The sequence below is a fragment of the Malus domestica genome, chromosome 03 (assembly GCF_042453785.1).
Source record: "Malus domestica chromosome 03, GDT2T_hap1".
Taxonomy (NCBI): domain Eukaryota; kingdom Viridiplantae; phylum Streptophyta; class Magnoliopsida; order Rosales; family Rosaceae; genus Malus; species Malus domestica.
Window position 1 is genome coordinate 24,114,558 of NC_091663.1, and position 72,089 is coordinate 24,186,646.

General features: G+C 37.3%; 4 protein-coding genes and 1 long non-coding RNA gene across 6 annotated transcripts; 3 read left to right on the plus strand and 2 right to left on the minus strand.

Moving 5' to 3' along the window:
• Positions 1 to 11,218: 11,218 nt before the first annotated feature.
• On the minus strand, positions 11,219 to 11,908 carry LOC139194748 (secreted RxLR effector protein 161-like). The gene has a single exon (XM_070819654.1). It carries the CDS (start codon positions 11,906 to 11,908, stop codon positions 11,219 to 11,221), a length of 690 nt encoding a protein of 229 aa, XP_070675755.1.
• Positions 11,909 to 19,129: 7,221 nt separating this feature from the next.
• On the plus strand, positions 19,130 to 20,720 carry LOC139194095 (uncharacterized). Its single transcript, XM_070818367.1, has 3 exons — positions 19,130 to 19,437; positions 19,922 to 20,062; positions 20,401 to 20,720. The coding sequence occupies exons 1-3, from the start codon at positions 19,266 to 19,268 to the stop codon at positions 20,718 to 20,720; spliced, it is 633 nt and encodes a 210-aa protein (XP_070674468.1). The 5' UTR covers positions 19,130 to 19,265.
• A 29-nt stretch (positions 20,721 to 20,749) lies between these two features.
• Positions 20,750 to 30,004, plus strand: LOC103409243 (probable LRR receptor-like serine/threonine-protein kinase At3g47570). 2 transcript variants are annotated; one of them, XM_070818354.1, is made up of 6 exons: positions 20,750 to 20,897; positions 25,691 to 26,188; positions 26,368 to 26,439; positions 26,891 to 27,250; positions 27,347 to 29,347; positions 29,444 to 30,004. In XM_070818354.1, exons 1-6 carry the CDS (start codon positions 20,750 to 20,752, stop codon positions 29,812 to 29,814), a joined length of 3,450 nt encoding a protein of 1,149 aa, XP_070674455.1. In that variant the 3' UTR covers positions 29,815 to 30,004. The 2 variants fall into 2 exon arrangements, with proteins under 2 accessions (XP_070674455.1, XP_070674454.1); XM_070818353.1 differs by lacking the exon at positions 20,750 to 20,897 and having other exon boundaries at positions 25,406 to 26,188.
• LOC139187602 (uncharacterized) lies at positions 29,981 to 30,658 on the minus strand. Its single transcript, XR_011578808.1, has 2 exons — positions 30,573 to 30,658; positions 29,981 to 30,082 (listed from the first exon to the last, which is right to left on the minus strand). It is a non-coding gene; the product is annotated as an uncharacterized lncRNA (long non-coding RNA).
• A 17,563-nt stretch (positions 30,659 to 48,221) lies between these two features.
• On the plus strand, positions 48,222 to 55,616 carry LOC139194090 (uncharacterized). Its single transcript, XM_070818358.1, has 3 exons — positions 48,222 to 48,310; positions 49,002 to 49,457; positions 49,586 to 55,616. The coding sequence occupies exons 2-3, from the start codon at positions 49,020 to 49,022 to the stop codon at positions 50,396 to 50,398; spliced, it is 1,251 nt and encodes a 416-aa protein (XP_070674459.1). The 5' UTR covers positions 48,222 to 48,310; positions 49,002 to 49,019; the 3' UTR covers positions 50,399 to 55,616.
• The last annotated feature ends 16,473 nt before the right edge of the window (positions 55,617 to 72,089 follow it).

The following is a 72,089-nucleotide window of genomic DNA, read 5'->3' on the forward strand; positions in this document are numbered from 1 at the left end:
GAAGCTTGCTCCTAATTCTAATAAAATCAAGGCCCACAGAGGTAAACGTGGCAAGAAAGACGAATCCAAGTCAACGTGATTTAACTATAAAAAGAAGGGACACTTCGCGCGTAATTGCACTGAGCCGAATAGAAAAGTAATCCCTAACCCTAAATCTGTCATTGTTTGTGTATGTTCGCATATACATGTTGCTCACACGTTTGACAATTGGATTGTAGACACAAGAGCAACCAAGCATGTGACGCGAGATAAAAGGGGGTTAAAAAATTATCAACGTTTTCCAGCAAAGTCACACTGGATGTACGTGGGTGAAGGAAGTCATACAAAAGCTTTGGGAGTTAGTTCGTATTAACTTCAACTAAGCACTGGGTGTCAACTACTTATGCATGATGTCTTACACTCCCCTGGAATGAAATTTAATTTACTTTCAGTTACTACACTTTTATATGACAAATATTGTTTTTACTTAAACCCGTCTATAATTGTGATCTATTTGGATTAAGTTGAAATTGGATATGGTTCAATAAAGAATGATTTTGTTTGCTTGGATTTGATTGATTCTTGTTCTTCTACTTCTTTAGTAACTGTTATTAAACATGTTAATTCTGAAACATGTTAATTATGAAACATGGCATGCTAGACTAGGGCATATAGGGCAAGATAGAATGACAATTTTAGTTAGAGAAAGCATGTTGGGGTCACTCACTAATGTCAATCTGCCTGTACGTGAGTCTTGTTTGGTTGGCAAAGCAGTTAGAAAGCCTTTTGGAAAGGATGTTCGAGCTACTCAACCATTAAAGTTAATCCATTCTGACATCTGTGGACCAATGAGTGTGAAGGCTTGTCATGGCGCCTCTTATTTTCTGACTTTGATTGACGATTACACGCGATATGGTTATGTGTACTTGATCGCTCATCATTGTGAAGCTTTAGATTGTTTCAAATGCTTCATAGCTGAGGTTGAGAATAAAAAAAGGAAGACTGTAAAAACTCTTCGCACTGATCATGGATGCGAGCATTTGTTTGACTAATTCAAGTTTTTTTATGAAAGTAAGGGGATATGCAGACAACTTTTTGATGTAGAAGGACTTGATTTGAGTGGGAGTACACAACCCAGTGGGAGTAATGTATCCATAAACACTCAAGAGAATACGCCCAATGATGGGAGCGTACCCTCTGAAATTCAAGGTCACACAGTTTAAAGAAGCAAAAGAGGCCACATTCCCAAACATCATTTTGAGGTTAATGGGGAGGCCTACATTTGCATACCTTCAGAGGAAGACGAACCTTCTTCTTACAAAGAAGCGTTGTCTTCAACGACCAAAGAAAAGTGGATAACTATAATGGAGGAAGAAATGAGCTCCATGGACAAAAACATTGTTTGGGAGTTAGTAGACCTTCCGTCTGGGCATAAAACCATTGGAAAAAGTGGGTTTTAATAATCAAACACAAGGCAGATGGTTGAATTGACAAATATAAGGCACGTCTTGTGGCGAAAGGATACACTCAGTAATTGGGTGGAGACTATGAAAAGACATTTTCCCCTGTGGTGAGGTTTGCCTCTATTCGCCTCATTTTAACTATTGTTGCTCAACTAGATTTGGAAATTTACTAAATGGATGTTAAGACATCATTTCTTAAGGAAGAACTAGACGAAGAGATATACATGGATCAACCTCTAGGCTTTAAGGCCAAAGGACAAGAGTGCAAAGTTTGCTGCCTAAAACGTTCCATATATGGCCTCAAGCAAGCGTCTAGACAGTGGAACAACAGATTCCATAATTTAATCACTTCATTTGGTTATGAGATGATTGAGGAAAACCACTGTGTGTATCTTAAGCAATCTAGGAAAAGTATTCTCATACTTTCTCTATATGTTGACGACATCCTAATAGTGGGAAATGACAAAACCTCTATAGAAACCACGAAAGCATGGTTGTCATCCCATTTTGAGATGACAGATATAGGTGAAGCACATTATGTGCTTAGAGTTAAGATCACAAGAGATTGCTCAAGGAAACTTCTAAGTTTGTCTCAAGAAACTTACTTTAAAAAGGTACTTGAACTATCTAAGATGGAGAGCTCCAAACCCATAGACACTCCTATGGAAAGACGCCCGATATTGTCCTTAGAATAGTGTCCAAAGACTAAGAAAGAGAAAGAACAAATGGCAAACATCCCCTATGCCTCTGCAGTATGAAGTCTGATGTACACGATACTTTGCATGAGTCTGGACATTTGCCATGCCTGGGCATGGTAAGCCATTATCAAAGTAATCCTGGACAAGCTCACTGGTAAGCTTTCAAGAGGATTATGAGATACCTGCAAGGAACAAAAGATTTAGCCCTATGTTACCAAGGAGGGGATATGAAGTTGAGAGGATATAGTGATGCAGACTAGGCAAGCGATAGAGATGAATGCAAGTCCACCTCAGGTTATGCTTTTGTCCTTAGAGGTGGAATTATTTCTTGGTGTAGCAAGAAGCAAACTTGTACTGCTCTGTCCACAATGGAGTCAGAATATGTTACCCTTGGATCAGCTGTTCAAGAAGTTGTTTGGCTTATGAGGTTTCTACGATATATGGCAGTTACGGCTTATGCTTAAGAAGCAGTACTTGTTTATTATGATAGTACTTCAGCCTTAGCATACACTAAAGATCCAAAGTATCATGGCAAATTTAAGCACATAGATACACAATATCATTTCTTTAGGAACAAGGTTACCAAGGGTGAACTGGTGTTGAAACATGTCTCGACCAGCAATATACTCGCTGATCCCATGACTAAACACATAATTCAAACTCATTTCTGACTCATGTAAAGAATATGGGTTTTTGTAGGGTTTGATGTGTTTTTCTTTGTATTTGACATTATTATTGAATAAAAAGGCATTGAAAGCTTTTCATTTCATATTTATTTTTGAAATGTTTGTTTACACATCTTTACGAGTGTTAACAAAATAGAATCAGTTTTTCACACGAACGATTTTCCCTGGCACTAAGATAGCGAGTAGGATGAGACATTTGTGTCCTCAACGCATTGGACTACGAGACCGGACACATGTATGTTGAACGTACCAATATGCACAAGGTAAACATCACCTTAGAAATGTCTAAGATGAGACTTAACAGAAGTCGAACATGAGATTTGTTTCATGATGAAGCTTGTAAAGCTGGATATGAGTATCTAGGTGGGCGCCGAGAAGGCGACTAGGCTAGATGACTCAGGTTAGGCGCTTGTGTAGCGACTAGACTAAGATCCGTATGGTGTATGTCCAATGGACATATGATACACTCATTGAAATGAGGATACACCATAGCATACAAATCATACTGTATGTGTTACAACCGACTGATAGTAGGAGTGGTGAATTGATCCTTGTTTTAATCACTGTGTGAACCACAAGGAATTTATACAATTCCACCTTTATGCCCTTTGAACTAAAGTCTACGTTAGAAAGATGAGGTTTAATGATCGCTACTTTAGCACGTTTATATAAGACGGTCAAATTAGCTATTGTCCTAAGAGGCGTGTCTAGGCAAGCAGTTAAATCAAATTAGACTGACATGAGAGCTTAAGGAAGACAATTCGAAGATAACACCATGTCCTGTGATTCATTAGATGCACGGCGTCTTTTGATATTTGTTATCAAACATAAGACATGGATACATGATACCTGTGAGACATGACATTGTTTTTAACAAGAGATAAAGAATGTCAAGTCTGGTGTGTGACGAACAGTCTTGGGCATAAAGCGATGAACTTCCGAGTGATGCGCTATTGTTAGTTTAGTAATAACTTAATGGTAGTGCTCCTGGTTATGTACGTTCTTTCTTGCGAGGTCGCGCATCCCATTTCCTGTATGAGGAGATAGACTAGAATGGATGTGAACTAAGTGTGTTGATTGAGACTAAGCCACACCCTATGTGGGTGAGTGGGAGATGTAGGATTTATCTTATGGGATAAATATATATCAAAGGATATTCCACCCACATGAGGATATTAACCTCCTAATTATCTATGTGATAATTAGATGAAAATCAAGAGATATTCATATTAGAATATACTTGGGATTTTCATGGGCTTTTTAGTCTTTGTACACTCTTCCCAACCACTATATAGGGAAGAGAGAAAATATAAGAAACACAAGCTTTTCCACAGTTCAAATATTCTAGTTAGGTCTTTAGAGCTATCACATTTGGCTCTAGGTCTTGGGAGGCGAAAACCAAGGGGCAAGTCGACATACTGTAGCCAACCCGATGACCTACGAGGTTCTGGATGTGCACGAAGGGTCAAAGCAGTCCTTCGTGTTTGTAGGAGCGTGTTGAGATTCAAGTTTCCACATAAAAGGTACACACGTCCTTTGAAATTTATTTATAGTCTTCCAACAGGAACTAAGATTAAAATGGAATGACACCAAAATACAATTGCAAAGTAGAGAGTTGGAAGATAAAACGGGAACAACTGATTGATTTCCTTCTTATAAGAACAAGCAAAGTGCAAAAATTTGAAATTGATCGATTTCCTTCTCTCATTACTTCTTACTCACTAAAACCACCAAAAAAAAAAAAAAAACCACTCCCTCATCGGACACAAAGGCATAAGCTAAATTCTCAATGTGTATGTAGTCATCAACAACTCATTATGTAAACGTAACACCCTTGTATAAGTAATCTCAACCTAAGACGTTTGACCCCTCCCAAACTTTCTTAGTAGCTAAACGAAACCTTTCATATGTGTTTTTGCAGTTAAGCTTTTATACCAAAACCTTTCATTTTCTGGTGTAACAAGTATTGTCACCTAACCATTCCCATCCAGATGAAATTCATAAAAGAGTGCAAAAGAAAATTGAGCATTTGCTACCCCTAAAAGTGCCTTCATATTAGTTGATGGATTGTTCCCGGTACTTTTCATCAAACAAACCATAAGCGAGAACATCTGCCAACCCAAGTTTTGCAAGTTTTGAATTCATTTCAGCGAAATTTGCGTGACGAAAAATGTCGAATTATGAAGAGGAAAATCCAATTTATACGACTATGAGGTTCATATTCTTATACATACAATAAATTAACAATTCACTTAAAAGGAGAAGTAATATCAGCAAAAGTGTTGGAAATTTGTATATTCATGTGAAAGCAAAGGGAAACATTAGAAAAAGTAGGGCAGACACATTCTACGAACGAAATTCTGGAGATTAACATTCCAAGGGCTGCATAGAGCCCCCTACACAACGACTTAGTTGGACGAACTCTTTGATATTCCAATCCGATTTCTTGGTACAACTTACACTTTCTACAACCACGAATTCCTTCTATATGTACTTGATCAATCACATGTTCCTAAACATTCAATTTGATACGAAAATCGTCTATATGCATACATGTATCATTAAGTTCACTCATTATTAATACAATATATCACCAACATTCGACTCACATCTCCAATTAATTAATCTTGCATTCACCAATGTGTTATGCTTTACGGAAATATAACATCGGAGACTATGAAAGCTTGTAAATGCAACTGAAGGAACATTTGAGTGAAACTGAGGCTCAATAGTGGGTTTTGGGGAGAAATGCAAATGCAAGGAGCTGTAGGAGGAGGATGAAGTTGCCAAATTCTTGGGGAGAAATTTGCTTTTATGTCTGCTTTTTTTTTTAGTTGTTTTTGTTCTGAAAATCCATATGGATGGACCATTTATTCACCATTTGTGCCTGAATACCGAACACCATTCTAAAATTTTGTTCACCACACCAAGCCCTTCCTCAAATTCAATTACGTACAATAGTTTGTTGGGTCACGTGTGTAATACTTTTTTCAGATAAAAATACTTGATTAACTTAAGATATCATTGCATTAGAGAAGCCGGACTAAATAGGTCAGAGCCCTAGTCGTAGCAACTGTAAAGGCATCTGCAGTGCACCAAGAAAAGTAGGAAAATGTTTTCCCCACCTCAATTTCTTACTTTGTATTGATTTTCTTTAGATATATTTATTCCGTCCTATAGAACTTATGCAAAGCAAACAAAATATTGTTGATTCGTATGATTAATAGACTAATGGAACCGGATGCAATATTAGAAGGGGTGATGTTTGATATTGATTCTTTAGCTATGCATTTTGATTCTGTTAAGTTCGTGTTCGTTCCGCGGGAAGGTTACTTTGCTGCTCACGTGGTGGCTTCGTTTGCTACCAAGCATGGTGGCGAGTTCCTTTGGAATGAGACCTGGATTTTTTATACTATTTTTACAGTTGATGCAAACCTTGTCAATCAGCTTTAATAAATTTCCATCTTTTTTATCAAATAAAAAAAAATCCATCTTTTTGACAAAAAAAAAAAAATTCAAAACAAATTAAGGAGTAAATAAATACTAATAATAAACGAATATTTATCATTCAATAGAAAATGATAGAAAGTACACCAATGAGTAATCACTACAGGGCAACGGGATCATAACCATCTCTTAGAGCAACTGTTGCGGTATCCAGCTGTAAGTTCAGCAGCTGTGATATCATATGGTACCACCAATATATTCCACCAATTTTAGCTGCCAATAGAATAGAAATTTGCTTATTTTCTTGATATTCCTTCAGAATGTGAGCTGCCTTTGCAAGAATATCATCTGCATGATGGAGCAACCTACCACTGTACCCTTCATACAACGAGTCAAGCCATGTATTGCATGATAAAGAACTTACTGCAGTTTCTTAATTGTCCTTATTTTAATTTTCCATTTATACTCCATAATTGTCCCTAGTTTACTAACCAGCACATTGTATGTTGGTTCGGAGACTGCACTGTCCCAAATAGTTCAGCTTGTTGAAGCTCCACAGCGTACCAGAGCACTTGTTCAGAAACTAGTTGACCAGATTCAAAGTTTTTTGTTCCAACTGTGGTTTTTATTTTTTAATCCTCAAACTTTCCATTTCGCATTACTGCTTCGTGTAAGATAAATTAATGAGTACTTTTTTTCAGCGAGTGAAGTTTATGTGCTTTTTTCCTTCATACTTTTACCAAAAAGTAATCTAAAACTGAAAATTGGATATGGACAAGTATTCAAAGCATTGAGCTGCATCTGACAGTCAGCAGGAGCTTTTTGTCCAATAACTTTTTTGATTTTTTTTTTCCCTAGTACACCGCCTATTATGACAATATTTCAATTGCATAATCGATTCTTTTTTCTTTCTTACATCAGGTTGTCATTGTAGCAAGGGCAGAGCTAGGATTTTTTTCTTGGGTAGGCTAGCTGAAAATAGTACCATAAAATCATATGTTTATTTTTTTGCTTATATAGAATTATATAATAATCAATATAAAAGAACAACAACATAATATAAACTATTCTCAAAATCATAACCCTAACCGATAAATTCAAGGACCATATAAATAATTAACCTACTAATTAAATCAAGAATAAGTAAATAAAGAGATTAAGAACTTACCAAAGGTGACATTCATTGAAAATTTGCAACGGAAAGTAAGGAATTGCAGAGATAGGGATTTAATTGTGGATTTAAATAAATTTCTTCAGTAAGAAGCATAGATACTAAATTACATAGAGTAAATGGTCTTTTTCTTTAAAGAATAGGATAAAGGGAGACTGGAGATAGAACTAATTTATAACTTTTAGCATAAAACGCATTATTTACTACCTATCCACTACTAAATATACATTAAATAATAATATGTATTGAAATTGAGTAGGCTATAAGCATGAGTTTACAAAAGAATAGATCTATTCACAAATCCATTTTTACTTCTAACACAACCTTATTAATATTTTGTCAGTGATCATCTTCAATTCATTCAATCCGAATAACCGACAATTGAGAGAGGTGTGTAACAAGTAAAAATAAGTGTCTGGATATCACTACCCTTACAAAAAACCTCCTTGGGCTATAGCCCACCTTAGCCTTGTGGGTGACTACGCCATTGCATTGTAGCATTTTTGACATGGCTTGGATGGTTCATCCCCGGAGAATTTGGTCCTTTCCCCGAAAACTGGATACCAAAAGGCATGGATAAATTTGAGCTGGCATTATAGTTCGGTCTGTCAGTGTTAGTGGTTGCTTACGCTTGTGCCTTGGGACTAGCAACCCCTACGGTGGTAATGGTTGCAACAGGTGCCTCGGTTCTGGTTATTTCATATTATCCCCTATGCTACCAGCATACATTATGTTAACGTTCCGTATTATAACATGTTATGCACTTCATTCCTGACCAGTAAAACGCTCTGCTTCGGTTCGATCAACGTTTAGGCTGTTGACATAAAACTAAGAAGAAATTAGGTTCACATCCTTTTTTTTGCTACTTCATTGATTAAAATCTTATTCATTTTCAATTTTTTATCAAGGTCCTTGGATATTAATAACATCATTAATTATTTGAATAATAAAATATTTTTATTTTTGAATATATTCCTTTAGTGTTAAAAATTTTACAATTAGTATATTTATATTTATAGCTACATTTTTTATCATATATTTTTATTTTTAGTTTGTACCAATTTTTTTTTCATTTTTAATTTATACCCATATATTAGTTTCTTTTTGTGCCCATATTTTTTAAAGTTTTATTTGTGTTTGTACCCATGTGTATACCGTCACGTGACATTGTATATTTAATCAATGATAAAAAAATTACATATGGTATATTTATGTTGTATGCCTAAACTTTGTATCATATATTTATATTTTTAGTTTGTACCCACTTTTAATTTGCAACATTTTTTTTAATTTGTAGTATTTTCTTTTTAGTTTTATTTTGTACCCATGTATTAATTTCTTTTAGCACCTATATTTTTTAAAATTCATTTGTACTCATAATTTTTAATCTTTTATCTGTACCCTAATTTATTTATAATGTACCCATTCTTCTTTATTAATGTACCACTTTGTTATATGTGAAATGTACCAATTTTTTTAACACTATGGATACATTCTTTTGCCATTTATTATTTCTTATTTTTACATAGTTTTTATCCATTTATTCAATCAAAATGTTTGAATTTTTTTATTGTAACCGTTTCTAATAGTATTATAATGAGGGATTTTAAATTTACAGGATTATAAATCTCATAAAATATCAAACAATTAATGTCAAAACTATAAAAATAAAAATATTAATTGTAATATAATGAGGTGTACAAAGTCAAGGGACTATGATCAAACTTTGAATATCATTAAGGTTTTAGTCAAATAATATTAAAGATTAAGAACCGCATCCAAAGTATCCCTAAAACTAAATGCAATCTATGTCATTGGGTACGGAGGATGTTCTTCATACATATATTGGGATTGAACATGCAACTATTATTTCATAGTTGGAATCTGTCTCATGTGACCCATTGCTCTGGACGGTTGATGGCTGTATGCACCTTGTCCATGTCACTGAAGGAGAGTTCTCTTTACCCCAACTCCTTTTTTTTATAACAAGGAAAATAATTGTTTCATTCTTTTTGGGATTTTTTTTCCCTAGTACACCGCCTATTATGACAATATTTCAATTGCATAGTCGATTCTTTTTTCTTTCTTACATCAGGTTGTCATTGTAGCATTTTTGACATGGCTTGGATGGTTCATCCCTGGAGAATTTGGTATTTTCCCCTAAAACTGGATACCAAAAGGCATGAATAAATTTGAGCTGGCATTACAGTTCGGTCTCTCAGTGTTAGTGGTTGCATACCCTTGTGCCTTGGGACTAGCAACCCCTACGGTGGTAATGGTTGCAACAGGGAAACGCTCTGCCTCGGTTCTGGTCATTTCAATTTTCATATTATCCCCTATGCTACCAACATACATTGTTTTAATGTCCCGTATTGTAACAAGTGACGCACTTCATTCCTGACCAGTAAAACACTCTGCCTCGGTTCAATCAACGTTTAGGCTCTTGACATAGAACTAAAAACAATCTATGTCATTGGGTATGGAGGATGTTCTTTATGCATATATTGGGATTGAACATGCAACTATTATTTCATAGTTAGAATCTGTCTCATATGACCCTTTGGTCTGGATGATTGATGGCTGTATGCACCTTGTCCATGTCACCAAGCTGAACTCGCCAAGTTTTAAACCCCCATTTCTTGTAGATGACAGCTCTCACTGAAGGAGAGTTCTCCTTACCCCAACTCCTTTTTTTATAACAAGGCTAATAATTGTTTCGTTCTTTTTGGGATTTTTGTTCTTTCCAAAATTAAAAGCTGAACAAACGGTATCTAAGTCATGAAGGTTGATATGTTTCTTAGCATTTGACACTTTGTTGGTGTCTGGACATTTACGGACATGTTTGATCCCTGCAGGTGAAAACGGTTGTTTTTGATAAAACAGGGCCTCTGATAGTTGGGAAACTCGTAGTAGTTGATGATGTGCCTCTTCTCCAATTACTCAATGGAGGAGTTCTGTGCTGTTCTATTGCCACAGAGGTTGGTGCTTATGTTTCAAATTTGTACATGAAAAGTTTAGATTTCTGTAAAAATACTTTATGCCTTTTTGCTATTGGTGATGAGTGTGTTGGGGCTTAAAAAGACTTCACTACTTTGGAGATGTTTATCTCACAAAGAAGAATGTAACGCAGCGGAATTGATAGGCAAGAGAAAGAAAGAACACTCAATGTATTACACAAGATTTTTATTCACTCACAAACTTAGTACCAAAGGAAACACTCAAACACTCTTAGAAGCTTTGTTGCTTCTTCTCACTTCTCACTACTTGCTCTCTTGGTTGTTTCAAATGGTGTGGATGCCTTCTCCATTTATAGGCATGGATGGAACCTTGGAGAAGCATGGAAGCATCATGCTAGAGATATCTAGATAATTCCACTACCTTCCTAAGTTAGAATTATCTACACTAATCTTGTATGTTGGTGGAATCCTCACCATTCTTCTAGACTCTTCCACCAACTTGAACTTTGCTAGAATTCTCTAGCATTTGCATGAATCATCCATTATGCTTGTGTTGCCTTTTTCAACATGGGCTAGATCCATTGTCTTGGGCCAAGACAAGATTACAATTCAACATCCCCCCTTAATCTTGTCTTGTGACACTGATTGAGTTCCTCAATCTAACAAAGTCTTCTTGTTTGAGTGGCTTGGTGAATATGTCGGCGACTTGGTCTTGAGACTTCACGTATTCCACTTGCACATCATTTCTTGCAATACACTCTCTTATGTAATGATAGCGGGTATCTATGTGTTTGCTCCTGTCATGGAATACTGGATTCTATGCTAGAGCTATTGCAGACTTGTTGTCAACATAGATCTCTGTTGGCTCTTCTTGTGGCATGCTTAATTCTTTTAGCAAGTTTCTCAGCCAGATTGCATGACAGACACATGAGGTAGCAGTTACGTATTCAGCTTCACAGGTAGAGAGAGTGACAATCGGTTGCCTCTTCGACATCCATGTGAATGCAGTGTCTCCCATGAGGAACACAAATCCAATAGTGTTTTTTCTATCGTCAGAATCTCCTGCCCAATCACTGTCACTATATCCAACAAGTTTGTAGTTATTAGAGCTTGAATAGAACAAGCCAAAGTTAACAGTACCTTTAAGGTATCGAAGAATTATTTTGGTGGTCTTCAAATGTGTAGTTGTGGGATTCTCCATGTAGCGACTGACTAATCCGACGACATAGAGAATGTCTGGTCTTGTGCAAGTCAAGTAGCGCAAGCTTCCAACTAAACTCTTGAAAAATGTTGGATCTACACTTTCTCCTTCATCATGCTTGGTTAGTTTGACTCTGCACTCCATTGGCGTGCTTATGGGCTTGCAATCTTCCATTTTGAACTTTTTCAGTATCTCCTTTGTGTAGCTTTCTTGGGAGATGAAAATGCCTTCTTTGTTCTGCTTGACTTCAATGCCTAGGTAGTATGCCATCAACCCGATGTCGGTCATCTCGAATTCTTTGGTCATCACTCTCTTGAACTCTTCAAACATACTTGGATTACTTCCGGTGAAGATTAGATCATCCACATATAAGCACACAATTAGAATATCTCCATCTTTGACTTTGATGTAGAGAGCATGTTCATGAGGGCACTTGGTGAATTTGTTTTCTTGGAAGTACTTGTCAATGCGACTATTCCATGCTCATGGTGCTTGTTTTAACCCATAGAGGGCTTTCTTCAGCTTCAGAACTTTATCTTCATGCCCTTTGATTTCATAGCTTAACGGTTGCTGAATGTAAACTTCTTCTTCAAGGACTCCATTTAGGAAAGCGGACTTCACATCCATTTGTTGAATCTTCCATTTGTTTTGAGCTGCCTAAGAAATTAGTAATCGTATAGTTTCCAATCGAGCAACGGGTGCAAATACTTCATCATAGTCGATTCCAGCTCCTTGACTATAGCCCTTCACCACTAATCTCGCCTTGTATCTTTCGACCTCTCCGTTGGCATTTTTCTTTGTCTTGTACACCCACTTGACTCCGATGGCTTTGTGTCCTTTCGGAAGAATAGCGAGTTCCCATGTATCGTTCTTCTAGATTGCTTCAATTTCTTCATCCATTGCTTTCCTCCACTTAGTATCTTGCATTGCTTCTTGGAAGTCAACTGGTTCACTATTAGCAAAGAAACAGAAAAGTGTAGGATTATCAAGTCTTTCAGCTACCTCATGGAGATCTCGTAGACTTCTTGTGCGTGGTACTTCTCTTTCATTTAGACTCCCACTTGATGATGTTGATGCTGGTGAATTGCCATGATTGGTTGATGTTGGTGAAGCAGGTGGAGTAGTGGATTCTTGTTGAACCTCTCTTGCTTGCTCCATCATCCATTGTTCATTCTCTTCTTCAAACTGAGGAAAAAAGTGAAGATCACTTGCATGAGAGCCAAAATCCCATTCTCATTCTTCATCAAATATCACGTCTCGACTGATCACTGTCTTCCCATTGTTTGGATTATTCAGCTTATAGCCTTTTGAATTTGAGTCATAGCTGATGAAGATGAACTTCTCACTTTCGTCATTGAGTTTGGTTCTCCTCTTGTCTGGTACATGTACATGGGTTATGCTTCCAAAAACTCTTAGATAGGAGATACCTGGTTTTCTTCCACTCCATGCTTTTTGCGAAGTTTTTCCCCCACACACTTCTTGTTAGAGACCGATTGGATAAGTAGACAACACATGCTACAGCTTCTGCCCACAACTCTTTAGGCAATCTCTTACTTTTCAGCATGATTCGAGCCATGTCGAGGATGGTTCGATTTTTTCTTTTCGCCACACCATTTTGCTGAGAGGATCTTGAAATTCCTTTGAAGTGAATTCTCCTCCTCGATCAGATCTCATGGCTTTGATCTTGCAACTACTTTTTTTTTCTACGACGGCTTTGAACTTCTTGAATGCTCTAAATACCTCTGATTTCTGTTTCAAGAAATACACCCAGGTTTTCCTTGAAAAATCATCAATGAAGAGAAGGAAATAATTATTTTGACCCAAAGAGCTTGGTTTTATTGGACCGCCCACATCGGTGTGAATGAGCTCAAGTGGCTTCTGGGCTCTTGTGGTCGACTCCTTTGGAAAGCTTTTCCTGAACTGTTTCCCAAGTAAACATCATTCGCAAGCTTGATCAAGGCGAATGATGCACGGTAAGCCTCTCACCATCTCCTTCTTGGATAATAACCAAGGTCGGTCCTGAGATTTTAGAGGCCCTATGCGAGACTCAAACGGAGGCCCTTACAAGATTTAAATTTTGGTTGCTATATTTTCTTATATATATATATATATTTCTTGTGTATAAATTGATATAAACGCAAAAGAAAATAAATAAAAAAGAAGTATGGTTTGGTGGCTATGTATCTACATTCTTTATGTTTTTGGGTTTGAACTTACTTTTTAAATACAAAAAGCATGGTGTGGTATATGTACATATATCATAATCAGAACAACTCATGCTCTTTATTATGAACTAGTTAAACAAATCACTGGTTATGATATTTGTAGCATCTTATAATGAGCTGTAAGTTTTTTTAATGCATTTTTTCTCACTCCCTAAAGTGAGAATGATTGTAACCCTCACTTGGTTGATTGTTGTTGGATTAGTTAGAATTTGAGATTCGTGTCTTAAATCAATTAAACCAAATTAATTTAACGGTAATCAATAGGGGATGAGCATCACCTACTCACCTCCACTTTAGTGTTGTGAGCAAAGTTTTATTATATATGGATGACTAAATGGTCTTCAAATAGGATGAAAATTAGATGATCCTTAAAAGCTGACCAAAAGAATAAACGAACGATATGTATTTGATTAAATGATGTCATATATGAAAAGGGGGCTTTAAAGATTATATCTCCAAACTTTTTAAGGATTTTAATTAATTATGATATTCCTAATCATAGATTTATCATCAAAAGTTCTCTTTTATAATGATAGAAATTAAACTACAAATATTAAAGAGAAAAGAAAAAAATTAATGTAGTTCAAAAAAAGCCCAAAATGGTTCTACTGGGAGTCGAACCCGTGCAAACACAAACGCAAGTATCAGCGCTTGACGATTCCCCTAAGGAAACAATGTGAATTGTGTTCACATTTTCTTTATATGTAGTACATTACAAAGGTTATTAAAATTCAGGGGCCCCTAAAAATCGGGGGCCCTGTGCGGTCGCACGACTGGCACCTCCTCAGGGCCGGCCCTGATAATAACTCCAGCCCCCCAAAGTTAAGATGCCCAAAACGAAGATGCCAAAGCCAGGATGTGTCTTTGTAACATGTTTTGAGGCACTTTGCAACATCATTTTGAATATTCGTAGGAAACATTCTATTCTTTGACATTTTCACCTTGGCAATTAATCTTCCTTTGTCATCTCTAAGAAAAATGCTATAATTTTTCATGTGAATATCATAACCTTTTTCTAAGAGTTGTCCCAAGCTCAAAATGTTGCTTTTCATATTGGGCACGTAGTAGACATTTGAAATTAATTGGTGACCGCCATTTTTCAGGGGAATTAGGATGTTACCTTTTCCTTTTACGGGTATTTTGGATTCGTCTCCAAAAGAAACGTTGCCACTCACCAATTCATTGAGCTCTACGAACATGCTTCTTCTTCCGCACATGTGGTTGCTGGCACTGGTGTCAAGGTACCATGTATAGTCTTGGTCTCCATCATTGTTCTTGCATGCTAGTAGCACAATGCCATTATCTTCTTTCTCTTCTTTCACATAATTGACATTCTCATCAAGCATGTTGCTTTGAGCTCTACATTCCCAAGCATAATGCCTAAACTTTTGACAATTGTAGCATTGAACTTGAGATTTTCCATACCTCAAGTTTGAATGCCCTCTTCCACGAACTTTTGTTGAGCTTCCTCCTCTTTCGTAGTTCTTATGGTTGTTGAAGTTCCAACCATGTCCACGTCCATGTCCACGTCTGCGACCTCGACCACAACTTATTTCGTACTGGCTTCTCTCGTTGTCCAAGCTTTCTTCTTTCTTCTTTGGCTGGACATCCGTCTTAAGGAGCTGCTCATCATTCCCTTGCCTCTTCTTATGTTTCTCTTCATATGCTTGTAGCGAACCCATTAATTGCTCTATACTAATTTCTTCCAAGTTTTTAGTTTCTTCAATCGTCACAACAATGTGCTCGAACTTAGGGTCCAATGAGTGTAGTATCTTCTCCATAATTCTAACATCTTCTAACTTTTCTCTGTTTCTTTTTAATTGATTGGAAATGCCTAAGACTCTTGAGAAATAATTAGAGATTGATTCAGACCCTTTCATATGTAGAGATTCGAACTCACCTCTTAATACTTGAAGACAAACCTTTTTCACTTGTTCGGCTCTTTTGTAAGAGGTTTGAAGCTTCTCCCATGCTTGCTTGGCAGAGGTTGCACTCGAGACATTCTCAAAGCCGTTGTCATCTAACGCTTGGTAAATGAGGTAGAGAGCCTTCTTGTCTCTCTTTCTTGAGTCTTTCAAACTCTCCTTCTAGGGTTGAGATAGAGTAGCGTTATCGTCTAGCTCAGTGTAGCCTTTCTCCACAACTTCCCATACATCATGTGCTCCTAAAGGGGCCTTCATTTTGATACTCCAATTATCGAAGTTATTGTTGTCGAGCACTAGAACTTGGAAGGCTACCATAGCGTTGCTAGCCATAGCTCTGGTACCACTTTGTTGGGGCTTAAAAAGACTTCACTACTTTGGAGATGTTTATCTCACAAAGAAGAATGTAACGCAACGGAATTGATAGGCAAGAGAAAGAAAGAACACTCAATGTATTACACAAGATTTTTATTCACTCACAAACTTAGTACCAGAGGAAACACTCAAACACTCTTAGAAGCTTTGTTGCTTCTTTTCACTTCTCACTACTTGCTCTCTTGGTTGTTTCAAATGGTGTGGATGACTTCTCCTTTTATAGGCATGGATGGAACCTTGGAGAAGTATGGAAGCATCATGCTAGAGATATCTAGATAATTCCACTACCTTCCTAAGCTAGAATTATCTACACTAATCTTGTATGTTGGTGGAATCCTTACCATTCTTCTAGACTCTTCCACCAACTTGAACTTTGCTAGAATTCTCTAGCATTTGCATGAATCATCCATTATGCTTGTGTTGCCTTTTTCAACATGGGCTAGATCTATTGTCTTGGGCCAAGACAAGATTACAATTCAACAGAGTGTTCATGAATATTTATGCTTTAATATAGCTGTTACAGGAGCAAGTTGTAAAATCCTTAGAAGATTAGGGTAGAATATGGAGGACAAACGAATAAAGAACATTCCGGCTGTCTCATTATTGATTGTCTGAATGTCTACATTCTCTATGATATATTTGGGTTAATTTTAGAGTGATATTCGTCTGGGTTAAAGAATTTTTTTTTTATTTAAGCACTTAGCTCTTGGATTGCATGAAATCAGTATTTAAAGAATTTTTTTTTTGTATGAGAATGCATGAATAGATTTTTCTTTTGCCCAAAAAAATTAACTGACAGAGCTTCCTGTGAATTAGTCTTAAGCTTTCGATTTAAATTTTTTTTAGAATTATAATCTTTTTTTTTATCTCTTCTGCTGTTTTTTATTTTTGATTTTTTTATTTTTATGCGATGTTCATCTTGAGCAGACCACCACAAAAGAGAAAACGGAAACAAAATTCAGAGCCATCAAAACAAACGAATGCTGGTCTGCCCTAAAAAAGGTTGGTTTGTGTACTTTTGAAGAATATATGAAAAAATAGAGTACTGATCATGGTGTAGAATCTGATGGTAATGTGGTTGAAAAAGATAAAATGTTGCATGAAAAGATCTCGGAACTCATTGATGAAATATGCAGCAGTGAGCTGAGTTGATAAGGAGAAACAAGGAGAAGTGTGAAACAATTGAGCGGCTTTTGTCCCATGTGCATAAGCTAACGGATGAGAACAAAATTTTGAGGATTCATCTGGGAATCCATAAGGATACTACTGATCATACAATTACAATCCATAAACTCACTTGATAAGATGTCAAAGGCTGGGCATCCAGTTCTCACACGTGGCTCCTGTTGGATCCAGTATGCTTTTGCTGCTGCCAATCTACAGGTAAAGCTTAAATTTACATACAATTCTTTTTATTTTTCTTGATTGGTTTTCACATGCATTTTATTTTCATGTTGTTTTTTCTGGTGTATTTAGTTGCTTCATTATACTTGTTCCTACTTTTCCTTCCAAGGATGTCGAAAACCCGTTTGTTGTGGTTTAGGAAAAAACAATTTCTGATTAGATACGTTCTCTATATGTCTTGAGGGTGCAAGTGTAGTTTTTTTTTCTCGTCTTTCCTCCATTTTGAAGTTGCTCTCCTCATATTGTTCTGGTCATTTCATATTATCCCCTATGCTACCACCATACATTATGTTAATGTTCCGTATGATAACAAGTTATGCACTTCATTCCTGACCAGTAAAACGCTCTGCCTCAGTTCGATCAACGTTTAGGCTCTTGACATAAAACTAAATGCAATCTATGTCATTGGGTATGGAGGATGTTCTTCCTGCATATATTGGGATTGATCATGCAACTATTATTTCATAGTTGAAATCTGTCTCATATGACCCTTGGCTCTGGACGATTGATGGCTGTATGCACCTTGTCCATGTCACCAAGCCGTACTCGTTAAGTTTTAAATCCCCATTTCTTGTAGATGACAGCTCTTATCGCAGGAGAGTTCTCTCTACCCCAACTCCTTTTTTTTTTATAACAAGGCTAATAATTGTTTCGTCCTTTTTGGGGTTTTTGTTCTTTCCAAAATTAAAAGCTGAACAAACGGTACCTAATTCATGAAGGTTGATACGTTTCTTAGTATTTGACACTTCGTTGGTGTCTGGACGTTTATGGACATGTTTGATCCTTGCCACAAAACAGTTGTTTTTTATGAAACAGGGACTCTGGCAGTTGGGAAATCCGTAGTAGCCAATGCTGTGCTCTTATCCAATTACTCAATGGAGGTGCTCTGTGCTGTGTCTATTGTCACAGAGGTTGGTGCTTATGTTTCAAATTTGTACATGAAAAGTTTAAGTTTGTACAGTTAAGTTATTGTAAAATTATTTTGTCAGTCATGCTAACATGCCTCTATTTGAGAAATATGTAGGTAAATGGTGATTGGTGAGGCTCATGCAGGAAAATAATGTCCAGCTTGGTCCTGAGGTTGACAATTATGTTTCAGAACATGATAATCTGGCTCGAACGTGTGTGTTGGTTTCCATTGATGGAAAGATTGCTGGGTCTTTTGCTGTAACTGATCCAGTGAAGCCAGAGGCTGCACGAGTCATCTCTTATCTTCACTCGATAAACATTACAAGCATCATGGTTACTGGTGATAACTGGGCTACAGCAGCAGCCAGTGTGATGGAGGTTGGCATTGATAAGGTGTATGCTGAGACGGATCCACTAGGAAAAGCTGATAGAATCAAAGAATTACAGTTACGATTATATAATAGTTACAGGGGTGGTGTGAGTGGATTACAATTACCCAGCTCCACAAGTAATTTTGTTCTGGTTTTGAACTCAGATTGAGGATTACTAAATTATATTTCAAATGACTTATCTAGGGTAAAATAATGTCTTAAAGAAATCTTCAAACTCATTTTTCTATATTAAATTTGTTTCTGACTTGATATGTGAGTTATCTATCTTACATAGTGTTTTCTAACTTGTTAAAGTGGATTTGGATGCAGATGAAAGGAATGGCGGTGGCAATGATGGGAGATGGAATTAATGACTTTCCGGCTATGGTTGCAGGAGATGTTGGCATGGCAATTGGTGCTGGCACCGACGTAGCTATAGAAGCTGCTTATAGTTCTGATGAAGAGCAACTTGGAAGATGTGGTTACAGCCATTGATCTCTCTAGAAAGACCATGTCTCGAATTCGATTGAATTATGTCTGGGCCCTGGGCTACAATGTCCACAGAATGCCGGTGGCGGCTGAAGTTTTGTTCCCTTTCACTGGAATTCGATTACCACCGTGGCTTGCAGGTGCATGACTTCTTCATCTCTAAACGTGGTATGTTCTCTCTTGTTGCGGTCATATAAGAAGCCTTTGCATATTCAGAGAGTCTCCAATGGCAAGTCTGCATGATAGTGTATGTACATATCTGAACTAGTTTTCAACCTCTGGTTGTTACTTCCCTTCTTCGTTATTGCTGCAATGAATTTGTACATGCGATCGTGATTAATAATTTAGAAGCATAAGACCGTAATTCTTGGACCGTTTACGTATTATCTTTGCTTTGTTCTGTTCAGAAAAACTGATTAGCCAAGTTTAGATGATTTTCGAATCCGAAGAGTGTTCAACTAGAGCTTGATTATATGTAAACATCGTCGAAAACATTTCATCCGGAAGAATGTAACTGTCATGTGTTTGGTCGCATTTGCATTTGCATTTGAATCAAAATGTATGTCATCATTAAATATCAATCTTGACATTTATGGTGTTGTTTGTTTTGATGGGGAACTGAAGACGAAAATTCCACATTTGGGCATCTCCAGCTGTGCCCACAAAATGGACAGAACTCGTCGGCTAGCGGCACCAATTACCAAATATCACCACCACAGACCAAAACATCCTTACCACTCGTTGCTCACTTCCAAGTTGCAATTGGTAGGTGTTGCTTAAGGCGTACGCCACCTTCAAGCTATCGGCAAAAAATGAATGGTGTGTGTTTGATATGTAAAAAAATCCAAATCACACGTCTTCGTTCGACTAGTCTAAGTCTCCTCACCTTGACATAGAAGCCGGGCAAGTCTAAGTCGTTCACAAGTCATGGTAACACCAACTTGTTTCCCTATTTATGTGAATGTAATGAGTTCTAGTTTTCGATCGAATTTAAACTGAAAGACGAAAACTACTACAATTAAAGAGAGAAGTCGTTTCCTACTATCAAAAATGTTGTCAATGATACACTGCTTATGTTATATCTATATGATGATTAACTGCAGGTGCATTAGCAATATCTCATACCAATTTCAGCACAAATCAGTCTGCGCTTCTTGCTCTCAAGGCTCACATCACTAGTGACCCTCTAAACATCTTGACCGCCAACTGGTCGTCTGCCTCCAATTCCGATATTTGCAACTGGGTTGGCATTAGCTGCGGTGCTGGCCACCACAGAATCACAGCCTTAAATCTCTGGCACATGGGTCTTGCCAGAGTTTTTCTTCCTCATCTAGGCAAACTCTCATTTCTCGTTGAGTTGGGCCTTAAAATAATAGCTTTCATGGTCCCCTACTGCAAGAACTGTCTCGTTTGCGCCGGTTGAAGGCGATTAACTTTGGAAACAACAGCTTTATGGGAACCATTCCTCGTGGTTTGGGTCCTTTGCTAAACTTCAAACCATCAAATTGTACGGTAATGGCTTCTCTGGTTTCATACCCCGCAGCCATCTTCAACTTATCCGCACTCAAAATAATTAATCTGAGAAGGAACCAACTATCAGGTACGTACGTACCACCATTACCAACAGCTAGGAATATAAATTAATGTTGCTTGCTTCATGATTACATTTTAACATCTATATATAAGATGATAACAATCATCTCGTTTGTTTTTTTTTTCGTTCTTTTTTGTTGGAATGCATGCAAATATTTAATAGGTAGCATACCCAGAGAAATAGGCAACTTAACAATGGTGAATTGCATAAACCTTGACGACAAGAAGTTCGAAGGTATACTGTATGACTTAGGTTTTGTTACATGTATACTTGCAGATGCCCACACACATTGGGTGTGAATAATTTCATTTCATTTTGTTTTTTTTACTATGAAGTGTGATTAGTTTTTTAAATTCTAAAAAAATAAATCAATTATAAAAAGGGATGTGATATCCACACACCCTTCTAATTTTCGGCCATCGGATCAGATGAAATGAAGAAGATCAATAGATATAAATTAACAAGAGATGTGTAAGAAGTAAAAAGAGGTGTATATATAGCACACCCCTTATAAAAATTGGGAAAATGATGAGCAGTTTCTTCTAAAGTAGGAATGTTTTTTATTTACTATTTTATTTTATTTTTAATTTTTAAATATGGCATGCTATGGTGACCTAGTTGTGAGGTTGCCCTAAATAACAACAAAAGTTATGTTCATGTAATTACTAAAGGGGTGTGATATCCATACATCTTATTTTACTTCTCACACACCTTTTTAATTTTCGGCTGTCGTATCGAATGAATTGAAGAAGATCAACGGACATAAATTATCAAGGGGGTGTGTGAGAAGTAAAATGGGGTGTGTGTATAGCACATGCCTTACTAAATTACCCATAGTTTTTTATTTTTGTGCAGCTTTGGTGTGGGGGTTAAAATTGTAATTTCATGTAGTTTTGGTTGAGGTACTAAGTAGTTTAGATACGAGCCACTTCTTAGCAGGAATCTTGTTCCACTTTAGCCAAAATACAATAAGAGGACTATCATAGGGATTGTATATTTACTGTGCAAGACCCTCGTATGCTGGAGCAAAAAGAGAACCTATGTAGTGTAAGATCCACATCGTCCAGGAGAGTGATCCTTATATATATATATATATATATATTCTCATCCCTACCTAACATGAGGCCTTTTGGGAGCTCATTGGCTTCGGGTTCCATCGGAACTCCGAAGTTAAGCAAGATCGCGCAATAGCAATCCTATGATAGGTGACCTACTGGGAAGTTCTCGTGTAAGTTCCCAGAAACAAAACCATGAGGGCGTGGTCAAGGCCTAAAATGGACAATATCGTGCTACAGCGGAGTTGAGCCCGAGATGTGACAATTTGATATCAAAGCCTAACCCTGTCTGTGGTGTGCCGACGAGGACGTCGAGCCCCTAAGGGGGTGGATTGTAAGATCCCACATCATCCAGGGGAGTGATCCTTATATATATATATATACCAATCCCTACCTAGCATGAGGCTTTTTGGGAGCTTACTAGCTTCGGGTTCCATCGGAACTCCGAAGTTAAGCGAGTTCGTACGAAAGCAATCCCATAATAGGTGACCCACTAGGAAGTTCTCGTGTGAGTTCCCAGAAACAAAATCATGAGGGCGTGGTCGAGGCTCAAAGTGGACAATATCGTGCTATGGTGGAGTTGAGCCCGAGATGTGGTGGGGGCTCGGGCCGGGATGTGACAATTTGGTATCAGAGCCTAACCCTAGATGTGGTGTGCCGACGAGGACGTCGGGGCCCTAAGGGCGGTGGATTGTAAGATCCCACATCGTCCAGGGGAGTGATCCTTATATATATATATATATATATATATATATATATATATATATATATATATTCCCATCCTTACCTAGCACGAGACCTTTTGGGAGCTCACTGGCTTTGGGTTCTATCGGAATTCCGAAGTTAAGCGAGATCGCGCGAGAGCAATCCCATGATGGGTGACCCATTGGGAAGTTCTCGTGTGAGTTCCCAAAAACAAAACCGTGAGGGCATGGTTGAGGCCCAAAGCTGACAATATCGTGCTACGACGAAGTTGAGCCTGGGGACCTTGGCCATGATGTGACAATTAAGAGATCTATGGGCTCGGGCCCAGACCCACACGGCCCGAGGGCCTAATTCGGAAAGGTTTAGGGTTTTAGATAAGGCCCAAAGGCCTTGATTTAATAGTAGAAATGCATACATGAAAAACATGATTTGATGATTACGTTTTGTGAGATAAAATGCTTATTGCGGCTATTTTGAATTATTACTATTTTTCCTATAACCCGTGTTCTGAATATCTGATGGATGACAATATGATATTTAGAACATGCTTCGAATACCTCTTTATAGTATAGATGATGGATGACTTTATACTATGAAATTGCTTTTCAATATATATATGTTCAATGGTTTTGTACTTACCTAGTGGTCCTTTCCGCTATGGGACGTAGGGATAGATTTTGGTCCGTCCCGGGTGACGGTTCGGTGTTGGCATAGGGCCTGAAGTGTGTTTCCTCTGGCTATTAGCACAGGGACGGGGAGCCGGCATGGGGCCTGAATGTATTTTCCTCTGACTGTCTGCTCAGAGACGGGGAGCCAGCATGGGGCTTGGGGGTTATTGGACATTCACTAGTGATTATTATATATACAAGTTATGATTTGAGACATTGCATGGCATGCTAGGTTTCGGAAAACCTATGTTTATCATTATATATGTATTTTCATAAAACCTGGGGGTTAGTACGTTGATAATTGTTTTACTATATATATATCAATTTGGTCCACTCATGTTTGTTTTGCACCCCGTTTAGGATTTAGAATTGAGGCATACAATCTCAGCGTCAAGGCACTACCACAGTGGCATCTTCGAGTCCTCTCAGTGTAGGACCTACTCCTTTGTTCATTCAATTTTATATTATTTCTTTTAGTATTCTAGTTAGTTGTATGCTGTGAACACGTTCCTTAGATGCTTATTCTTTATTCTTTTATATTTATAAGTCCTATCCATCCCTTATTTCAACATTTGCACTCAATAAATGGCTTTCGTCATCCTTGGGTGTCGGCTAGTACGTGTCTATCCTGGTATTCAGGAAATATCGGGAACGGGGTGTGTCATATAGTGAGTACATGGTCCTTAAAATATTATCCCACTTTTCCTACGGTAGAATGGGATTCCCAGTAAAAAGCAACTCCTATATATGTTTACATGATTTTAACAATATATACGGATTGATTTATAGAACTTCCAAACGAGATGGGCAGTTTAGGTTTGGAGGAGTTGTATGTGCAGTCCAATGCCCTAAAAGGCACTTCGCTTGTGCCTGTCCTCAACATATCTTCTTTGATTACTTTGGCTCTATATGGAAACAACATTAGTGGCAGTCTTCCGACGTAGTTATAGAAGCTGCTTATAGTTATGAGGAAGAGCAACTTGGAAGATGTAGTTACAGCCACTGATGTCTCGAATTCGATTGAATTATGTCTGGACCCTGGGCTACAATATCCTCAGCATGCCGGTGGCGGCTGGAGTTTTGTTCCCTTTCACTGGAATTCGATTACCACAGTGGCTTGCAGGTGCATGGCTGCTTCATCTCTAAGCGTGGTATGTCCTCTCTTGTTGCAGTCATATAAAAAGCCTTTGCATATTCAGAGCGTCTCCAATGGCAAGTCTGCATGATAGTGTATGTACTTATCTGAACTAGTTTTCAACCTCTGGTTGTTACTTCCCTTCTTCGTTATTGCTGCAATGAATTTGTACATGCGATCGTGATTAATAATTTAGAAGCATAAGACCATAATTCTTGGACCGTTTGCGTATCATCTTTGCTTTGTTCTGTTCAGAAAAACTAATTAGCCAAGTTTAGATGATTTTCGAATCTGAAGAGTGTTCAACTAGAGCTTGATTATATGTAGACGTCGTTGAAAACATTTCATCCGGAAGAATGTAACTGTCATGTGTTTGGTCGCATTTGCATTTGCATTTGAATCAAAATGTATGTCATCATTAAATATCAATCTTGAAATTTACGGTGTTGTTTGTTTTGATGGTGAACTGAAGACTAAAATTCCACATTTGGGCATCTCCAGCTGTGCCCACAAAATGGACAGAACTCGTCGGCTGGCAGTACCAAATACCAAATCACAAGCCTTCGTTCCACTAGTCTAAGTCTACTCACTTGGACAAAAATGTCGGACTTAGACTATTCCTCCTCACCTAGCTAACCTATCAGCGAATTACCAAATATCACCACCACTGACCAAAACATCCTTAGCATTGATTGCTCACTTGCAATTTGCAACTGGGTTGGTACGCCACCTTCAAGTCGTGGCATTGAATCTCTCTTACATTGCAGTCACCATTCCTCCTCACCTAGCTACGCTATCAACAAAAAATGAATGGTGTGTATTTGATATGTCATCCTTAGCATTGATTGCTCACTTGCAAGTTGCAACTGGGTTGGTACGCCACCTTCAAGTCGTGGCATTGAATCTCTCTTACATCGCAGTCACCATTCCTCCTCACCTAGCTATGCTATCAGCAAAAAATGAATGGTGTGTATTTGATATGTTAAAAAATCTAAGCCTCCTCACCTTAACATAGAAGCCCGGCAAGTCTAAGTCGTTCACAAGTCTTGGTAACACCAACTTGTTTCCCTATTTATATGAATGTAATGAGTTCTAGTTTTCGATCGAATTTAAACCGAAAGACGAAAACTACTACAGTTAAGGAGAGAAGTCGTTTCCTACTATCAAAAATGTTGTCGATGATACACTGCTTGTGTTATATCTATATGATGATTATGGCTAATTACTTAACTGCAGGCGCATTAGCAATATCTCATACCAATTTCAGCACAGATCAGTCTGCGCTTCTTGCTCTCAAGGCTCACATCACTAGTGACCCTCAAAACATCTTGACCCCCAACTGGTCCTCTGCCTCCAATTCCAACATTTGTAACTGGGTTGGTGTTGCCTGCGATGCTCGCCACCAGAGAGTCACGGCCTTAAATCTCTCGTACATGGGTCTTGCCGGAGTTATTCCTCCGCATTTGGGCAACCTCTCATTTCTCATTGAGTTGGGCATTCAGAATAATAGTTTTCATGGTCCCCTACCCCAAGAACTGTCTCGTTTGCGCCGGTTGAAGGCGATTAACTTTGGAAACAACAACTTTATGGGAACCATTCCTTCGTGGTTTGGGTCCTTTGCTAAACTTCAAACCTTCAAATTGTACGGTAATGGCTTCTTGGGTTTCATACCGGCTGCTATCTTCAACTTATCTGCACTCGAAACAATTAATCTGAAAAGGAACCAACTATCAGGTGCGTACGTAGCACACCATTACCAAACACCTAGGAATATAAATTAATATTGCTTGCTTCATCATTACATTTTAACATCTTTGTTTCATTTTAACCTCCATATATAAGATGTATAACAATCATCTCGTTTGTTTTTTTTTCCCTTCCTTTTTGTTGGAATGCATGCACATATTTAACAGGTAGCATACCCAGAGAAATAGGCAACTTAACAATGGTGAAGGGCATATACCTTGACTACAACAAGTTCGAAGGTATACTGTATGACTTAGGTTTTGTTACATGTATACTAATGCCCACATACACTGTGTGTGAATAATTTCGTTTTTTTTTTTTTTACTATGAAGTGTGATTAGTTTTTAAAATTCTAAAAAAAAAAGAAATCAATTATAAAAATTGGGACAATGATGAGCAGTTTCTTCTAAAGTAGGCATGTTTTTTTATTTTCTATTTTATTTTATTTTTAATTTTTAAATAGGGCATGCTATGGTCACCTAGCTGTGAGGTTGCCCTAAATAGGGCATGCTATCGTATATTTACTGTGTAAGACCCTCGTATTCTTGAGCAAAAAGAGAACCTATATAATGAGTACATGGTCCTTATAATGTTATTCCACTTTTACTACAGTAGAACGGGATTCCTAGTAAGAAGCTACTCCTATTTATGTTTATATGATTTTAACAATATATACGGATTGATTTATAGAACTTCCAAATGAGATGGGCAATTTAGGTCAGCTGGAGGAGTTGTCTCTGTCGTACAATGCCCTAAAAGGCTCTGCTCTTGTGCCCGTCCTCAACATATCTTCTTTGACTTATTTGATTCTATACGGAAACAACATGAGTGGCAGTCTTTCGGACAATATATGTGAGCATCTTCCAAGTATTCGACAAATTTATTTGGGTGAAAACCAACTTGACGGTCTAATTCCCTCCAAACTGTGGCAATGCAAAGAGCTTCGTGAATTGGATTTAGACCGTAACAATTTCCATGGAAGCATACCCAAAAGTCTTGGCAATTTGACCTACTTAAACAAGATTTATCTTAATGACAATAATTTAACAGGTAGTAAATTTATGACTGTTTGATAATCATTTCGTTTTTAGTTTTTAGTTAAACTGAAGTTAAAAATTAAATGCAAACGTGCTGAAATTGTGACAGGTACAATACCGGATGAGATTGGTGATCTTCCGCAGTTAGAGACTTTGTCATTGTATATGAATAATCTCAATGGCTTCATCCCATCCAAACTCTTCAACAACTCCATGATTAGAGTAATAGCGCTTTCTTTTAATCAACTCTCGGGTAGCCTCCCAGCAAATATAGGTCTTAACGCTCCAAACCTAGAATTCCTTTTTGTAACCGAAAATAACCTCATGTCAGGACCTCTACCTAACCTCTCCAATGCTTCCAAGCTCAGGGCGCTAGCCATGAGCAAAAACTCATTTACCGGGTTTCTTCCTAGCACGCTATGTTCCTTGAAAAACCTCGAGAGTCTTTACTTGTTCTTGAATCATTTGACAATTGATGCTTCTACACCACAAGCAGCAAGCACTCTCTCTTGCTTGTTTAATCTTAGAAATTTGACAAGATTATACTTGGGATATAATCCACTAAACACCACAATACTAGTTTCTCGCGGGAATCTCTCCGCGTCACTCCAATATGTTGATTTAAGCAGTTCCAACATCAGGTGTAACATTCCAGTTGATATTGGCAACTTGAGCAGCTTGATATCATTAAACCTGGGAAACAATCAGTTGAGTGGAGCAATTCCAGGTTCAATACAAAGGCTACAAAATCTCCAAGGTTTGTATTTGTACAATAATGAACTGGGAGGGCATATCCCATATGAACTCTGTCAACTAAACAACCTAGCCATGTTATTTTTGGGTGGTAATCGGCTCTCTGGTTCTATTCCTTCCTGCTTGGGTACTTTGGCAGTAGCTCTAAGATATTTATCGTTAGAGTCCAATTTGTTAACTTCTAAAGTACCATCTTCCTTGTGGGAACTCAAGTATATATTGTACCTAAACTTGTCATCCAATTCTCTAGTTGGACCACTCTCAGAAGACATCGGAAAGTTGAGAGATGTGGTGGATGTGGATTTATCAAATAACCATTTCTCCGGAAACATTCCCGGTAGCATTGGTGGTCTTCAGAATATGATTAATCTGTCCTTGGCAAACAATTATTTACAAGGCCCTATTCCCAGTTCGTTTAAAACCTTGCTAAGCCTAGAATTCTTGGATTTGTCCAACAACAATCTATCTGGAGTGATCCCAAAGTCATTGGAAGCACTCTTGTATCTCAAGCATCTGAATTTGTCCTTCAACAAACTCCAAGGAGAAATTCCAACCGGCGGGCCTTTCAAAAACTTCTCTGCTGATTCATTTGTATCAAACGGTGCACTCTGCGGTGCTTCCCGACTCCATGTTCCCCTGTGCAAAAATAGAACAAAAGTTGAGCCAAATTGGAGGAAAGCTAAATATATCATCTCAGGGGTCATGTCAGTAATACTCCTAGCGTCTGCTGCATTGATTCTGATATTATGCAGGAAAAGGAATGTTGAAGTTGTAAGAGAAACTGCCTTGCTACATCAAGTTCTTTTGAGAAGAGTTTCGCGCCTAGAACTTGTAAAGTCGACAAATGGACTTCATGAGAGTAACTTACTAGGCACAGGGGGGTTTAGCTCAGTATATAGAGGAACACTGTCAGACGGGATAGATATCGCTGTCAAGGTTTTCAATTTACAGCTAGAAGGGGCATTTAAGAGTTTTGATAAGGAATGTGAAATGTTAAGCAATATCCGTCATCGGAATCTTATTAAAATCATAACTTATTGCGATGAACTTGATTTCAAAGCCCTGGTACTGCAATTGATGCCAAATGGAAGCCTTAAACAGTGGTTGTATGCTCCAAATCGCTCCATGAATATCCTGCAGAGGTTGGACATAATGAAAGATGTTGCATTGGCACTAGAATATCTTCATCATGGTTACTCGATACCTATCGTTCATTGTGATGTGAAACCAAGCAATATACTACTAGATGATGATATGGTTGCACACGTTGCTGATTTTGGCATTGCAAGACTCATCGGCGGTGGAGATTCAATGACGGAAACCATGACCCTAGCAACAGTTGGATATATGGCTCCAGGTGATGTATTTTTTAAATTTTGTATATGTTGGTCTTATTAGGAGTTATAATTTCCTTTTTATCATATATAACTGAATTAACGTACAAATTTTGCAGAGTTTGGGATCGAAGGAAGAATTTCGACGAGTGGGGATGTGTATAGCTTTGGTATTGTACTCATGGAGACGTTCACAAAAAGGAAGCCAACAGATGAGATGTTTGTTGGGGAAATGAATTTAAAGCAATGGATTGCAGATTCATTATTTCGAGATGCTGCTATAGATGAAGTTGTGGATGTCGATATACTTGGGACGGAGGAAGATGGTGATTTCATGAGCAGGAGGGATTGCTTATCATCCGTTATGAGATTAGCTTTAGCTTGCACTGCAGCATTGCCGGGAGAGAGGATTAACATGAAAGCTGCTGCAATCACACTCACCAAAATCAAGACTAAGTATATGAAAGACTGTGAAGGAGTGAACTCTTAGTTCATTTTGTTCTCTATATTTTCGGATCCATTTTCTTATTGTTGTTTTCAATCTGCAAAGATTACATTATTTTCGTATGGTGACGGATATGACAGTATGTGGATATTCCTTAAATTGAAATGTTGCACCTGTATTTAACTAGGCAATGTGACCAGTAGTACCAAGATTGCAATTCCAATTATTCTTCTCATATTTTGATAGTAAAGCATTTAGTTTCTACGGCCAACCAAATCCGTTTCAAAAATTTACACTTCCAGGTCAAGAACGCCTGTTATGGAACACAAAGTTATTTCAGTCAGTATATCAGGAAGTGACAAACTTCTAAACTTCTACACATGACCTTGACAAAAAATTATAGGGGCAGTGAGGCTGCTATTCTAGATCAATAAATTTAATATTTAAGTTGGGTTTTTTGGCCGCTTCACCAATTTGTGCTCATCTTTTTAACAAAAGGAACACAATTACTCCAATTTTCAGCCCTAAAGATCTTATCATTCATTCTGAAATATGTAAATGATCTTACAACTTCGGCCTGGGAATGGTAATAGTTAGTATGTATGTGCTATAAACCAACGTGCAAGAGAAAAGCAGATGCGTGAACACACTATACAGAATAGACAAAAGAAGAAGTGGTTAACTAACACTATCAGAAGCCATGTGTTTCTAGTTATAAGACATTTGCAACATCCAATATATGTCTAATAGAAATAAATGGTAGTTGAAATTTGCATTTGTTCTTGAGGAAAGGAAGAACTTACCCTGTCAAATCCTTCATTGGTATTTCTCCCGATCAAATGTACCCTTTTCTTTGAAACACTCCATATATGGTGCAAATCGAATCATGTTAGACTACATTAGAATTGTATAATATGATATATATGTTACCCCCGCCCCTAATTTAAATTGTTTTTTCACTAAGTTTGAGATTATCTTGCTTTTAAAATGATTTTTGGATCTTAAATGGTGTGCCCAAGGGGCCCACCCCCTTGTTTTGTCCCCCGGGTCCCTTTCCTTTTTCTTTTATTTTCTGAAAAGTCTTCCTCTTTCTCTCTTTTCCCTCACTCTCCTTTACACTCTCTTGGCTCTCTCTATCTCAGCCCCTCCAAGGGCTTTTCTTACCAACAAGCATCACCATCGTCTTTATCTCGTCGCTACAAACTTAACCATAGTCTTGGCATCTTGGAAGTCGAACCATGAACCCCCGTACACAAGCTCTGACGCAGACCGTCACTTTCGAGGCAATTTCCGGCCAAACCACGGAGAGTTGGCCGGCGTGCAAGGTATCAATCTCTTTGTCTCGCTGAGAACTACAACTTTCCTTTTTGTTTCACTCAATTTCGTTGAGTATTGAAGACATTATACTCATTTGAATCTTACCCAGTTTCTGACGACATCCGAGGTTTTCGAGGCATTTTCCGGCCAAACCACGGCGATTTAGACATTGTGTTAGGTACCATTCTCTTCATCTCTTCGAGAACTACAACTTTCGTTTTGTTTCACTTGATTTCGTTGAGTTTTGACAAAATTATGGCCGTTTAAAGGTTGTGCAGTTTCTGGCCAATTTTCGGCTTTCTCTCCCATTGGGTTCGGTGACCCACCAAACGCAAGGCCTTTGGGCCTTCCCTACCGAGCCCAACCCTTTTGGTTGTGAGTCCTTTGGGCCGTGAGTGTGTGTGTGTGTGTTTGTGTAGTATGTGTGTGTGTGTGTTTGTGTAGTATGTGTGTGTGTGTGTGTGTGTGTGTGTGTGTGTGTGTTATTGTGTGTGTGTGTTGTGTGTTGTGTGTGTGTGTGTGTGTAGTGTGTGGATTTGGGCTTAAGCCCAAACCACCCATTTTGTACCTAACCTATCCAAACCCAAAACCCTTAGGCTTAAGGCCTTCGGGTCTTTTTAACCAGGGCCCTAAGCCTTCTCCTCTAAACCTAGCCCACCTAATTAGCTAAACCCAAACCCTTTACGTGGAATATTCCGCCAGGGAATATTCTGTTGGCATTTTACGAAATTTATCTAGGACCCTTCTTAGGGTAATTCAACATTTTGAATCTGTTTCCAATGTTCGTTTTCCCAAATTCAATTGCTATTATATAGTTTTATTTATTGGACTCTTTATGTGCCTAGGGGCAATTTTAGTGGCGTTTCTGTCTTCGCTAGCTGTGTGACTTTTCGACGGCGAAGTACTGTGAGTGGACCCCTTCTAAAATTACATGATTTTACAGTTCAATTGCATAAATGAATAGCATGCCTTACGAGTTTATGTTTTGATTTTATGTTAAGCATGTTAATTGAATATGTTGATTTTTGTCTCGTGTTTTTTGTGAGGAATTAATTGTTGGCCTATATTGAGCTATATTTTAATATATCGTATTTTCTATAAAAACCATGAACTGGTAGACTATCTAATGGATGACGATAGGATGCTAGAACATGTTTTATAAACCCCTCTTTATAGTATAGACGATGGATGACTTTATACTATGAAGTGGTTATTTTTTAGAGGCATAACTATTTGTGTGTACCTAGTGGACACTATGCCGCCTAAGGCGAGGATCTGGTGTTGCAGTTAGGCAGAGAGAAATAATCCCTAGCGAAAGGCTGAGGGACACAGAGACAGGCATTGGGCCAGGAGGGAGTTATCTCTGGCTACGGGCACAGAGACTTAGGTGCAGGCATTGGGCCAAGAGTATTATTATTCAGTGATCTTACTAGCAGCACACCGCACTTACGGGACGTTCTACGAGACGATACACGCGATGATTTATATGATGTTTTTCCACGTTATACCTGTTGAGATGTTTTATGGCATGCTAGAGTTTTAGAAAAACCTATCACTTATTATGCTAGTAGTTTTCATTATATATAAACCTGGGGGTTAGTATGTTCATAACTGTTTTTGTATTATGTGTATATATATATATACACACACACACACATATGTACTTGGTCCACTCACCCTTGTTTTGTGCTCCCTTTTAGGATTTAGAATCGAGGCATACGATCCCAACGTCAATGTCTTCGCTTTGGCATATTCGAGTCCTCTCGGTGTAGGACCCACATCCGTTATTTATTAAATTTTATATTAATTCTTTTAGAACTCTAGTTAGTTGTATGCTCTGAACGTGTTCCTAAATTTTTAATTCATTGTATTTTAAATTCATAACCCTTATTTATTTCTTATTCTTAGCTTTTGTATCAATTAATGGCTTTCGTCACCCTCGGGTGTCAGCTAGCATGTGTCTAACCTGTATTCGGGGAATATCAGGGTTGGGGCGTGTCAATATACCCAATAAACAAAGCATAAGGCCATACATTTTATCGAAGAAACCAATTGACTGATAGAATTGTAGACAACAGAAGCCACCACTAGGCACTACCACCACCCACCGTTGTAAATGGACAGAGCATGCCTATCTAAAGTAGTACGACACTAATATATGGTATGCAATTCTATTTTTGTTGTTTAGTAAAATCAAATTATCAATTGTATTCCAAACTTCAATAAAACAGAAAAATGGTATAGTGATGCAATTCTATTTTTGTTGTTTAGTAATATCAAATTATCAATTGTTGTCATATGTGCTCTTCTCCAATTACTCAATGGAGGAGTTCTGTGCTGTGTCTATTGTCACAGAGGTTGGTGCTTATGTTTCAAATTTTTACATGAAAAGTTTACGTTTGTACAGTTAAGTTACAGATGAGACAACTCTTTGTTATTATGCTTTTGTAAAATTATTTTTTCAGTCCTGCTAACATGCCTCTATTTGAGAAATATGTAGGTAAATGGTGATTGGTGAGGCTCATGTGGGAAAATAATGTCCATGTTGGTCCTGAGGTTGACAAGTATGTTACAGAACATGATAATCTGGCTCGAATGTGTGTGTTGGTTTCCATTGATGGAAAGATTGCTGGGTCTTTTGCTGGGCTACAGCAGCAGCCAGTGCGATGGAGGTTGGCATTGATAAGGTGTATGCTGAGATGGATCCACTAGGAAAAACTGATAGAATCAAAGAATTACAGGTATGATTATATAATAGTTACAGGGGTGGTGTGAGTGGATTACAATTACCCAGATCCACAAGTTATTTTATTCTGGTTTTGAACGCAGATTGAGGATTACTAAATTATATTTCAAATGGCTTCTAGGGTAAAATAATGTCTTGTATAGATATCTTCAAACTCATTTTTCTCTATTAAGTTCGTTTCTGACTTGATATGTGAGTTATCTATCTTACATAGTGTTTTCTGACTTGTTAAAGTGGATTTGGATGCAGATGAAAGGAATGGGGGTGGCAATGATGGGAGATGGAATTAATGACTCTCCGCCTATGGTTGCAGAGATGTTGGCATGGCAATTGGTGCTGGCACTGATGTAACTATAGAAGCTGCTTATAGTTCTGATAAAGAGCAACTTGGAAGATGTAGTTACAGCCATTGATCTCTCTAGAAAGACCATGTCTCGAATTCTATTGAATTATGTCTGGGCCCTGGGCTACAATATCCTCAGCATGCAGGTGGTGGCTGGAGTTTTGTTCCCTTTCACTGGGATTCGATTACCACCGTGGCTTGCAGGTGCATGCCTGCTTCATCTCTAAGCGTGGAATGTTCTCTCTTGTTGCACTCATATAAGAAGCCTTTGCATATTCAGAGCGTCTCCAATGGCAAGTCTGCATGATATGATAGTGTATGTACATATCAGAACTAGTTTTCAACCTCTGGTTGTAACTTCCCTTCTTCGTTATTGCTGCAATGAATGTACTTGCGATCGTGATTAATAATTTAGAAGCATAAGACCGTAATTCTTGGGCCGTTTGCATATCGTCTTTGCTTTGTTCTGTTAAGAAAAACTGATTAGCCAAGTTTAGATGATTTTCGAATCCGAAGAGTGTTCAACTAGAGCTTGATTATATGTAAACGTCGTTGAAAACATTTCATCCGGAAGAATCTAACTGTCATGTGTTCGGTCGCATTTGCATATGCATTTGCATTTGACTCAAAATGTATGTCATCATTAAATATCAATCTTGAAATTTATGGTGGTGTTTGTTTTGATTGTGAACTGAAGACTAAAATTCCGCATTTGGGCATCTCCAGCTGTGCCCACAAAATGGACAGAACTCGTCGGCTAGCAGCGCCAATTACCAAATATCACCACCACAGACCAAAACATCCTTATCACTTGCAAGTTGCAACTGGGTTGGTACGCCACCTTCAAGTCGTGGCCTTGAATGTCTCTTACATCGCAGTCACCATTCCTCCTCCCCTACCTACGCTATCAGCAAAAATGAATGATGTGTGTTTGATATGTTAAAAAATCCAAATTACACCATCGTTATCACTTGCAAGTTGCAACTGGTTTGGTACGCCACCTTCAAGTCGTGGCCTTGAATGTCTCTTACATCGCAGTCCCCATTCCTCCTCCCCTACCTACGCTATCAGCAAAAAATGAATGATGTGGGTTTGATATGTTAAAAAATCCAAATCACATCATACTTATCAATTGGTGACAAATTTGGCATGTGATATCTCTCCGAAGACTCATGAGAAGTTTAACTGTAACCCCATAGGTACTGCCTTTTTTTTAATTTTTTTATTTTTATAATTTGTGTTGTTAGATTTTTACTTTGTTTTTCGTTTTTTTAATGTTGGATTGATAGCTTGAGATTTTCTGCTAAAAGATTAGGATTGAGGAAATTTGAGAGGGATGGGTCACATTTTGACATATGAAGTTTGTGTAATTGATGCTTATGTGTGGAATAAGGTGGTGAAAGCTGCCTCTAAGCATTTCAAGAAAAAAGAAGAGAGATCAGATAGGATATCATGTGAGGTTCTTCACTTATTTCAGATCACATGGAAATATTTAATTTCTTATTTGTTATTCTTTATTGTTTCATTCAATTTGTTGAATTCGTTTAAGGATTTTTATCACAAATAGTCCTTGAAATTTACCTAACTCATCATGTTGATCTCTTAATTTGAAAATCAATTAATGTTGTCCTTGAAATTGATTACCGCAAATCAATTTGGTCCTTGCCGTTTAATTTCGTCAAGTTTTTTGTTGATTTGCTGACAGGGCGTACAAGTAGAGCCCACATGTCCAATTAAGTAGTGCCATGTGGAAAAATCATATAAAACCATAAAATAAAATGAATTTAAAAACCCATAAAAATTTTGAATATCTAAAACTAAAAAAGAAAAAGAATTACAAAGAAGGAAGAAGCAGGCAGCATCATCGTCCACCCAAGTTCTCATCCAACTCTAAGCCAACCTGTTAACCACAACTTCTGCTAGATCGCTAGCAAACAACCACTTATTCTTCCAAATCCCAACCACCATCCACAACCCTTTTCTCTGATTCCGTCCGTTGATCTGTTGGCTCGACCATCCACCCATTCTCCCTCTGCAAATCCTTCCCTCAACCATGCAGCAACGTAGCCCGTGCGCTGATGCCACACGCCTTCTATCATTGGTTGCATTGGCCACAAGTGTGGTACATCAGCAAACAAACGGAAAACATAACAAAATTAAACGGCAATGATCAAATTGATTTGTGGTCGACAATTTTAGGAACGACATTGATTGGTTTTCAAATTAAATGACCTAATTGATGAGATAAGTCAATTTTAAGGACCATTTGTGATAAAAACCATTTGTTTAATTGTCTTTGTAAACTACATTAGGAATAGGAGTGACATTACTTTGTAGAAGAAATATGTTCTTTGTTTATTTTAAAATTAATTATGTGTGAATTTACTAGGAAATGTTCATATGAATTTGGTGTAATAGGATTTTACTGTTTTTTTTTCTTTTCAGACAACTTGGTGCAGATCAGATATCTGATGTGTTTGATCAGCATCTCTATGTTGCTTTTGAGTAAGCGCCTCCTGTTTATATGGATGGATTCACCTTGCAAACATTGATCACTAGAATATTCAAAAGTTTTCATCGGTCATTTCAATTAGGAACCAAGATTGTCTGCCCTCCTAATTTCCATCCTCTTCTATGCCCTCTCACTTTATCAATCATCCATTCTATACCAAGTTAATTTAAGGCTCCAGATTTCGCCGCGGGACCAACAACACTCAAGTTTCTTTAATGCCCAATTTTTCTGCCTTTCCCGCTGCCTTTCCTTCCCACTCCAATTTTCCTGCCGTAAAATTTTTTGTAAAATTTTGAATCTGCAGTTTCTGGTGCTTCAGTCCAGGCGTTTTATTTTGAATCTGCATACTTTGGTGCTGCAAAAGAGTGGGATTTAGGAAGAAGCAGATGGGCTTGTCACGTTGGTCTTTCGCATGTTTCCATTTCCCTTATTACTCTGCAGTCTCTGAGTAAGAAGTGCTTCTGCTTTTCTTATTGCATCAATTGCTCTGCGTTCTCCTCTGTGCTTTCTCCTTCTTTCAGAACACAACACAGCAATTGGAAAGTCTTCGCTGCTCTTGCCAAAATTCAATGCTCTCTCTCTCCTCCTCACATATGGTTCCATAAAAGCACCATAAGGTGCAAAACTGTGCACACAACATCTTCACCATCACCAACATCTTCACAATCTTGGTCCATTTTACGGCAGGAAAATTGGAGTGGGAGGGAAAGGCAGCGGGAAAGACAGAAAAATTGGGCATTAGAGAAACTTGAGTGTTGGTGACATGGCGAAATCTGGAGCCTTAAATTAACTTGGTATGGAATGAATGGTTGATAAATTGGAAGGGTAAGGAAGGGGATGGAAACTAGGAGGGCAGACAATCTTGGTCCATACTTTTCCGTCAGTTCGATTCCCCTCTTTCATTCCCTCTTTTTCTCTTCCCACTCTCTTTGTAAACATCGATCCCCCATCCCTCCCTTTTCTCACTCTGTAATTTCCCTCAGATCCCTCACCGATTCTCTCTCTGGCCATTCTTAGTCTCGCTAGCCTCGAACTCCTTGACAGCTCGCCATTCGCACTCTGTATGTTCGGCTGAGATAACTCATTCAACCGCAGAAACGAGGTGTGAAGGTGCGGACTTTACCAATTCTGCGCTTTATTTTCCAATTAATATCTAAAAATTGACAATTTTTAAAATTTTGTTTTATCGGAAACAATCAGAGGAAGTGGGAAATGGCGAGCGCAGTGGACCCAATTTCATGGCAGGTTGGTTTAAACTTTAAAGCAGTTCCAAAATTTGGGATCGTTTCGGATATTTTTAGGTTTTTCTGATTCTTGAAAAAACCATGGTTAAGATTAAATTCATTATATTTTAATTTTTATTGAATTCAGGTAACCATCTTCAGTTTTTCGGTTTGATTTAAAGGAATTTTTTAGGCAGAAAAGCTAGGGCTTTCCGGTGAGTTCTTCGGGTTGTACATCCGGGTGGCTTTAATTTGTTTAAATTTGGGGCTTTTGTGATTTGGAACTTATAAATGGTTTGAAATTTATGTTTTTCTAATTTTAGTTCCCACTCAGAAGTTTGTACTGCCTCATCATTAGAACTGTTTCCTTCTACTCTTCTTCTTGAAACAAGGTCGTAGATCCACAGGCCATCAAGGTATGTCATTTAATTATATATTGTATATGTATGTATTGTATTATGCATGTGTGTGAATGTGTTTTTCTCTGTTTATCTGTATTGGTTTTCTTCTGATTTGGTTAATGGACTTTGTTTTTATTTCAGATAATTTGGTTCATGCTAAAGTTATTGAACGTACGATGGAACCAGTGATCTTTCAAAAAGGTTGGTTCTTCTATATTTTTATCCTTTTGGTTGTTTTGAATGGACTTCCTATATTCTTAATGAAGCTAAATTGAATAGATGTTTTTCGTATACTGTTTTTGCTTTGTTAAATTAGTTCTTTTTTTGTTGAAAAATGTTATTTGGTTTTGCAGATCAAAGTTTTTCAGCAAGAAAATTATCTCTCAAATTAAATTTATTGTTATAATTCTACATTCTTGGTTTGCATTTATTTTACTTGATTGTTGGAGCTCTATATTTTTCCCACACAGTCACTGTGCTTATTTGTGTGGAGCTCAGTTTTGGTGATGTTTGGTGCCCAACAGTGTTGCAAGAAAAACAATGAGTGGAAAAAGATGAAATTGGATTATGTATTTGTCTAATTTTTGAAGCAGTGCTGAAATCTAGTGGTTTATTTGACTGTATATATTTGATTCGAGTACGGCTTTTGCCATGGTTTTGTATTCAGTGTGTATCCCAGCTGGAAAAAAAAAGGAGAGATGTGAGATTCGTGAAACCGTTTTCATTTGGGTAAAATTAGTTTTCATTTTTTTTTGTGGTTTGTGGAGATAGGTTTTCTGTCTTAATTTTTTATTGAGATGTTTTTCACAATTGGTAGTTTCAGATTCGTTCATGTTTCATGCTTTTGTGTAACTGAACTAGGGTTTATTAAACTCATTGGCACTTCGGACTTCCGGTGGACTAACCACCCCAGATTAGGAGAGATCCGCTGTTTGGCTCCGTTTCTGGGATCCCATTTCCTGTCCGGACTTCAAATTCCCCCGGATTTTTATCCTTTCTTTTTTGTTTTGCTTGATTTGTTGTGTATAATTATGGTTAGGATTGCTCCTGGGAGATTAAGATCTGCTTTTGCTTCGCTTTTCTTGGATAATTGGGTTTTGTTTCGTAGCGGTTTGGTTGGTACATTGCGTACAGATCTGTTTGGTAACCATATTTGCATATCTGTTTGGCATTAGGTGTGCTTTTTCTAATAGAAATCGACCAATAGATCTACCTAACTTCACCATTTGATTTGATCTGCTTACCTGTAATTGTTCTGTTAAACCTAAGCTGTAATTTTCGAAACAAGAGCTATGATTTTTGTTTGGATCATGTAATTGATATATGATCACCATGAATCAGTAGTTGATGTTTTGGTTTTTTATTCTGTGATCAGAAGCCGGAGGTTGTCTTGACCTCACTTTAGACTAAAGACTGTTAAAGGCAGAGGCTGGGCTCTAAACTATTGACTCTTTAAAAGAAAATTTGAAATTTAATGTCATTACATCAAGCCATTACCTAAGTTCTCTCATCCTAATCCCTTGCATTCAGTTACCAGTCCATCAGAGACTACCATTCAGACTCGCAATAGATTATTAATAAAAATGAATTCACCATGCATTCCGAAAGATAACAGAAGTAAAAAGTTAGTATCTAATGTAGTGTTCTGTAATTTGAGAACTAGGGTTTTGTTTCTTTAGAATCTTTAGGGGTATTTGTATTTACTCAGAGTTCTCTTTTTTTTTTTTTGGGAACAAATTGCTTTATTTTAAGATTAATTAGTTACTTTCAGTTTTTTTATGAGCTTTGAATTATTGGAGCTCTGGACTGCAAATTGTTTATGGTAGCTATTTTGAATGAAGCATAAAGGTGTGGCCTTCTAGGTGATGGTGGTTAATTAGTTACTTTCAGTTTTCTTATGAGCTTTGAATTATTGGAGTTTTGGACTGCAAATTGTTTATGGTAGCTATTTTGAATGAAGCATAAAGGTGTGGCCCTTTAGGTGATAGTTGTTTTAGTATAACTATATGTAGCATGACTATATTATTTGCTACTAACTGAGAGAGTGCACCTACAATTCAAGCCCTTAACGTGTTCTTTATTTTTTTAATTGAAAATCATGTTTTTGTACCCTATGTTTCCACCTTTAATTAAGGAAGTGGTGAGGTGTTGGATTGTCTACTGATGTGTTATCTGATTCAGTGTTTGGGTGATGCCTAAATCAGTTGTGGCTATTGCTGATTGTTCACATGTTCTCAAGCATAAATCAATAAATCTTAGAAAAAAGCATTTTCTTTGGTACCTGTACACAGTTGAACTTTTTTTTTCACAACTTTTTCAGCTGGTTCTTTTCCGTGATTTCATAAATTGAGGATCCATTTGAAAGACAGTAGTACCGATAGAAAATAGGGTTCATGTACTTTTAATTATAATCCCTGCCTTATGCTTTCATAATTCATCATTCCAGCATTGTTTTCTATCCTCATTCTTGCACCAGTTGTTACCCTTGACAAAATCATGTAGAATTCATATTCTTTGGAATGATTCAAAATGATATCATGTGAAGAAGTTTCATCACTGCTTTGATATCGTGACTAATGTGCTTAAGAGCTTATGTGCAGTTGCATTTTTCTCTGTGCACTGCAGTTGATATCATGACTTTCAATGTACCAGTTTGATGGTTTTAAAATTTTAATTGTGGAAATGGGGTTGAATTGATTATGTTATTAATTTAGCCCAGAAAGATTGAAGACTTTGTGTTTATGCTTGCAAGTTTGGTTTTTGAGAGGTTTTTGGTCAAGGAATTAATTTTGTGTTTATGGTTCATGTATTATTAAAGTTTTTGAGTAGTTTTATATTGGGTTGCAGATGCTTTTGGAAGTACAAGAATTTGTGCTTTTGTGGATACGAAGAATTTGTGCGTACTGAACTTGATAATGAGTTGCCGATAGATAACAGCCCTGTGTAGTTTGTCGGAGTTCAGAGCGAGTTCATTGAACTCTTTAACTCAAACCCATAGAAATAGCGTTGTTTTCTATTTAATTCTTGCATCAGTTGTTACCCTTGACAAAATCACGTAGAATTCATTTTCTTTGGAATGGTTAAAAATGATATCATGTAAAGAAGTTTCATCACTGCTTTGATATCATGACTTTCAATGTGTTTAAGAGCTTATATGCAGTTGCATTTTTCTCTGTGCACTGTAGTTGATATCATAACTTTCAATGTACAAATTTGATGGTTTTAAATTTTTAATTGTGGAAATGGGGTTGAATTGATTATGTTATTAATTTAGCCCAGAAAGATTGAAGACTTTGTGTTTATGCTTGCAAGCTTGGTTTTTGAGAGGTTTTTGGTCAGGGAATTAATTTTGTGTTTATGGTTCATGTATTATTAAAGTTTTTGTTTAGTTTTATATTGGGTTGCGGATGCTTTTGGAAGTACAAGTATTTGTGCTTTTGTGGATACAAAGAATTTGTGTGTACTGAGCTGGATAATGAGTTGCCGATAGATAACAGCCGGGTAATTTATTGGAGTTTAGAGTGAGTTCATTGAATTCTTTAACTCAAACCCATAGAGATCTGTGAACTCTGCACCAAAATCTAGTGACCTTGATATGGACACTGACACCTATATATATGTAAGTTATTGTAAATATGTTAGACATTGTAAATGTGGTTGTAAATAGATTTTCACATTTATGTAAATATGTTATCATTGCAGTTTCTGGTCTTTTTTTACTGAAATTGTTTTGGTCCCTGCCACTAAACTCTGATTTCTGCTATTAATTGCTGCTGAAATGTGACTTTTGCTATTAATTTTTACCCTTTATATTTATGCTGCTTTTGGATTCCATTTGAATTAAATAATGTAGTTAATCTTGATATGAATCCTCTTTGCAACAATAGTTAGGGATTTTAGTTTAAATTATTACTGATTTGTTCTTGATCTGTGTTATACCCACCCCTAATTTAAATTGTATTTTCATTCAGTTTGAGTTTATCTTGCTTTTAAAAAATGGTTCTTAGTTCTTAATTGGTGAGCCCAAGGGGCCACCCCTTTAGTTGTGTTCCCTCCCCGTGACCCTCATTTTTCTCAATTTTTTTCCCTCTTTCTTCTCTCAACTCTCTGCACTATCTCCTTCCTTCCCCGAGTATCATCACACACACCAGCACCCTCATCTCCTTCATCATCAACACCACAACAACAACAAAACATCATCACCATCACCCTTGTGTTCTAAAAACGAAGAAAGAACACCCCAAACCCCTCACTTCCATTCAGCCGGTACTGTTCATCGTCTTCCCCGATGAGTTTCTTGATTTTTCAATGTTGGTAAGCTTCTAAAAACCCTTGGGATGTGTTTTAGGGTTAGATTGAAGCTTGTTTTAAGTTGTGTATACGTTTGATCACAAAAAATAGCTCGGGAAAGCTTTTCCAAATTTTCCGGCGAGCACCGCCACTTTCGAGGAAATTTCCGGCCAAACTACGGTGAGTTGGCCGGCTTGCAAGGTATCAATCTCTTTGTCTCGCTGAGTACCAACCCTTTAGCCTTTTGAACTCATCCCAAAACCCTTAAGAACCCAAACCCACGGGCCTTTAGGCCTAACCCGGAACCAATTCAAAGCCCTTAACCCAATTATTAAAACCCAATCCACTAACCTTTCAAACCCTAAGGCCTCAAGCCTTTGGGCCATTCACCTAGGGCCTTCGGCCCATTTACTTAATACCCTTAATCCTTTGGACCTTAGACCCAAGACCCAAAACCCTAAAGCCCTAGGTCCAAACTCCTTTAGGCTCAAGCCTTGTTAAGCCTAACCCATTTTAGTTAATTAATTATTTTACTTAATAGTTTTCAAAAACCCAAAAGGTCTTTGGGCCATTTCCCTTTAGGGCCTTAGGCCGTGAACTTTAAACCCTATATCCTAGCCGGCCCAAACCCTTATGTGGAATATTCCATTAGGGAATATTCTAGGAATGTTCTATTGGCTTTTACGAAATTTAACCGGGGACCCTTCTTAGGGTAATTCAACGTCCTGAACCTATTTCCGATGTCCGTTTTCCTAGATTCAATTGTTATAATAGAGTTTTATTAATTAGACCCTTTATGTGCTTAGGGGCAATTATCTGTGGCGTTCTTTCTTCGATAGGTTGCGTGGCTCTTCGACGGCGAAGTACTGTGAGTGAACCCCTTCTTAAATGCATGTTTTAATAATAGAAATGTATACATGGAAAAACATGATTTAACAATTATGTTCTATGAGACGCTTTGAGATAATATGCTTATTGAGGCTAGTTTGAATTATTACTATTTTTCCTATAACCCATGTTCTTATAGAATATCTGATGGATGACGATATGATATTTAGAACATGTTTCGAACTCCTCTTTATAGTATAGATGATGGATGACTTTATACTATGAAGTTGCTTTTCAATATATATATATATATATATATATATGTTAAGTGGTTTTGTACTTACCTAGTGGTCATTTCCACTATGGGACGTAGGGATAGATTCCGGTCTGTCCCGGACAACGGTTTGGTGTTGGCATAGGGCCTGAAGTGTGTTTCCTCTGACTATTTAGCACAAGGACGGGGAGCCGGCATGAGGCCTGAAGTGTATTTTCCTCTGACTGTCTGCTCAGAGACGGGGAGCCGGCATGGGGCCTGGGGGTTATCGGACAATTCACTAGTGATTATTATATATACAAGTTATGATTTGAGACATTGCACGACATGCTAGGTTTCGAAAAACCTATGTTTATCATGATATATGTGTTTCCATAAAACCTGAGGGTTAGTATGTGAATAACTGTTTTATTATATATATATCAACTTGGTCCAGGCACTTCACTAGTGATTATTATATATACAAGTTATGATTTGAGACATTGCACGGTATGCTAGGTTTTGAAAAACCTATGTTTATCATGATATAACTGTTTTCATAAAACCTGAGGGTTAATATGTTGATAACTGTTTTATTAGAATCGAGGCATACAACCCCGGCGTCAAGGCACTTCTGTATTGGCATCTTCGAGTCCTCTCGATGGATGACCCACTCCTTTGTTAATTCAATTTTTATATTAATTCTTTTAGTGTTATAGATTAGACATGTGCTCTGAACAAGTTCCTTAAATGCATATTCTTTATTCTTTTATATTTATAAACCTTATCAATTCCTTGTTTTCAGTATTTGCACTCAATAAATGGCTTTCGTCACCCTCGGGTGTCGGCCAGCATATGCCTATCCTAGTATTCGGGGAAATATCGGGATCAGGGCGTGTTAAATTGGTATCAGAGCGTGGTTTGTTTAGAGCATACTTAAGATTATCTTCTATTCTCGTAATGTGTTGGTTTTGACATCATTTAGATGTCAGGACTTTTGGATTTGGTGCCATTTGGCGCAGTTGTGCGAACCTTTCTATGTTTGAATGGTCACCTTTTGGTTGAACTACAAGAATTCTTGTCGGGATTGTGCCTCATCGGTGACGTGTTTGATTTGTTGGACGACTTTCAACATAGGACAATACTCTGCGGCGTGCATTCCCTGGGAATGGTGAGCAAAGTCGGTGTTACTTGGAAGCGATATGTTTTAGAAATCTCGGTTTGAAGAAGTCTTGTCAAGACCAGATGTAGATCCGAAATGGCGATGCCACTCTGCGACTTGCGTTCCCTAGAAATGGCGGCAGAGTCATATCTCTTGGAAATTGTTTGAAACATTCGAAGTACGTATTGGAGAAGACGAGTAAGCGTTAGCTGTTATGAAGTTAGTGGTAGTTGGTGGGAACAAATCAATGTTCTCAGACTCGTTTCCATTGGGGACATTTGTGTAAATGTTTAGAATGAATCTTCGGGGATTGTTCTGTCGATAACCTTCTTACTTATTTAACGACGAAGTCAAGTTTCCTATCATTTGACCGTTAACTTCAACTAAATTCTTCGAGCGTTGACTTCGTTTAGTTTATATACTTTTCTTGGGAAACTCCTCTTTAGTAGACACTATTCTCACCAAATTCCAAAAGAAGTTGAGATTCTTGTTGTTGTTGTAGTTTGACTTAGATGATGAAGATCCAGTCTCGTTTGGATAAACAGACTCCTTGAATTTCACATGGGTTTGGTACTTGGTGGTAAACCTTAGCTCCTTGTTCATGTACCTTTAGGTAGAGGTGACCTTAGCATCTTGCTTGTAACCCAATTTATCAGTGCTCTTGTCCACTAACTGTCCAGCCTTGAAATTTTCAGTGTAATGGCTTGAGACTCCACCATATTCATCATTGTATAAAGATCAAACTTGCTCTGAAATTCTCTGGACTCATTGAGCTTTGGTTTGCTCAAAAGAATCACTTTAAGGTAGCCAATCGTGTCACTGTATGCATACGCAGGTTGCTTCATATCCTTCTTCGTCGTCATTCTGTTAATTCAGAGGTTTTATATTTAATTTTTGAACTTTGAAACAACTCTCACAAAGTATTGTGAATTTCGAAATGTCTTTGGCCTTGTCAAATCTTATTAACAGTTTTTAACTACTCTTGAGCTTAGACCTTTTTCCTTTTTGGCTAAGAAACCAATTGATCTTAGTATGATGATTAACCAAATAATCAGAAACAGTGACTTCTATTTCTGCATCTTTACCTTCCTTCGCTTGTTTGTTTCTCAATGTGAACTGGATCATGCCGGAAAATTATACGGAAGGTGTAAAAAAAAATAAAAAAAAACATTTGTTCTCGGCATGGTTCTTGGTTCAAATCTCGATATCTTGTACTCTAGATTTTAATGGATTTGTTTTAACCCTCAAATTCTTGAGTGTTCTTTCAGCCTTCTCGACATGGTTTCTCGCTTAATCAGTGAGAAATTCACGATCGATCGTTTCAGTGAAAGTGTACACCCAGCTCGTGTCAATTCGGACAGGAACGATAGGAGCATAACCTTTTCACAAGCTTACCAGACTTACCAGAAAGAGTTCCTTGTGGGTGTGAAGTTAAGCCATCTTTTGGTAAGAGATTGGTAAAGATTGTAATGTAAGTGATCAGCTGATTGCATCACTATCTTCACACTAAATTGAATGGTCACCACTCATTATCTTGCTACAATTCATCACCATCATATCTTACTCTGGTAGACATTTTCGATGATGTGATGTGTTCGCCTCAACGCAGCTTTCCACTACCTCTCACCAAGATCCTTCGGTTCGAGAGCACGTGGGCATGAGATTTGAGCGGTCTTTTAGTAAGAGTTGGTTGAAGGTTTTAGTACAGAAGGTCAATATATTGTATCACCATCTTACTATAATTCATGGGCATCACATCAGTTATTTTCCAATGATATGTGTTCGTCTCAACACATCTTTCCATTGTTTCACTTCCGAACCTTATTGTTGTGAGTACGTGGTTATCGAAACACTTCTAGCATATCTATTTGGTGCATTCTAAGATGGCACTACAGCACGGTGGATGCGAGAATTGGATAATATTTACACTTCTCTCGAAAGGTGTGTACTCTCTTTTGTTTTTAGGTTGACCATTTGCGAGTCGTTATTCTTTCCACCAATTTTGGCCTTGTTTGACTAGAAATCTGCAACTAAGCAAAAATGTAGAGGTGGTTTGAGCACCACAATAGCTCCCAAGAAGTACTACTTGTTGAGGAAGATGACTTATCATTTTCTGCTTGCTTGGCTCAAGCTTTTAGGTCTACTACTAACATGGTAGCCACTTTTCTTGAATACCAAGGTACAATTTTCAAAAGGGTTCTTTACTGGTGAAACACTAGAGTAGTTGGTCACATTTGGAAGAATTGAGCAGGATATGATGCTTGGTGCTAGATAAAGTTTTACGACAATAGTTCTTATTTTGTTCGGGCAACACTAGTTGGTAAGGGAGTATTGTGAACTGGTATTCGAAGGATCGAATTTACGACTTGTGAAATTGTGCACCCTCAGGAAATTGCTGCTTGCTTATCAAGACAACAATGTGTTGTCGGTATTGTGGGCTGCAGATCGTTGCATCGATAACTTATTCGTTGGGTTCGTTAAGCAAGTGGGCAGGAAGATCCATCTTTAGCAGTTGTGCGGAATTGTTATTCTTGGGACTCTAACCAAAGCCATTTGTTCTCGGAGTACGTGAGGTTACGAATTCTTGGGCAAGACCCACTCTCATTTTCTAGTTTTGGTTTTCAGCATAAGTATTTGAACTTCCTTTACTTTAGTTATTTGTTTTTGTCGTTACAAATGTTTTGGGGGAAGTATTTGTTGGGTTTTTGGCTCAAAATTAGGATGATGCAATAAATTAGGTTTGTGTTACCTATTTGGTTTTGGTGTCCTATTTGGGTTTGGTTTTGACTTCTTAGTTAGTTTCCTTGGTGGAGAGATTTTGTTAATTACCTATTTGATTAGGATTTGGATTTATTTCCTATTAGGATTCCTATTGTGGCCTAAGTCTTATGCACTATAAATAGGACCTTAGGGTTAGTGTATTTTGTGTGGCTCATTCGTGTGACAATTTGGTGAGAGTCAATTTGTGAGTTAGAGAGCAATTTGGGAGAATGTTCTCCGTTAGGTTTGGGTTCTCTACTCGTTTGGTTTAGGGTTTGTAATTTGTGGGATTTGGGTTGTGAGAGTTTAAACTCTTTTGTAATCTCCATTTGTTTAGTGAAATTCCTCGCCGTGCTTCGCTCATGGATGTAGGCTTTACGGCGACCCACGTAAATCTCTTGTGTTAGTTTGAGATTGTTTGTTTTAGCTTTCACCTACGATGTTGATATTGATACTTTATTAGAATTTGCTTCCGTTTGCGCATAAAAGTACAACAGTATTTCTATTTTCAGTTTTAAGTTCAGCACGAATTTTCGACTTGTATGTTTTTACTTATCTATTTTGATGTTATCGTATTTTGTGTACTTACATCAATATATGTTTTCAGCTTTATATCTTTATAAAGTATGTTTTATACTTTTACACTGACGGGGAAGAAAGTAGAGCTTGAAGGCATGATACAGGATTTTGCAACCTGCTCGCGACGGTGTGGCATATTCTCTTTGATGCATCCACTCTGACTTGATTGCTTTTTATACATATATTTTTTGTTACTATTTTCGAGTATTTCAGTTTAGTAAGTGATTTTAAATTTCAGGGACGAAATTCTTTTAAGGGGGTAGATTGTTACACCCACCCCTAATTTAAATTGTGTTTTCATTAAGTTGAAGTTTATCTTGCTTTTAAAAAATGGTTTTTAGTTCTTAATTGGTGAGCCCAAGGGGCCACCCCTTTAGTTGTGTTCCCTCCCCGTGACCCTCTTCTTTCTCTTCTTTTTTTCTCTCTTTTTTCTCTCAACTTTCTGCAATCTCTCCTTCCTTCCCCGAGTATCATCACACACACCAACACCCTCATCTCCTTCATCATCAACACCACAACAACAAAACATCATCACCATCACCCTTATGTTCTAAAAAACGAAGAAAGGACACCCCAAACCCTTCATTTCCATTCGGCCGGTACTGTTCATTGTTTTCCCCGATGAGTTTCTTGATTTTTCAATGTTGGTAAGCTTCTAAAAACCCTTGGGATGTGTTTTAGGGTTAGATTGAAATTTCGCATCAAATTTTTGGCGCCGTTGCCGGGAATTAGCAACTTTGCTAATCCCCCGTTGTTTCTTTTTCATGTCTTTTGTTTTACTTTTGATATTTGATTTAGTTTTCTTTCTTTGATTTTAGGTACTAGAGAAGTAAGACATGGATTTTGCTAGCATTCAAACTCAATTGGCAAATCTTACTTCTCAATTGTCACAGTATGCCGAAAGGACCACAATGCAAAGTGTCCCTACATTTGGTGCGTCTTATAGGCAAGGATATGAAGCCAATCAATGCCCACAAAGAGATTGGAGTGATCATTCAAACTCTATGTGGTGGGAAGCTCAACAAGTTCAACATGAAGGATATTGGCAGCCATATGAAGAGTTCTATTCAGGACCTATGCAGCCACCACAACCTCATATACAATATGCCCATTCAAACTCCAACTCATCAATAGATTACAATCAAATTCTTAATGAATTAAACTCTATGGTGCAGGCTCATAACAAGAAGAATATCTGCCACCATCGGAGGAGTTCTATCACTGGCCATATCAACCGTCACAGTCACCACAACAATCTGCCCAATTCAATTCAGGTACGTCTTTGGATGATGATATGTTTAATAAGTTACTCACCTCTTTGAACCAGAAAGTAGAAAATCAAAACAAAGAGATACAAAATCAAGCCAAGAAGGCGAGTGAATTGGAGAAGCTACCTGGGCAGATTATAGAGTTCATGGCACAAATTCAAGAGCAGAGTGAACTCCCCAACTCAACTATTGAAAATTCGAAGGAAGATTTTGAAATCCATGATGCTATCACTTTGAGAAGTGCTATGGAAGTTGAAGCTAACCTAAAAACATCCAAACATAGCCTAGAAGTGAATGAGGAGCTGCTGATTGAGGAGGAGGAAGAAGACATACACACGGAAAGGGTAGAACAACCCTTGCCGCAGCCCCTTAAGCCCTCTAAACCACCCGCCACAAGTAAGGACGTCCCAATTTCATTTCATTCTAATGTTATTCCTCCAAACGTCCCTTTTCCTCGTAGGTTTTTGATTCCCAAGAAAGAAGAGAGTGAAAAAGACATCGTGGAAGCCTTCCCAAAGGTGCAAAATGATATTCCAATTCTTGGTGCAACAAATCAAGTTCCAGATTGTGTTGAAATGTTCAAAAGACCTTGTACACCAAGAAGAATGATTCAAGAGAAAGTAGTGGCTGGAGAAGATGTAGAATGCATCAAAGAGGATGTGCTTGAGACAACCATTCCTAAAGAAGTTGAATTTTATGACATGGGACAAGTCCCAACCATCACATTCAATCTGGCCAAGTCCAATATCCCTGAAACTTTCAAAAATGTGGTGTTTGTCATTGAGTTCTTGTCGGACAAAGCAAGTAAGTCATCTTCTCCAATTTTACATACGTTTTCCACTAACTTGCTGATTTTAATGATTCAGGCACCCATACTAGAATTTACACCATTGCCGAATCACTTCAAGTATCACCTTCCATTCGAAGATCACTTCCATGGAACCTAGGGGAATGTGACGGGAGGTATCGTCCGGCTGCAAGACGTTAAAGAAAGCGCTTCTTGGGAGGCAACCCATGTATTCAAAAAAGGAATATCTATGAATCGCTCTACAATCAGTTTTGCGTTTCTAAAAACCTTCCCTTTTCTGCATTTCTATTTTGCCTTGATTATCATTTTTATTTGTTGCTTGTTTAATTATTTTTTGTGTGGGTTTATTTTTGAAACATTGACAGTTATGCAAGGTAATTTTACATTCATAAAAAAAAAAAAAAAACAAAAGAAAGGAACATTAAGCAGATAAATACAAGAGGGAGCCTTCACAAAGGCTGCTTAGGAGAAGTCTCAGTAGTCGGCGGAGCCTCAGCAGTCGACGGAGCCCCAGAAAGAGGAGGCAACGGAGGTTGATCATTTGGAGCTTCAGTACGCGGTACAGCCCTAGAAGACGAAGGCAAATGCTGTTGGAACAAGCCCACAAACCTCTGATGATCAAGTAAGATCTGACCATCAGATTCCTGCATCTGGTCAATTTTCCTCTTCATGTTTGTGGCATAGTTGTGTGCGAGCTTGTGCAATTGTTTATTTTCATGCTTAAGCCCTCTAATCTCCTGTTTGAGACTCATCACTTCAGCCGCCAATGATTCAACTTGACGGGTTCGGGCAAATAGGCGTTGGGCCATATTGGACACGGAACCTGCGCACTGCACACTGAGAGCCAGAGATTCCTTAACAGCCAGCTCATCAGACCGTTTGGCAAGTAATCTGTTATCTTTGGGAGTGACAAGGTTCCTGGCCACCACCGCAGCTGTCATATCATTCTTCATCACCGAATCCCCAACGGTAAGGGGACCAGTAGGGGATATGAAGGATGGGCGCCATATGTTGTCTGGAGAAGGTGGGGCTGCCTCTTCACCAAGGTTCAAGTCAAAACGACGGTCGGAAGGGCCAGACATTTTTCAGAGGTGTTAAAGAAAGAGGAGATCGGACAAGTCAATATTGTAGAAGTGCAACACGGGAGTTTTTACAGGCAGAAATTCAAGTGTGCTTTGAACGTCCTGCATACCTCTATAAAAATCAGCACGCGATGGGATTTCAGAGATCGAAGAGGCAAGCTCAGAAATCGAAGAAGCCATTCAAAAATCGAAGAGGCGCCAGCTTTCTCAAAAGTTGGGCTTGCTCACAAACCGCCGATTCCAGATATCGAAGAATGCCAGCTTTCTCAAAAGTTGGGCTTGCTCATAAACCACCGATTCCAGATATCGAAGAGTGTCAGCTTTCTCAGCCTCGTCAGCACCCGTCACATCCAAACTCAGCTTTGCGAAAATCACGGAAAGTTTGTCGAAGCATCGATCTCAGATAGCAAAGACGCGCCTGTCTCTCTCAGCCTCGTCAGCACTTGTCACATGCAGAGAAAGCTTTGCGGAAATCACGGGCAGTTTGTCGAAGCGCCGATTCCAACCATCTGTCTTTCTCAGCCTCGTCAGCTTTGAGGAAATCACGGGCAATCTGTCGACGATTTCTGTTGAAGTAGAAAACACGTGAAGTTTACTGTTCAATCATCCAACGGTTGCCGACAGGAGTGAAAGAACAGTACCGGTTATTATTTCTTATAAATGTCGACCTTCACCCTCCATGGCAAGGCAGACAGACATAACCTTCCGTCATCTCCGAGAATGCCTTTCCAAAAACCCTCTCGAGTCACTCAGTGTTCCTTATTCCTTGGGGTACCTCTGCAAACAACCCATCCAAAGCAAAAGTATTTCATATCATGAAGGTTGAAAGCAAGAGTATCTCATATCATGCTTTCTCCCTGTCCTTCTCATTGTCGTTGTTTTAGGACAAGGAGAAAGTGAGTAATTAGCCAGCACTTGGTATCAATCTTCCGATCTAGAACCAACTGCCTGGAACCCCTTCCTGATTGCTTACCTAGCCTTGCTCTCGAGTACTCATCTTCATCATCTTATGCTTTCGCTTTGTCTACCGCATCATAAGGGAAGTGAAAATGATACCTCGAAGCATGTGGAGACAATTTGCCAATTCATCCTCAGCTAGGAACAAGGAGAAAGAAAGCAAGAGGTGGGCACTTGGAAAGATTGAAGAAAGAAACAGACCAACACCTTTACCTCGTGCCTGCCCGTCATGCAGAAGAAACAAGCAGAGAAGAATGCATACTGCACAATCAAATCATCCCAGCAGAAGGAGTCTGATTTGAAACCAAGGAACTCTCATATTTCTCGCTCAGAATTCCAAACCAGTTCGAGATCAAAGCTGTGGAAAGTCAACAAGATCATCTATCTCCAAAACCAGATTTGCGTTCTTAAACTCTACTCTGTCTTTTTTTTTTTTTTTACTTTGCTATACTTGTCATGTTTATTCGTTGTTTGTTTATTCGCTTGTTTTTGTGTGAGTTTAGGCTTGAAACATTGAGGACAATGTTTGATTTAAGTGTGGGTGGGTAACCATTGTTTTGCATAAAATTCGTAGGAGTTTATCACCCATTACTTCTAATGTTGTTCCTTGCTCTTTTAAGTGTTTTCAAGCTGTTTTGGAGTGTTTCAGTGTGTTTTGACATAAAAATCCAAAAATCTCATAAAATTTTGAAAAATTGTTTTGAAAAACCCAAAAAGAGTTGTTTTTGTTTGTTTATTTTGTGTCTTAGGGTACCTTCCAACACAATGATGAGGATTTGGTTTTTAATTACATGACTATTAAAGAGAATTATAAACATGGATGAAAGTTTGATATGCTCTTTGGTTTATACTTGGTTGTAGTTATAATTTATGAATTCACATGCAATCATAAAGGAAAAATTAGTTTTTGTAACATGCTTGAAGAAAGGAACTCAAACAAACGCTACAACCTTGTGAGACTTGAGCCTAAACATTATTTGGAGAGTTGATAATCTGTGCATTATTGTTTTCTAAAGTCGTTGAATGATCTCATTTTTCTTTGCTTGGTTACTACTTAGAAGGCGTTTCATCATTTAGTTCCAAATGCTAGAACTCATGCCCATTTCATTCAAAGCATGATATTGATTTGCATAACACATATTCAAGATGAAGTTGTGTAGTTACCACCACCAAAGCCAAATTGCCGTGTATCCTACTTCATTATTTGTTTAAGTTAACCCCATTGAGCCTTGTTAGCCTACGTTCTTTGTTAACCCACGTTATCCTCACCTAGCCTAGATTAGGACCATCCATACCCTTGTTCTTAAAGCATAGTAAAGCGTGATTCAAATTGAATTCCTTGTGATTATGTATGGCAGAAAATAAGTGTGGGGGAAGTGTTTCTCATGTAAGTAGTGTGCCATAGGCACGGGTGGAAAAAAAATATATATATATATATATATAAAAAATAAAAATAAAAAAAAGTTGAATTTGACCCTAAGAGTTGTTTAAATCTTTCCCTTACGTCTAAAAGTTGATTTCTGCAATCTAAGTGAATTCTAAGTTCAAGTTCATTATTTTATTTGCTATTGCTTTAAGAACGTTTGTTTTCCCTTACCTTCATTTGTTAGCCAACACCCCAAGCCCGTTACAACCTTTGACTTCAATCTTGAGTGTTATGTGTTTCAATTTGTGGAGTTTGAATTTGGTATGAGCATATGGTATCACTGGTTCTCGCATCTAAGTAGTAGCATTCCATTCATGAGATCATATCTAAACATGCTTAATAACTCCAGAAATCGCTTTCTTTGTAATACATATATGTGAGCGTTCGTTTTCATGTTTACATCAATCTTCTCACATATAACTAGTATAGGGTGTGTAGTTAGAAAATCTGAGTGAAAATTGAGTGAATATCTTGTAAGGACTTGAGCAAATTCTCTAAGGCATGTTACTACATTCAAAATCATATTTTAATTGGTTAAATGTGAACTAGTACGTGGTGACTATGATTAAGTATGTGCTTAAGTGTGAAGATGACTCAAATCTGTGGGGATAATGATTTTTAACATGTCATGTGCGTTGGAAATCCCTAAGGCAAACGTTGGAAGGTTTAGGTTGTGTTTTGTTTTCTTTATTTTGCTCGAGGACTAACAAAAGCTAAGTGTGGGGGTATTTGATAAGCTCATATTTATATATATTTTACATAAAATTCACTTGTCTTTTCTTAGTTAGTTCCTTATATTTTTGAGCTATTTACTATGTTTTTGTGTTTTGTGTGATTTATCAAGCAAAGAAAAGAAAAGTAGCACAAGTGAATTATTAAGTAACAAATTCGTCAAAACTGCCTGTGCAGATTATCTGACTTTGGAAGCATGTTACAAACAGCTCAGAATGAATGGGAGAATGAGCCTTATATGCGTGGAAAGCTACGGATGTCTATTTTCTGGAGCAATTTACGGATTGTTAATCTCATTTTTCTAGAAGAAGTTATGGGCATTGTAACACTGAAAGGTCAGAAAAGGGCTAAGCAAATTTGGCTAATAAAAAGAGAAAGGCAACACATGGGCAAAGGAAACACACACACATGGGCAGAAAATGGGTGGATTGTTGGCTGAAATAATGAAGAACATGTGTCTGCAAATGCAAAGGAAAAACACACACACATGGGCAAAGGAAACACACACACATGGGCAAAGGAAACACACACACATGGGTAGGAATTGTGGGTGTTTGGTGGTTGAAATGATGAAGCATGTGTGTGTAAATGTAAAGGAAAACATGGCAGAAAATGTGTGTGTTTGGTGGTTGAAATGATGAAGCATGTGTGTGTAAATGTAAAGGGGAAACATGACAACTCACACCCACACAAGATGCACATGCAAAGGAAATGGAGTGGTTTTCTCTCAAGCCTATAAATACCACCTTCCATATTCATCAAAGAAGAACAGATTTTCTCCTTGCTTTGGCCAAAACTTCCCACCACCATTCTCTCTAATTTCAGCCAAAAACCACCCCTAGCCACACCACCCATCAATCCTAAACCTTTCCATACCATTCCCCATCCATTCTGCACCATAAAAACCACCCAAAACCGTCCAAAACCTCTAGTGCCGCTGCTTGCAAGGAAGGAAAGAGAAGGAACATCTTGTGCTGTGCCTATGCCCAAGCCTTGGGAGTGTTGGAGCGTTTCTAGGTGTTTTCTATCTTTGATTTCAATGTTTAAATTAAGTTATCTTTGTGTAATTGCGAGTATGAGGAACTAAACCCCCCTTGGCTAGGGGGGATTCAAAACCATGTTTATGCTTGCTATATGATTTGATTACTTCCAATTGCGTTTCATGAATTGTGAATTTAATTTACTTATCTCTATGAATTAAAACTAATTTGTGTATGTTGGTTGAGAGTGCACGCTTAATTTTCATGCATAAGTTTGATGCTAGGATATAAGGAAGTTTCACCTAATCGTTATGAACTTATATTCATAAGTAGTAAAGGTTATTGATCACAATCGTGTTAAGTAAATTCTTGGCATAAGTTTCATGCAATTCATAGTAACGAGTGCCTCGTCAATGCTTATGTTTTTCATAGAACTTAATGATTCTTGCGTGTATCTCTATTATGCAATTCATGTAGGGAACTTGTAGGGAATGTTTTGGGTTGTCGTATGCAATCATCCAACCTAATAACTTGTGGAAAAACTGAGGGTTAATTAGTGCAATTCACGGTTAATTTTGGGCGTTGAGTATTCATAGTTTATCGAAAAGCAACTGGAAATCATTTTGTATGCAAGTGTGACATGTGTGGAGAAGAACCTCCTAGCTAGCCTTCCATCCATAAGTTTCATTCAAATTCATTTACAATCTATTTTGTTTTACAAAGTTTGTATTGTTTTCAAATTCGTCAAGAACCAATCTCCCATTTATTTCAAAGTGTTAGATTAGTTAGTAATCACTTTAGTTTGTGTTTTTAAGTGTCTTGAGTCAAGCCATAACCCAATTTCGTCCAATTTAGTGTTAGGTGTTCAAAACTGCCCAGAAAGTGTTTTTAAGGCAGTTTTGAGTGTTCATTTGCTGTTTTGAATCTTTTTGTTTATCTTAGTATTTTAAAGTATAGTTTTGCATTCTTTGAGTCTAGTTTAGTGTTTTAAACTTTGTTTTTACGTTTTCAAGTCAGTTTCCAAGTGATTTAGCAATCCCTCCTAATCCCCGGCCTAGAACGATCCCTACTTACATACTTTACTACGGCGAGTTGATCGGCTTGCAAGGTATCAATCTCTTCATCTCGCTGAGTACAACTTTCATTTTTCAATCACTCGATTTCGTTGAGTATTGACAAAGTTATTAATGTTTAAAGGTTGTTTAGTTTTTCGGCCGAAATCCGGCCTACTCGTTCGTTGGGTCCTGTGACCCATGAAACTGGTGGGCCAAAACCCGGCCCTTTTGGGCAGCCCAACCCTTTAGCCTTTTGAACTCATCCCAAAACCCTTAAGAATCCAAACCCACAGGCCTTTAGGCCCAACCCGGAACCAATTCAAACCCTTAACCCAATTATTAAAACCCAATCCACTAACCTTTGCCTCAAGCCTTTGGGCCATTCACCTAGGGCCTTCGGCCCATTTACTTAATACCCTTAATCCTTTGGACCTTAGACCCAAGACCCAAAACCCTAAAACCCTAGGTCCAAACTCCTTTAGGCTCAAGCCTTGTTAAGCCTAACCCATTTTAGTTAATTAATTATTTTACTTCATAGTTTTCAAAAACCCAAAAGGTCTTTGGGCCATTTCCCTTTAGGGCCTTAGGCCGTGAACTTTAAACCCTATATCCTAGCCGGCCCAAACCCTTATGTGTAATATTCCATCAGGGAATATTCTAGGAATGTTCTATTGGCTTTTACGAAATTTAACCGGGACCCTTCTTAGGGTAATTCGATGTCCTGAACCTGTTTCTGATGTCCGTTTTCCTAGATTCAATTGTTATAATAGAGTTTTATTAATTGGACCTTTTATGTGCTTAAGGGCAATTATCTGTGGTGTTCCTTCTTCGATAGGTTGCGTGGCTCTTCGGCGGCAAAGTACTGTGAGTGAACCCCTTCTAAATTGCATGTTTTAATAATAGAAATGCATACATGGAAAAGCTTGATTTAACAATTATGTTCTAGGAGATGGTTTGAGATAACATGCTTATTGAAGCTAGTTTGAATTATTACTATTTTTCCTATAGCCCATGTTCTTATAGAATATCTGATGGATGACGATATGATATTTAGAACATGTTTCGAACACCTCTTTATAGTATAAATGATGGATGACCTTATACTATAAAGTTGCTTTTCAATATATATATATATATATATATATATATATATATATGTTAAGTGGTTTTGAACTTACCTAGTGGTCATTTCCACTACAGGATGTAGGGATAGATTCTGGTCCATCCCGGGCGCCGGTTTGGGGTTGGCATAGGGCCTGGAGTGTGTTTCCTCTGGCTATTTAGCACAGAGACGAGGAGCCGGCATGGGGCCTGAAGTGTATTTTCCTCTGACTGTCTGCTCAGAGATAGGGAGTCGGCATGGGGCCTGGGGGTTATCGGACAATTCACTAGTGATTAATATATATACAAGTTATGATTTGAGACATAGCACGGCATGCTAGGTTTCGAAAAACCTATGTTTATCATGATATATGTGTTTTCATAAAATCTGGGGGTTAGTATGTTGATAATTGTTTTATTATATATATATCAACTTGGTCCACTCATGTTTGTTTTGCGCCCCCTTCAGGACTTAGAATCGAGGCATACAATCTCGGCGTCCAAGCACTTCCGCATCGGCATCTTCGAGTCCTCTCGGTGGAGGACCCACTCCTTTGTTAATTCAATTTTTATATTAATTCTTTTAGTGTTATAGATTAGATGTGTGCTCTGAACAAGTACCTTAAATGCATATTCTTTATTTTTTTATATTTATAAACCTTATCATTTCCTTGTTTTCAGCATTTGCACTCAATAAATGGCTTTCGTCACCCTCGGGTGTCGGCCAACACGTGCCTATCCTAGTATTCGGGGAAATATCGGGATCGAGGCGTGTCAATTTGGCATTGAATCTTTCTTAATTTGTACTGCAGGTGGTTCTGACGCGGAGGAGAAGCTGTTAGAGGTTATGATCTTGCTGCACTTAGGTACAACTATTCTTCAACTCATATAAACTTTCTGGTAGGGTTCAAACGGTTAAAAAGTTTTATGATTTTGTAAAAGCTTTTTTGCAGCAGAAGCTTGGTCTTTTTGTAGTTGCGTTATTACACTGTAACTTGAGTTAGTATGGGTTTCTTGCTAACTGATATGACTTAAGAATTTTAAAAGCAGTTGCATTTTACAATATACAACTTCAGTGAGGATCAATTTCTTAATGAGTGGCATGTGAATTCTTAATTTAATTTCGGAAAGAGATCCGTTTAATGTTGCTGCTATGTAATGAATTTAGCATCGTTATTTTATTATATACTGGTGGTGAACATTTTTAGCATATTGGTTGAGAAAGATTTATCATTTTCTATAAAATAAATCTTCATTCTCACCATGTTGTTGATGTTTTTGTAATTTGAGTTTATAGTGCTTCTAAATGCTGTTTTAATTTAGGAATTTGAATAATTGTTTTAATTTCGGTTAATGCAGGATTTGAAATTTGTGATGATCATTTTCGTATTCCTATAAATTTTGAGAGAAAAAAAAGCATGTGAAAAACCACATTAGTCACTAGGTATAAATCACATTAGTCTAATTATGGCTAGGATAAAAAACCATGTGATAAACTATGGCTTTTCAATTATTTTATCATGCATCTATAAACCAGAGGTCCGATTAGCAAAATAAAATTTCTCACATACCTGTAGTTTTCTTGCACTTCTCTCAGCTTTAGACTCTAGCAGATGATCCTATTAGTCTTTTTTTGCACTTCCAATCTTGCCTGTTATTACACCGTTGCCCGAGTGTTCCACACAGAACAAAACGGATTCCTACAGCTCCTTAAACTATGCATTAGGAGATTTTCACAACCACACTAAGAATGAATAGGATATGATTAGAACTTCTGAAGACTGAGTCTTTCAAATAATATATTCAGCTTTATCCAATTCAATTTAAAATGTACAATCCCCGAATCTGAAAGATGCTGAGTGTATATCTTTCATCAGCATGAAAACTTCTCTTCCCCATAAATTGTGCTACTTCTGTAATTAAGGTGGAAGAGAAATTGAATTGCCAAAACACTACTACGTCGTCGGGTCTAAATCTTTAAGACACAGTTAGGTTGATTTAGGAAAAGTTTAGGACAAAGTTAAGTCTTCGTTCTTCAAAAATCAGAAAGGTGACAATGTAGTAAGGGTGTCAGAGTTGCCCAAGATCAAGCAAAAAGAGGAATACATTCAGCATTTACACAATAAAGTAGGCCAAGAGTGAAAACCGACCAGCAAAGATTATGGTAATTCACTAATTTAAACATAAACCAGCTTTAAGAGTGATACTCACCCATTGTCGGTTTTCCTTGCGAGCATATTTCCTACCCAAAGTTTCCCAAACTGTTCTCCAACTGCTGCATTTGCATATCTTTCCAACTTCTAATAGTCTCTGGTGCTAGAACATCTTCTAACTTCATTCTAAAAAAATAGATTCATAAGTAAAGACTAGAAGCAGGTAAGTAAACAATTTAATGAAGATGAAATTCAGAAGTAGAACCAAATAAACCACAGTCCAACTTTTGCGTACCCTCCGGCGTGATTTAATATCTGAAACTGTCTCCTGAATTTAGAAAATTAATGGATCATTTACATAAAACTCTCAAATTATGAGTGTTATTGCATATGCACATACTGCTCCTAAATCCTTATCAATCAGTATAATTTGCTTTTGGAAAACTAAGTTTAATTCTGGATAGGAGGTAGGTAGGGATTAATTCTGAGAATCGTTACCCTATGAGGATATTCACAGTTAATGGTGAAAGTTATTTTATTTTTTAAATTATCTCATGAATAAATCTGTTGAGGGAGATGATAGTTTTCTTAAAAATAGCATCAAAGGGGAAAATGGATATTGAATTTTTGGGTGGTTGTTTGTTTCTGCATTTGCATCTTTCTGATTTTTCCTTTGCTGTGTGCTAATCTATTATCGAAGTAACGTTTACAATTACCTTGGGCAGTTTTATACTAAACTGGAGTAAAAGATACATGCAAAGGAGATAGAGAAGAATAATTTGCAAGCCAAGCATGAGGTGGTATTCAATCAATGGTGGTCAACTGAAACCTGTGTGTGCAAGTACATTCTTATTATGAATGTTGTCTGTTCTTTTACTGGAAACTCTAGAAGCTGACATTAGGATGTTCAGGAAGAAACTGACTTAAAACAACTCCAATGCCAATCTTCTATCAAGAGCCTCCAACTCCTAAAGCGGACATGATGAAGGTATTATTTTTTTCTTTCAAAATCACGGCATGATGTATATTATTTGTTCATGTGCAATTTCCGGTTCTCTGGTGAATCTAATTTCATGCTTGAGTTTGGAGAACTCTTTTTGTCATATATAGAAAAGTGGTGTGCCTGTTATATGATTGGCTGACAAATAGTGCTTTTAGCACTAACTTCTCTCTCACTGAGCCCTAGCTCAACCCCTCCTTCACCGCCGCTAACCTGCACCCTCCACTGCCCGCACTTCGAATCATAACTCTCAGCTCAAATCCCTTTTAGTTTATTTTCTCATAATTATTGTTCGACTTGATTTAAATTTTGTTTTCTATTCGGTGTATAATCAGGTGCTCCGGGTCTACGCACCAGTTCAATCTCCACCGTCCGGTCATCGTCGATGAGGCGACAGAGTTCTTCAACACAGTTGGAGTCTCAGATTTCACTTTGACGGTTGCAAATTGGTGCTTTACTTAACCTATTTTTTCCTCTTAATTTCGTAAAGTTTAGGCCTTTTATTAAAATTTAAATAAAAAGAAATATCTTTCTGGTATTGGTTAGTTTTGATCTTGATATTATCTGGGTTTGGTGTTAGTGGGGATGGCGGTGTCGTGCAAAGTTAACCGTTCGTGGCTCACCGGAAAACCCCCTGATTGGGCTTTATAAGGAGGGAAGTCATAATGTAGTAGATATTCCTCAATGCAAAGGTCCCAATCCTGTTGACTTTATACTTGACATTTAATCCTTGGATTAGTGTTAAATTCCATATTTTTTTGGTTTAATTAGTGTTTTCTTTTCTGTTTTTGCCTCTTGTCATCCAAGTATAAATGATGCTGTGGAGCTGCTTAAACAAGGTCCCTTTTTGGTTATTAAAACTCAATGTTACCTGTTTTCATTTCCAGTTTTTCTGTCTTCTATTTGTTTGCTTGCTGCAATTATTCAACTTATGCCACTATAATATTTGTTTCATTCTGTTTTGTCCTCTGCATTAACTACCATTTGGATCATGTGAATGACAACTTTCATGTATATTTCGAATAATGAGCAGTTTATTGCTGTTAATCTTTTGATCATTGTGTATTGCTAATTTACCTTCTCAAACAACGTACATGTAAACATTGATATATAAAACTTATTTATATGTTAATAGTATGGTTTCTTTACTTTTGAGTTTGGTTGAACAACATTTTCTACTTTCTAGAGTTCATCCTCTTTATTTTAGCCCAGGCCGTCCTTAATCTACATATATGCAATGTGTAAAATTAAATCTATTCTCAAGAATGAACCTGTTTTGTTCCATCCTTCTCTTAAGGATTATAATTTATATAGAATTTATAAGTTTTCTCTCTTTCAGGTTGCTTTATGTTTCGAATTAGTTGGATTTAGCATTCTTCCCAAGCTTTGATAATTGTATAATTTCTAAGTTTTGTTTAATGCATGGTTGATTTACAGTTTGACATTCTCGACGATGATGATAATGGAGTTCAGGATTATGATTCGCCCCGAACAAGGACGGATATGCTGTCTATGCCAACAAGGGGGTAAGGTGAGATATAGTTTTCGTCATGTCTTTATAGTAGCTACTAGCTAGGCATTTTTCAAGGACTTTTAATTGCTGCTGCATTGTTGAATACATTAAGAATGATGCGATAAACCAGAAAGGGAGTCATCAGCTTATGGATTGTTAACACATCCAAAGTGTTGTAATCTTTTCGCTACTTAAACATGTTAAAAATCTATATTCATCTTAATGTATTCATAATTGTGTTGAATTTATTCAACTTAAATGTGTTTTATTCATTCAATTACGCCTGAAACAGCTAGTTCCTGCAGCAACGCGTGGGCGTAATTTCTAGTTACTATTCTAAGTGATACTTAACTAAAACTACGGTATCTCATTGGATCAATCTTTGAATTAAATAGTGAGTTGAAATTATAAAGAATTTTTTATTGGTAAATAGTGACGAGTATTTAGAGTTTGGCTTATATATTTAAGGCTTTGAAAAAAATCTTTCAGCTTAGTTATCAAATTTATTAGGAGTTTTAAAACAATTGTGGCTTCCTTCTGATTCAAATTCGAATTCATTATTACTTTACGTTTTTGAAGTGTTTCCCCAATTAGGAAGCAGATGGTTTTTCTTTGGTTGTGAGTGAAAAAAAAAACTTTTAATGTTCTTGGTGACACGCCCTGATCCTGATATTCCCGAACACCAAAATAGACACGTGCTGGTCGACACCCGAGGGTGACGAACGTCATTTATTTAATGCAAATGCTGAGAACAAGGAATAAATAAGACTTATAAGTTTAAATATAGGAATACTTTGGATACGGTCCCTAATCCTTAACATTCTTTGATTAAAACCTTAATAGTATTCAAAGTTTCTTAACTTTGTACACCTCATTATATTACTATTAATATTTATATTTTTATAGTTTTGACATTAATTGTTTGATATTTTATGAGATTTATAATCCTATAAATTTAAAATCCCTCATTATAATACTATTAGAAACGGTTACAATAAAAAGAATTCAAACATTTTGATTGAATAAATGGATAAAAACTATGTAAAAATAAGAAATAATAAATGACAAAAGAATGTATCCATAGTGTTAAAAAAATTGGTACATTTTACAAAAAAATTGGTACATTTCACATATAACAAAGTGGTACATTATAAATAAATTAGGGTACATATAAAAGATTAAAAAATTATGAGTACAAATGAATTTTTAAAAAATATAGGCGATAAAAGAAATTAATACATGGGTACAAAATATGACACACCCCGACTCAAAATGTCCACTAGGACTCCGAATCAGGCTGTGCTGGCCGACATCTGGAAGGTGACGAAGCCATAAAGTGTGATGATGTGTAAAAGGTGAATACATTTAAACCTTAAAGTACCTAAGTATATAAGTGTGCGGTGAGCGGGTATGGACCCATTTCACACGTGAATATAGAGCATAAGTAAAGTACAGCAGTGTGGGTATGGATTATACCATCATAGGATGCCACCTGTACTGGCATATGCCAAAAGTTCTCGTTGATATAGAAACTTTGCTACTAGAACCTGGAGGGGCGCAAAACAGAAAACATGAGTGGGCGAAAACAAAGCTTTTTAAAATCATTTCTCTTTCCAAACATAATAATTGCTCACCGTAAAACCTGTGTAATTTCCCAGAAAATTATACTACATACGTATATAGAAATCCTGCTCGAAAGTAGTGAAAGTCACATATATGCCATGTCAAGTATCTCAGCAATGAAATAAGAACGTCAGGTGAAATAAATCAATGTAAACTGATATGCCAGCTAGAGTCACCTAAAATGACCTGTACGGCTGAACCTATTGCTCATCAAGTATGTTTGCACACAAGTCGGAACCACCTATTGTGGTCTATACGACATGACTGGGTGCAAATAAGTACGCTCAAGTGCTACAATCATGTGAAGGTTGTGTGATAAATCGAAGGTCACCTACAAGTCGAAACCACCTATTGTGGTCTGTACGACAGGGCTGTGCACCAAACTTGGATCCAAGGTGAGCGTGCGGTGCGGAAGGTGAACATCACGTGAAGGACTGTGCCCTGGCCACGGGCAGGAACACTAGCACCGGGATGCAGGATAATGAGCTCTAAATGCATCTCAACATAATCATACACACTACAATCACTACCATCAACATATACTCACATGAAGCTTACCTAAGCGTCCGCAGCATCAAGCAACAAGATGCATATCTATACTAATGCATATTCTAAAATGTAATGCAATTGACATGACATTTAAAACGTAAAACCATTTAAAACAGTTTCTAGGAAAACGTAAGCATATATACGAATATATATAGAAAACCACAAGCCTACTCACTTGGAGTTTGCGCTACAACTCCCTAGTCCAAACATTGAGGCGTCACAAACTATCAACGCCTAGAACAATTATCAATTCACATCTCAGAATCCTTATCAATAGAACATGTAAAACACATTTGTAAGGACGTTCTAGAATGATTTGAGACCCATTGACTAAAAGTCAACCATCGGTCAAATGTTGACGGTAAGGTCCACAACCCTGGGTAACTCGATCTGGAAAATCTGCTCCTAGGATTTCCGATCAATAACTTCCAAATATCCACATTATGCTTCTAAAACATCATACTAAAATTTCATTACGATCCAACGGTTGGATCTCTGCCAATTGCAAATTCAAGTGGCGGTCAACATTTTATTTTACGAACTTACAAATCCAATTCGGGAAGATCCATGAATCGGATTCCTGATCTATAAGTTCCAATGATCCTCAAATATTACATACTATAACATATTAAAATTTGGTGACGATCCAACAGTTAGATCGTCGATCCATATTATTATCAAACAACGGACCTTAATCAAACTAGATTCACAATAACTAAATCACATCATATGGATATCAAATCTGAGATCAATATATCAACTTAACATAAAATAGCATCGGCGGCCCACTAGCCACGCACCACCGCACCCGCCGCCGCCCCGACTAGCCGGAAAATTCAACTATTTTTAAAAATTACCAAAATTTACAGAAACGAAGATGTCAATGAGTGGAGCAACTTTCATACATGTGACCAATCCCAATTTGGCCAGGAAAAACTCCAATTTGTCTCGAATCCATCGGAACCCTAAGTGTGGGTGTGCTTTGATTCGTCCTCAACTCAACTCCGCCGCTCCAACCAATGATTGGGCATTGTTTCTAGGCTCAAGGGAAGTATAGTGGTTGGTGTTAATTGAATGGAAGCATTTCAGGTTTGGTGGATTTCGATCGAGGGTCCTCAAAGGCACCCATGGTTCCCGTCGAGATGTTTTCCCCAAAATACAACCAAATTCCTTTTAATTTTAGGTGGAAAAGGAATAGGGAAGGTTATGGAGTAGTTTTCAGGTATTGGATGGGTGAATTTGACCTGAAAAATAGCATAAGTTGGCCAGAATTGGAACCGGGTCGAAAGGGTTGAACGGGTCAAGGGGGATCCGGCCTCATTTCCCTCAATTCTCTCTTCTCTGATTCATCTATTCATTTCTCACTCCTCTCCTTATTCCTCCACTTCTCTCCCCTATTCCTCCTTTATTTCCCATCCACACCGCCCATCTTTCCCTACTTTAATCCCAGCCACACACGTGGCATAACCAGATTAAGCTCTAGAAATCTAGAGTTTTCTACAAAATAGTAATTTACAATTTTGCCCTCGACTTTAAACGTTAATATCTCATTCGTTATAACTCCAAATTGCGCTTATTAAAATGATACAGAGTTTAGGCATAAAACATAAATATATCATATGTAATTTTTCTATCATTGATTAAATATACAATGTCACGTGACGGTATACACATGGGTACAAACACAAATAAAACTTTAAAAAATATGGGCACAAAAAGAAACTAATATAAGGGTACAAATAGAAAATGAAAAGAAAATTGGTACAAATTAAAAAATATTTGCAAATTAAAATAGGTACAAACTAAAAATAAAAATATATGATAAAAAATTTAGCCATAAATATAAATATACTAATTGTAACATTTTTAACACTAAAGGAATATAATTAAAATAAAAATATTTTATTATTCAAACAATTAATGATGTTATTAAATACTCAAGGACCTTGATCAAAAATTGAAAATGAATAGGATTTTAATCAATGGAGTAACAAAAAGAAGTATGTGAACCTAATTTTTCCTTAAATATAATTAATATACGAATGAAGAACATGTTCAGATCATACAACTAATTTAGAATGCTAAAAGAATTAATATAAAAATTGAATGAACAAGGAATGGGTCCTACACCAAGAGGACTCGAAGATGCCGATGCGGAAGTGCCTAGATGCAAGGATTGTATGCCTCGATTCTAAGTCCTGAAAGGAGCGCAAAACAAACATGAGTAGACCAAGTTGATATAAATATAATAAAATGGTTATCAGCATACTAACCCCCAGGTTTTATGAAATCTCATTTAACATGATAAAAATAGTTTTTTCAAAACCCTAGCATGCCGTGCAATGTCTCAAAACATATCTCGTATATATCATAGTCACTAGTAAATGTCCAATTTCACTCCAGGCCCCATGCCAGCTTCCCGTGTCTCTCCACCCGTAGTTAGATATTATTTCTTCAGGCCCTATGCCAACACAGTAACCTCGCTCGTGACAGAATCTATCCCTCGCCCCGTAGAGGAATATGGACCACAAGGTAAGTACAAAACCATTGAACATACATATATTTGAAAAGCAACTTCATAGTATAAAATCATCTATCATCTATACCATAAAGAGGTGTTTGAAACATGTTCTAAATATTATATCGTCATCCATCAGATATTCTATAAAGAACATGGGTTATAGGAAAAATAGTAATAATTCAAACTAGCCTCAATAAGCATGTTATCTCATAAAATGTTTCATAAAACATAATCATTAAATCATGATTTTCATGTATGCATTTCTACTATTAAAACATACATTTTTAGAAGGGGTCCATTCACTGATACTTAGCCACCAAAGAGCCACGCAAACCAGCAAACACAGAAACGTCACGATATATGCACCTAAACACATAAAGGGTCCAATTAATAAAACTATATTATAACAATTGAATTTGGGAAAACGAATGTCAAAAACGGATTCAGGATGTCGGATTACCATACGAAAGGTCCCGACTAAATTTTTGAAAAGTCAACATGAAGAATATTCCAGGAATATTCTAACTGGATCTGGGTTGGGTTGGTGAATTTGGGCCGAAAGGTCCTAGGCCAAAAGGCCTAAATTCAAAAGGTTTTGGGTAGACCTTGCATTTTTCACCCAACCCATTAACCCGACCTGTTAAAATTAGTATTCGGATGGGTGATAAACAAGTCGGGTGGTTAACGGGTCAACTCGTTAAATAACGAGTCATTTTGGATGAACACGCGAAATCTGTTAACCACCTATTAAGACCCGTTATTGAGGACTTTTGTTTAATTTCAAGAGTCCTGATAGAAAACCCTCAAAGAGTCCTGATAAAAAACCCTCAAGTCCCTCACAACTCACTCTCTCTCGCATCGTCACATGGTGTTGCTCTATGGGACTGAGAGATCACTCATCGCTGTGCTCCTTCCCTTCCTACTCCACCAGTCTCTCTCTGGTAAGCTCTGATTCCCTTCCACCTCTTCATTCATTTCGATTACTTTTCGTTTTTGCATATTAGATTCATCTACTTTTTATGTGCTTTTACTTGAGCTTGATTTTAGGTGGTCTCTTCAGAACAACTTCAAATTAATTTGGAATTAGTTGATTTGTGTTTGATAATTTCAACTGCGATTGTGTTTTTGTTGTGCAAATTATGCTTTCTCTGTGTGATTGGATTGGAGATTTTGGGTTTCTAGGTTTTTTTTTTTTTTTTTATATATAATGGGTTTTGCTTTTTGTTCATGGGTTTTGTGTAAAAATGTTCGCTTGTATATTCTCCGATTAAAATTTCTATTTTTGCGTAATTTGGAGATGTTAATTTACCCCCATGAAGCTAAAAGTATTGAGTTTGATTTGTTTTGGTTGGTTTTTGGATTGGAATTGGGTTGTTGTTGTTTGGTTTTACTGAAATTGATACGAACAACATAAGTTACTGCTCTATAAGTTTCTATATCCTCCCTGTGTAGGCATCCTGCTCATACTTATATATTTCCTTCTATTTTTATCCTGGCCTTCGAAATGTTCCCCTTTTAGGTGGATAAAGGAGTTTGGGTTGGATGTTTATTGTTTTCCTCTAATACATTGAACTTTTAATTTGAGGTCATATTTTATATTTTGCACTGTCTCGTGATTGTGGATCGAGAACTAGCAGTGGCAATGATATTTAAGCCATGAAGTTTTCAGGGACAGAGACATTATGTCACGCCCCGATCCCGACATACATCCAAGATCGACACGTGACATCCCTAAATGCTCGTAACTCAACATACCCCGCCTTTTGGATATGCACAAAATGTAATTCAAGATCCAGATGCATAATAATTTTGCGTATACTTTATGGCTGCATATAACCTCTTTGTTAGACTGCCTATGTACCCTCAATAGGAATCAAGCCATTCGTAGTTCAACTTTTCACTACACTCGATTATTCATCACATAAACTGCCATATTTCAACATAATGCACAATTCAGAGCGCGCAACATCTCAAGGAATAGTCAACGAGGCGCAATAATAAACTATAGCCATATTGGTCAATGGTATATCATAATCATAACAATTACATCCAACAACATCCAATAATTACACCAAATAATAACCTATACAACACACTAACATGTAGTGCTAGAGCGACACAATTCGGCCGAAGCCTACATCTCTGAAGTTGAAATCAAATCCAAGGAATCAAGTCACCAGAGGGATTCCGGACCACTCAACAAAATCAAACTCAGGATACGATTCCGGACCATCACTCAACGGAATCGTGGAGTAGAAGAGATTCCGGACCATCACTCAACGGAATCGAGTGGAAGACCAAGGGATACAACAATGACTTGACGAAACAATATAAGAACCAAGTACTTAATCTAGAAGGGCTAATGACACAAAAAGTGAAATAAGGAAACAAGATGTGAAACAAGAGTCTAAGTAACAAATCCAATGACAATAGGTTAACGGTCCACTACTAGCCCTCACATTTCATCCCATCAATTCAATCATACAATACAAACCATATTTCCAAAGCACAAGTCAAATCATACTCAATGAAAATAGATCGATGGCCAGAAATAAAAATAACACTTCAATATAATTATATATATATATATATATATATATCACATTTCATTTATAACCCAAATCATATTCACAAATGATCTTAATATAAGAAATCATGGTAATAGCTATATCACATATATTCAAGTCACTCTCAAACCAATGTGATCCCACTAGGCTTCACTTAGTATCCGTGGTACTAGATTCCTAAGCATTGCTCTTAGTCACTAGTACACGGATCCTTCAACATGGCCAATTCCATCTTCACAAACATAAGACATTACTAAATGCATGACATGAAGTTTAATTCTAGTCAAAGTACTTGGAATTACTAATTTAACAGCACCCAATTCAAAAGCCATTTTGGTTGATCTATAATAACTTCATCACTGCCAATACGTTTGAATGAAAATAATTCTAGACCATTAGTGATTTATGTGTTTCAATAGGTATAAATGCACTGATACATTAAGTCATTGAGCTAAGAAAATGGTTCTTTGAAACCCAACACATAACCATATAAAGTGTTTTAGTCACAAACTCAATATGCATAAGTAAATTAGAATTAAAACTGAGAGAAGAACAAATATTGCAAAAGCAGAAACCCCTTCTCTACAAAAGTTGCAGATAAGCAGTTTCAATCAACCAAGATTAAACCTAATTTTGAACACCCATAACTATACCGGTTGATGCAAACTTATATGGGTTTCAAAGCTTGTTTTGTGTACTTTAGAAGCATAAAATATTTGTAGATAACGGAATTCTAAGTTGAAAGTTATGCAAGTTACAAAATAGAGTCTCAAAACTGGAAACCCAGTATTTGTTGCTATTTGGCAATTTCAGGACTCCAATTTGAATATGATTTTGACATATCAATACTCAATGGAATTACGTGAAATTAAATGGGTTTAGATCACGAACATGTCTAGTTTTAAACCACGTACTATACTCTCAAAAGGAATTCATAAAGACATAGAACACGAGCCAAAGTAGGCCACTTGAAACATAGTTTTTCTGCAACTTAGAACCTATGCTCATATGGTTCATTTACATTTCCAGAATGCCTCCACGCAATTCAGAATTCATGTTTATAACCTCGATTTCAATTATAATTAATCAGACAGAAAAATGCATTGAGATTCAAGTCTTTAAATTGGTAGCTCCATCAGCAAATTCCCAAGCAAAAAAAAATGAAAGAATTTCCTAGCAAGAACATTAAGATTTAAGAGAGATTAGATTACAAGTAACTTAGAAATTGGTATTATTATTGTTATTACCAGTTGAAAGACTTCATGTGTTCAATGAGATTGACGAGGTTGGCGTAACCTTTGATGAGTTCTTCGATCTTACTTTTGGAGATTCCGTCTTTGAACTTTGCTAGCAGTACATGCTTCACCAATCCCTTTGCTTCCTCCATCTCTCTCTCTCCCCTTTTCTTGATTCATAGTTTCAGGGCCGTGGGATCCCTTGTAATCCCCCCATTTATTTTTCTTTTCTCTTCCCTTTTCCAGAAGCCCCCTTCTTTTTTTTTTTCCTCTCTTTTGATTGGTTGTTGCCTAATCTTTTCCACACTCTAATTGGTCCCTTTTCCCTTCTAATTAATCGGTCCCTTAACCCAAATATGTGTTTGGGCCTTTTTACCCACAAGTGGAAGTTAAATAATTCCTACTACCTATAGTTTCACAACTTCAAACGTCTGTAACTATATTGTTATAATTAGGACTCGCAAACGGCTTTCGCCTATGCGCTCGTGGCTTCGAGACCTATTTGAAAACGTTACTTGTGACCTCGAAAGATCAACAAATTTAAAGACTAATTATTAAAGTTCAAACCCAAAACTATTCGATTTAATTCCTAAAATTAACATAATTAAAATTAACTAATAAAAATAACGTAATCGTGAAATACGGATTTAAATAACGAGATACATAATGAATAGTGAAATTTCGGGGTCAGGATTTCACACATTATGGACGGATAAACGCTCCACTTTTTGGGTTTTGACTCATAATGATGTTTCCTTCTCTTTTTGTTTTTAAATTATGTCTGTTGTTTTTGCATTGATTAGGTCTTAGGTTAAATCTTTAGTTTCGAGACTGTTGTTGATTGTCGCCAAGAGAAAGAACAAGCATTGATTAGGTCTCTGCATTATGTCTAACAAATCGCAGGACATAGGATGCTGTTGTTTTTGGATTATGGCAAACTATTGGTATTAAAAAAAGGAGGCATTAGGTGCATGTGGAGCAAAAGCACTTCACTTTTGAATTCGGAATTTTCTATGGTATTTTGTAGCATTTGATTCTTAGGGTTTTTAATTGATTTGTTTCTAGATTCATGTTAAGATTCGGAGACGCATGTAATTGATAGAAAGTCGAATTCTACTATATAAAACAGGGTTATAATTGATTTGGATGAAATGTAAAAAAAAAAAAAAAGGATGAAATGTTTAAAAAAAAAAAAAAGGTTAACGGGTGAAACGGTTGACCAGTTAATATAACGGGTTGGGTTCGGATTACCGATTAAATTAACGGGTCAGTTTGAACCCGATCCAAACCCATTAAACCCAACCCGTTTACAGGTCTAGTTTTGGGGCTAGGTTCA

Bases quoted from the DNA above. Each gene is read 5' to 3' on its own strand.
- LOC139194748 (XM_070819654.1), bottom strand. From the start codon at position 11,908: ATGACCAAAGAATTCGAGATGACCGACATCGGGTTGATGGCATACTAC.
- LOC139194095 (XM_070818367.1), top strand. From the start codon at position 19,266: ATGAAGAGCAACTTGGAAGATGTGGTTACAGCCATTGATCTCTCTAGA. The intron at 19,438-19,921 runs GTGCATGACTTC...GGGGAACTGAAG, and splicing joins ATTACCACCGTGGCTTGCAG to ACGAAAATTCCACATTTGGG. The intron at 20,063-20,400 runs GTAGGTGTTGCT...GATTAACTGCAG, and splicing joins TCACTTCCAAGTTGCAATTG to GTGCATTAGCAATATCTCAT.
- LOC103409243 (XM_070818353.1), top strand. From the start codon at position 25,531: ATGAATGTAATGAGTTCTAGTTTTCGATCGAATTTAAACCGAAAGACG. The intron at 26,189-26,367 runs GTGCGTACGTAG...CATATTTAACAG, and splicing joins GAAAAGGAACCAACTATCAG to GTAGCATACCCAGAGAAATA. The intron at 29,348-29,443 runs GTGATGTATTTT...CAAATTTTGCAG, and splicing joins AGTTGGATATATGGCTCCAG to AGTTTGGGATCGAAGGAAGA.
- LOC139194090 (XM_070818358.1), top strand. From the start codon at position 49,020: ATGGATTTTGCTAGCATTCAAACTCAATTGGCAAATCTTACTTCTCAA. The intron at 49,458-49,585 runs GTACGTCTTTGG...CTACCTGGGCAG, and splicing joins ATCTGCCCAATTCAATTCAG to ATTATAGAGTTCATGGCACA.